The 72,089-nt window shown below is 37.6% G+C and overlaps 1 protein-coding gene across 2 annotated transcripts; it reads right to left on the reverse strand.

Moving 5' to 3' along the window:
- Positions 1-14,711: 14,711 nt before the first annotated feature.
- On the reverse strand, positions 14,712-53,918 carry SNX16 (sorting nexin 16). 2 transcript variants are annotated; one of them, XM_037141823.2, is made up of 8 exons: positions 53,722-53,918; positions 51,801-52,256; positions 48,368-48,454; positions 45,077-45,225; positions 34,666-34,735; positions 18,798-18,934; positions 18,145-18,264; positions 14,712-17,453 (listed from the first exon to the last, which is right to left on the reverse strand). In XM_037141823.2, exons 2-8 carry the CDS (start codon positions 52,155-52,157, stop codon positions 17,357-17,359), a joined length of 1,017 nt encoding a protein of 338 aa, XP_036997718.1. In that variant the 5' UTR covers positions 52,158-52,256; positions 53,722-53,918; the 3' UTR covers positions 14,712-17,356. The 2 variants fall into 2 exon arrangements, with proteins under 2 accessions (XP_036997718.1, XP_036997725.1); XM_037141830.2 differs by lacking the exon at positions 53,722-53,918 and adding an exon at positions 53,256-53,711.
- Between the last annotated feature and the right edge of the window lie 18,171 nt (positions 53,919-72,089).

Raw genomic sequence — 72,089 nt, forward strand, 5'->3', positions numbered from 1 at the left:
GCAATTTATCTCTTCCTTCTATATTCCTCACAGATCTCATTTTAAATGATAGCTTCAACTACCACTTATTGGGAATGACTTAGAGCTCATATATGAACTTACTCAATTAGTCAGTCAATATTTACTAAATATTATGCCCTGAGCTCTGAACTAGGGTGGGGATTGAAATTTAATTAAAAAGTGGTATATTTCTATCCATGGCCTCTATCCCAAGCTCCAGTCAACTGGAAGTTAGAGGGCAGCAGAGAGTAAGCACTTTGAAGTGTGGAATTAGACTTCCTTTCTTTACTGGTATTTCTCCCCTGTTACCTTAATTTAGACAATGCAAAATTGCATACGCCTAAAACTGTAATGAGAACCTGGGAAACTTGGCCAGATTGATAGGGTTTTATAATTTTATTTATTCATTATTCATTTATTTATCTGACAGTTTTTCTTTTCTTTTTTTAAATAACATTCCTCCTTTTTCCAGAGAAAGAAAGCAAACCTGAGCCAAAAAATTAAGCCAATAACAATTCTCCTGTGTTAAAGAATGCTCCCCTCAATCCCTATATGAAAAGTTAGCCCTTTTGTAGATTAGTTCTTAGTCAAGATAGAAGAGTTCAAGACCATATTTTAGAGCTAAGGTTTAACAAAAATTGAGCTGTTTTTATTATGAGTCCTCTCTCCTGTATATGTTTGTTGGCAGTTCTAGAGTGCTCTGCCATAGTGGCCTCAGGTGGCAGGAGGGCTTGGTTACCCAGTGCAGATGTTACCATGCAGGGAAGCCGACCTTGTGCCTGAACACAGCTTGTACTTCCAGGATCATTATTCTCTTGTGAGCTCCTCTCACCGTCCCCTAAAATATCTTGCTTTTTAATGATGCTTTTTATGTAATTTAGTAAAATAATGTTAAGACTTGGGTCAAGCTTGTGTTTTAGGAGTAAAAATATAATTGCTAAAACTTTAAGTTTCTAAATATATTGATAAATAAAACAAAGTCCAACATCAGAGTGTGTCTGTGTACTGAAAGTTTAAAGTACCATTTATTGACTTGATCCTAAAATCATGTACTTTAGAATATAATTTGCATGGCCCTTCAGGCAACAGACTAGGTTGTAAGATTCTTCAGGGTGAAAGTGGTAAATGAATGACTATGACCACAAAATTTAAAAAACAGATTAAAAGGTGAACTGACAAATACTTATTGAGTACCTATGCTTAGTACCAGGGACACAAATGTAAGCACTTCTCGTTTATCGTAGAAGGGGTGCAGTCTAGTGGGTCGAGACCAAACCCAATATTTCTACCATGAAGATCTTAGATAATTGTTTAACTGTTGGCCCTCACTTTGTTCATTTGCAAAATAAGTATTTAAAAATATCTTTATAGGGTCAACAGGAGGATTAAATCTAACAATATTTGGAGTCATCACATTGCAGCTATAGAGAAAGAGCGTTGCTGATGTCTACTTAGTGGAAATTACAACTGTAGAAGAGAAGTAAGATAAACAGTAGAAAATCCAGGAAGTTTTCTAGTTTCTGTGACGTGTTGACAATATGGGCAAATGTCCCAATTCCAGCCAGTCGGGCAGCAGCTTTCCTAAATTATTTGACAAAGCCACTTCTTTCAGAGTATCAAAGTTCCCCTTGAAAGGAAGATATGGAGTAAAGTGGAAGCATTTTATTTTTTTCAAAATAAGGTGAAAAAAATGATTAAACCTCCCACTTTTAGGGAGGTTTAAACAAAAAAAGCTTAAACAAAAAAGTGCAGTTGAAGAAGAAAACTTTTTGTAGAGGAACACAGATGATGTGAGTATATGAAAAGGGTTATATAGGGAGCAGTCACCTTTCAATGCTGTGTATGTGTACTTGGCTTCCTAGTGAAACATAGGTAAAAATAACAGAAACAAATAAAAAAGTTTATGACAACACAAAAGTAGATGATAATGACATTTTTCATTTCAGATATAAACATGGGCCAGGCATGGGTCAGTTTCATGTTCTTACCTTATGAAGGTAAGGAGAAAACTTTACCAAAATGCAGTAAATTAATTGCACATGTTTGGGCTCTTTGAGAGTTACCCTGATTCAGCGAGGATACTTTCTTAGATGAGATAATTACTCAAGATAAATCTCTTTGGACTATATCTCCTTTACATCAGACAAGCCTGTAAAACAGCAGCTCATTTTCTGAGACCTTGAGATTTTTCAATTTGTGGTATTCTTGACATCCCCCCATGCTTTTTCCTAGCAGTGTCATCAAGTGCTAACACACATCTCAGACACTATGGGCGCTCCAAGCTCACTGTAAATGTAAGTCCATGTGTCCCTAAAATTTTCCAAAACAGTTTGGATAATATTAATTGAAATTTTAAAATGGAAAATGATTCTTTTAAAAATTAGGGTATGTGGTTTAGTGGAGCCTGAAGGTTAGTCATCTTTGGAATTCTTGCTTTTTTAATTTATTTCACTCTCTTGGGCATCTTGTGGACCAGTAAGGTGAGGTTGCCTATGAAAATAAAAGGGTTGCAGTGACATCTGGTTGGCCCTGCCTTCCTTGAGTACAGGTGACAGTCCTGAGACTGTGGTAACTGGGAGAGGCCTTAGTCTACTGGGAAGCCTACAATTACTTATCAACGGATGTATAGGACCCAACAATATTGCTTGGCCTCTCATATGCAACAAGTATCTATTGAGCCCATGGTGTGTAGGGCCAACACTATGAACTAAGCGGTGTAGGACTGCTGAGAGTCCATGTGGTGGATGCACTTACAGCAAATTAATACAATCTGTGTTGTAAGAACTCCACTAGAGCAGTCATTTTCAACCTTTTTCATCTTATTCCAAACTAATTACTAATTACTAATTACTAAACTAATTACTAAAATTTTGTGACACACCAAAAAATATATTTTTTGCCATTCTGACAAAAAAGGTATAATTTTGATTAATTTATATCAGATGGCTATTGTTGTATTGATTATTGTCTTTTAATTTGACAATCTAACAGAAAAGAAGTCAGTGCCCCTAACTAAATTCAAGTTTTTCATATTTTATAAATTCTTGAGAACACTCTTAAAAATCGCAGGTCTGGAGGAATGTACATGGTTCTATGGGTCTAACTTTCTAGGCACTGCAGTGGGAATACCACACCCAGAGCTGGAACACAGAATATCTGGAGTTTAGGGCTGGGTTATGAAGGCCCTTGTTTGTAGTGGCACCTGTCAAACACGTGCCCTACCACTGAGAGATGGCCAATGTTTGCAGACTGAATGCCTGATGAATACAGATGACAAAGAATTATGTCATTGAAAGCGATGCCTCAGACTTCTGAACTTTCTGTAGACACAATCAAAAGCCAGGACAGACTTTGTTTTTGTTGCTTTATTTTTTTTCAGAAACTTCATGAATGTGGGCAGGAATCTCAGTATGTACTGGTATGTTGATTGAATTTAAAGAAATTCTTATTTCCATAACTCAAAATGCAACTTTCTTAGAGTGTATCTCCTTCTACTTCAGCAGAAGCTTGTGAAAAAAATAGTGAAATAAAGTTACTCAAATACTATTTACTTTCAAATATTTCTAAGTTTAAAGCTCCCTGTGTAATTGAATAAGGAACAAACCAAGAAATGAGGCACACTGTATGTTTAGTCGCAATGAAAATAAATTTAGGAAGTGACTTTCATATCAATTTTTTATGCCTTCACAGCACAATAAATCAGTATTATTCCTTTGACATATTTAAAAGGTGAGATTGAGTTAAAAGGAAAATACTTCCAAGAATGAGTTAAAAAACAATTTTATATCTGACCACATGTAGGTCAACTTCCCTATGTCTTTGTGCATTTGACAACATGCCTATTTGAAGCACAGATAGTTACAATCAAGATGAACCAAGAGAGGCCTACACCAAGACATATCACAATTAAAATGGCAAAGGTTCAAGACCAAGTGAGAATCTCAAAGACAGCAAGAGAGAAACAATTAATTACCTGTAAGGGAGCTCCAATAGGGCTGTCAGGTGATTTCTCAACAGAAACACTACAGGCCAGAAGGGACTGGCAAGAAATATTCAAGGTGATGAAAAGGATCTGACACCAGGATACTCTATCCAACAAGTCTCTCATTTAAAATGGAAGGTGCAATATAGCGCTTCCTAGACAGAAAAAAAAAAGGCTGAAAGAGTACACTCCCACTAAACTAGCACCATGATTCTTTTTTTATTTTAATTTTAATTTAATTTTATTGTTCTAGTACAGTTGTCTCCATTTTCCCTACACCACTTTCCCCTCTTCCACCCATCCCCACCTCCCACCCTCAATCCCACCCTGTTTGGATTTGTCCATGGGTCCTGTATACATATTCCCTGATGACCCCGAAGAGACTGCTTGAAGAAGAAGCAATATAGAGAGAAAGGAACACAGGAACAAAGGGAAAAATGGCAATGAATAAATATGTATCAATAATAACCTTCAATGTAAATGGATTAAATGTTCCAATAAGAAGATATAGGGTAGCTGAATGGATAAGAAAACATGACCTGCATATACGTTGTTTATATGAGGACTGACTTCAGAACAAAAGACCTACACAGAGTGAAAGCGAAGGGATGGAAAGAAATATTCCATGCAAATGGAGGTGAAAGGAAAGCTGGGTAGCAATACTTCTATTAGAGAAAATAGACTTCAAAACAAAGACCATGTGAAGCAAAGGGTCGCTGGTTCGATTTCCAGTCAGGGCACGTGCCTGGGTTGCAGGCCAGGTCCTCAATAGGGGACACACAAGAGGCAACCACACATTGATGTTTCTCTCCCACTCTTTCTCCTTCCCTTCCCCTCTCTCTAAAAATAAATGAAATATTAAAAAAACAAAGACCATAATAAGAGACAGAAAACATCACTGCATAATGGTTAGAGGGTCAGTCCCATAAGAGGATATAACCATATATGCACCCAATATAGGAGCACCTAAATATATAAAGAAAATCTTGGAGGACTTTAAAGAAGAGATTGACAGCAATAGCAATTGCAGGGGATTTTAACACCTCACTGTCAACAATGGACAGATCTTGAAGACAAAAAATCAACAAGGACAGAGCAGCATTAAATGACAATTCCAAATAAGCAAAATATACATTCTTCTCAAATGTATATAGAACATTTTCAAGGACAGACTACACAGTAGGACACAAAATAAGCCTTAACAATTCAGAAAATTGAAGTCATATCAAGCATTTTCTCAGATTACAATGGCTTTAACCTAAAAATCAAACTCAGAAAAAAACTCAAAAACATTTAAATACACGTAGGCTAAATAACATGTTAAATAATGAATGGGTTAACAATGACATCAGGAAATAAATCAAAAAGTACTTGGAAACAAATGAAAATGAATACACAACCTAGAACCTATGGGACACAGCAAAGGCAGTCCTGAGAGGAAAGTTCATGGTTACATGCTTATCTAAAGAAGATAGAAAAATTTAAAATAACCAACCTAACCTTACAAACTAAAAGAACTTGAAAAACAATAACAAACAAAGCCCAGAATGAGTAGGAAAAAAACAATCAAGATAAGGGCAGAAATAAATGACATAGAGACTAAAAAAGAAAATTCAAAAGATCAAGGAATGTAGGAGCTGGTTCTTTGAAACATAAGAAAAATTGACAAGTATTTAACCAGACTCATCAAAAACAACAACAACAAACAAACAAACTATGAACAACTATATGCCAAGAAATTGGACAACCTGGGCAAAATGGATAAATTTCTAGAAACATACAATTGTATAAAAGTGAATCAAGAAGTGGAAAACCTGAATAAACCAATAATAGCTAGCAGAATTGATGCAGTAATAAAAAAAAACCCTCCTGGTACACAAAAGCCCTGGACCACATGGCCTTGAAGGAGAATTTTAACAAACATTCAAAGAAGAACTAACACCTATCGTACTTAAACTATTCCAAAAAATTCAAGAAGAGGAAAAACTTCAGAACTTTTTTTACAAGGCTAGTATTACCCTAATTCCAAAACCAGGTAAAAACACAACAAAGAAAGAAATTACAGGCCAATATCTCTGATGAATATAGATGCTAAAATCCTGAACAAAATATTGGCAAACTGGGTCCAGCAATATGTTAAAAATATCATACACCCTGATCAAGTGGAATTTATTCTAGAGATACAAGGATGATACAATATTTGCAAATCAATAAATGTAATACATCACATAAACAAAGTGAAACACAAATGACACATGATCATATCGACAGATGCTAAAAAATCTTTTGATGGAATCTACCACCTATTTATGATTAAAAACACCAAAATGGGAATAGATGGATCATATCTCAACATAATAAAGGCCATAAACAAAAAACCTACTGCCAACATCTACTCAATGGGCAAAAACTACAAGCATTTCCCTTAAGGTCAGGAATAAAACAGGGGTGTCCACTTTCACCTCTCTTATTCAACATAGTACTGGAAGTCCTAGCCATAGCAATCCAACCAACAGAAGAGCAAAAGTCCTACAAGTTCATTCTAATCAAAACAGGTTGGTACTGGCATAAGAACAGACATATAGATCAATGGGACAGAATAGAAAGCCCAGAAGTTAACCCATGTCTTTACGGTCAATTAATGCTTTACAAAGGAGGCAAGACTAAAATGGAGTAGACAGTCTCTTTAATAATGGTATTAGGAGAACTGGTCTGGTACATGCCAAAAAAGAAACTAGACCACCCACTCACACCATATACCAGAAGAAACTCAAAATAGATAAAAGACTTAAATATAAGTTGTAATACCATAAAAATCCTAGGGGATATTATAGTAAAATTTGAGATATCTCACATAGCAATATTTTTGCTGATATATCTCCTAAGGCAAGGGGAATAAAGGAAAAGAGAAACAAATTGGACTACATCAAATTAAAAAGCCTCTGCAGAGTTAAAGGAATGATTATCAACAAAAAAAGGGAACAACTATATCATTGGCAAAAACATATTTGCCAATGATGTATCAGATAAGGGTTTAATCTCCAAAATATATAAAGAACTTATGACTCAACACCAGGTAGACAATGTAATTAAACAGTGGGCAAAGGACCTGAATAGACACATCTAAGGAGGAAATACAGATGGTTTATAGATATGTGAAAAAATGCTCAACATCCCTAGCCATCAGAGAGATGTAAGTAAATTAAAACCACAATGAAATAGCCCTTCATACCTGTCAGAATAGCTATCATTAACAAATGAACAAACAACTAGTGCTGGTGAGGATGTGGAGAAAAGGGAACCCTATTTCATTGTTGGTGGGAATGCAGACTGGTGCAGCCACTGTAGAAAACAGTATGGAATTTCCTCAAAAAACTAAAACGGAACTGCATTTTGATCCAGTGATTCCACTGCTGGGAATATACCAGAAGAATCCTGAAACACCAGTTCAAAAGAATGTATGCACCCCAATGTTCATAGCAGCACTATTTACAATAGCCAATTGTTGAAAACAGCCTAAGCGCCCATCAGCAGATGAGTGGATAAAATAAACTAGTACATCTACACAGTGGAATACTACACAGCAGAAAGAAGGAATTCCACCTTTTAGCAACAGTATTCTGCAACTAAAGACTATTATGCTAAGCAAAATAAGCCAGTCAATGAAAGACAAAGAGCACATGATCTCACCTATAAAAGGAATCTAATGAACAAAATAAACTAATGAGCAAAACAGAATCAGAGGTAGAATCGCAGAACAGACTGAGAGCTGTTAGTGGGGACTGAAAGAAGGTGAGGGGATTGGTCAAAGAACGTAAATGAAGGACCCATGGACATGGACATCAGTGTGGGGATTGACTATGGGAGTAAGGGGGCAGGCTACATGGAGAGGGGCCAAAGGGAAAAAAGTGGGACAACTGTAATAGCATAAACAGTAAAATAACAAAATAAATAAATAAATAACATGCCTATTTGTTTCATGCATTTACACTGGAAGTTTCATTTTAACTCTGTTAAAAAATTTGCAAGCATCATGAATAAAACAATACTTACTGGAAATATTGCAGAAGCAGGATGTTGATATTTCCTTATGTTTGGCTTTGTTCTTCTACTGACAGAAAATGCTGGGAAAATGTAGATTTGAGGTGGGAAAGTGTCTAGAACAGGCAATAAACTGAAAAAAGGCTAGTATGTCTAGTGAATAACAAGAGAAGTGAGTGATGGATGCAGTTGAAGAGCTGAGCTCCAATTTATGGTCACCTTGGGTGCACTAAAATGTATTTCCATGAAAATATTCAAACAGATTCTGCCATTACTGAGACTACAAAAGATAAGAGTATGGATAGGTTATTATTGCAGGTAGCTCTTTTTGCTTTTCTTGAGTCTCCTGACTGTTATCTTTTTAGAACAGAGTGTGGTGGGCACTGACTGGCACATACATATTTGCATGTGCAGAGTTGCACATGGCCTCACAATGCACCCTCACACCCATGCTGACCTGTGGCTGTGGTGCTATTTCCAGGTCACAGGAGATGCCAAATCCTCTGCTAAGCACCTCACTTGTTCTTTCTCATGCACTCCTGTCAATGAACCACATTTGTGAGCACTATTACTAACCCTATTTGAAATGAGCACCAAGGCACAGAGAGGCTACATGACTTCTCCATTAGGTAAGAAGCAGAGTCTAAACTCAGACTTATGTTTGTTCAATTTAAAAGTATAATCTCAAATAGAATTGGAATAAGAGGCAAGTGAACCTGGAAGGTTCTGAGGTTCCAAGAATTGGAAAAAATTAGGAAATAGACAGGTGCTATGGCAGAAATATGAGGCAGAAAACCCTAACAGACTGTCAGAACTGAAGTAGGGCTGTGTGGGCTGGCACCATGGAGAGCTGCTGGCAGTATGAAATCATGGTGAGGAGCCATGGAAGGAAGTCTGAATTTTGTAATGCTAAACAACATGGGAAAACATTGAAAGTTTGTTTAAAAAATTTTTTTGTTGTTGTTTGAGTATAGTTGTCTCAATTTTCCCACCACTGCTCCCCCTGCACCACCCATCTGCAACTTCCACCCTCAATCTTACCCCTCTTTGGCTTTGACCACATGTCCTTCATATAAGTTCCTTGGTGATCCTTCTTCTTTCTTTTGTTATCCTCCTCCCACCTCCTCTCTAGTTACTGTCAGTTTGTTCTTTCTTTTTAAAAATATAGTTTATTGATTATGCTATCACAGTTGTCCCATTTCTCCCCCTTACTCCCCTCCACCCTGCACACCTTCTCCCACCCACATTCCTCCCCTTTAGTTCATGTCCATGTGTCATACATATAAGTTCTTTGGTTTCTACTTTTCTTGTACTATTCTTACCCTCCCCCTGTCTAACCTACCATCTATGCTACTTATTCTCTGTACTTTTCCCCTTCTCTCCTCCTCCCATCCCCCTGTTGCTAACCCTCCATGTGATTTGGTTCTGTTCCTATTCTAGTTCTTAGTTTGTTTGTTTTAGGTGTAGTTGTTAATAATTGTGAGTTTACTGTCATTTTACTATACATATTTTTTATTTTTATTTCTTAGATAACTCCCTTTAACATTTCATATAATAAGGGCCTGGTGATGATGAACTCCTTGAACTTGACCTTATCTGAGAAGCATTTATCTGCCCTTCCATTCTAAATGAAAGCTTGGCCAGATGGAGCAATTTTGGATGTAGGTCCTTGCCTTTCATGACTTGGAATACTTCTTTCCAGCACCTTCTTGCCTATAAGGTCTCTTTTGAGAAATCAGATGACAGTCTGATGGGAACTCCTTTGTACGTAACTGCCTCCTTATCTCTTGCCGCTTCTAGAATTCTCTCCATTTTAATCTTGGCTACTGTAATTATGATGTGCCTTGGTGTGTTCCTCCTTGGGTCCAGCTTCTTTGGGACTCTGAGCTTCCTGGACTTCCCAGAAGTCTATTTCCTTTGCCAGATTGAGGAAGTTCTTTATTATTTGTTCAGATAACTTTTCCACTTGTTGCTCTTCCTCTTCTCTTTCTGGTACCCCTATAATTTGGATGTTGGAATGTTTAAAGATGTCCTGGAGGTTCCTAAGCCTCTCCTCATTATTTTGAATTCTTGTTTCTTCATTCTTTTTTGATTGGACGTTTCATTCTTTCTTCTGGTCCACACTCTTGATTTGAGTCCCAGTTTCCTTCCCATCACTATTGATTCCCTGTACATTTTCCTTTATTTCACTTAGTGTAGCCTTCATTTTTTTCATCTAATTTGTGACCAAATTCAACCAATTCTGTGAGCATCCTGATTACCAATGTTTTGAAACTGTGCTTCTGATAGTCTGGCTATCTCTTCATTGCTTAATTGTATTTTTTCTGGAGCTTTGATCTGTTCTTTCATTTGGGCCATTTTAAAAATCTTGACATGCCTGTTATGTATGAGGGGCAGAGCCTTAGATGTTCACCAGGGTGGGGTAACTCACAAGCAAATTGGGCCCTTTGGGTGCTGATTCCTAAGTGGGTGGGTTTATGTACATTCTAGGGCCCTGTGGGTCTCTCCAGTGAACTTTCCTGTGAGGCTGGGAGTTCCCACTCTTCCTTTATTTAGCCTGGTTTATCTGCATGCGAATGTGGGACTGCCCGGTCCACTGCTGCCTTGCCGGCCAGCTGCAGCCTTGTGTGCCTCGTTCCACAATCTGTCACCTCACTGGATCTGCCAGCTGCAGCCTTGTCCTCCCTGGTCCTCCAGCCACTGCCTTGCCGTGAGTCCTCTCCACCCTGGCTGCCCAACCCAGACCCTCCCACCAGTCTGGATGAATGTGTCTTCTTCAACTCCTTGGTTGTTGAATTTCCATACAGTTTGATTTTCTGTCAGTTCTGGTTGTTTTTTATTTTTAAATTGTTGTCCTTTTGGTTGTGCAAATAAGCAGTGTGTCTACCTATACCTCCATCTTGGCTGGAGGTCCAGTTCTTTATTTTAATGTCTTTGGTTATATTTTGCTTGTTTCATTGATTAGGTTCCATTTATAGGTGAGATCATATGGTATTTGTCTTTCACTGCCTGGCTTATTTCACTTAGCAGAATGCTCTCCAGATCCATCCATGCTGTTGCAAAGAGCAGGAGCTCCTTCTTTCTGCTGCACAGTATTCCATTGTGTGAATGTACCATAGTTTTTCGATCCACTCATATACTGATAGGCATTTACGTTTCCTCTAACACTTGGCTATTGTAAATTGTGGTGCTATGAACACTAGGGTGCATAGGAGTTTTTTAAGTACAGAAAAAACATGGTATGATTTCCATTTTTCAAAAAGAACACAATGGCTATCATGGGAGATGTAGGAGATGGAACATAGTGGGGCAAAGTGAGAACAGAGCTATCAAACTATTTCAGTATCTCACTGATTGGAGAGATACTGAAATAATAGATTTGGTGATTTGGACCAGGATGATGGCAGTGGAAATGAACAGGATAGCATCAATGTATAAGGAAAGTCACCCCCTAGCCTCCCAACCTCAGCACACACACTTAATTGACTTGCCACGGTCTTCTATCTGTTCCGTAAAATGCACTCACAGACATCCATGACACATGAATAATCCTGTCTGGTCAGTCCCGCCTAGAACAACTGCACACTCCTGTCTCTCCATGCGCCACCACCATCACCTGTCTTATTTCTGAACTTGTGTATGCTAGCTGTATTGAAATTAATTTTTAAATATAGTGGTAGCATATGAAACAATGACATACGAGAATAAATGATCATTTCCAGGAAAAACTAAATCAGATAATTTGGAAAGACTTGGTAAGAGGCAACATAGCAGTTCAGAATTTAAAAAAAATAGTAAAGGCAGCTTTCTGTTACAGATTCCTTCATACATATCTCATGTCTTCATGCCACAGAAACCACAGGATCAGAAAATGCATTAGGGGTTTGGATTAGTAAGGGACACACAGGATCTATCATTAGTGAAATGACACTGAAGAAAGACCTCAAACCTCTATCAGAATATTGGCAAATGAATCTACACATGTGAGCATTAAATTACAATAAACATTTGAGGTGAATTTCATGGTCGTGTGGAGTCCACTGTACTTTGGACCTGGAGGAGATACACTGGGTGAGAGGAAAAGAGCTGACTCTCCTGTTCATCGTGCCCATCTAGTGCACTTTTAAGAAGCAGCTAAAGCAGTAGACTTACACTTCTTGCCAATCTTTGCCTCCTTTGCAGCTCTCGTTTCCATAATCCATCACAAATGCCTATCACATTTCCCACAATGCTGTACACTGTACACTGACGAGCCTGTATAAAAAGCCACACCACCCTGAACTCCTTGAAGGGATCATGTACTTCTCAGTAACTTTTATAACCCAGAGCAACACACAGTGGATATTCAATGTTTGTTGAACAAATGAATGAATAGGCTATTTAATTTTCAAACAGAAATATCTTTGTGAACATTTAATGTTACATCACCCTTTATATACTGAATGTTTGTGTTCTCCCAAATTCCTATGTAGAATCCCTAAATCCCCAGTGTATTTGGAAATGGGGTCTCTAAGGCACTAATTAAAGGTAAATGAGGTCATAAGGGTGGGGCAGTAATCCAACAGGACTGATGTCCTTATGAGCTTGCTCTCCCCAAATGCACTGGAGAAAGTCCTTGTGACACACAAAAGGTCAGTGTCTGTACCTAAAAGGAAAGTCCCCCTGGCACCAGCCTTGCTGGTACCTTAATCTTGGACTTGCAGCCTCCAGAGCTGTAAATGTTAATCGTTTGAGCCACCCAGTTCATAGTATTATGTTACAGCAGCCCAAGCAGACTATAACCTATATGTACAATACATTTTTTTTTTCATATCTGGTTTGCCAAAAGAAGGTTCAGAAGTAAGCATGGTCTCGTACGTCTGACAGGTGTTTATCTGCCCTTTAGTTTCAAGAAAAAAATTTCTCCCTTAATTTTTTCTTTGCTAACAAAATATACATTATTGCCACAAGAAAAGCCTTTTTCCCCCTTCTTTTTAAATATTTATTTTTTATTGTTGTTCAAGCACAGATGTCTCAATTTTTCCCCCACCACATACCTCACTCCCATCCCACATACCCCTCTTTGGGATAAAGGAAAAAAGGGGAAGTGTCGCCAAGGAAAATGTATAAAAGACACATGGACAAAGCCAAATGGAGTAGGATCAAGGGTGGGAAAAAAGCCTCCCCTACCCAGCTTAGAATCTACAACCCAAACTGAAGATGGCTTTTGTGTTGCCATAGCTAATAAAACATTACAATTATAGGGCTTAACAAGAAGCTGGCCATCTCTGTGATTCTCATTCTTCCCTCACTTGTCACACCTTTTTGCCAAGTGGCTTCCACAGCACTACTGGGCAACATCTGAAATCAAAACAAGAGGGGAAGTCTCACAGCAGTGTGTCTGCCCTCTTAAAGGAAAAGCAAGCTATTCTAGAAGCTTACAGCAGACTTCATTTGTCTCACTGGCCAAGGTCATATCACAGGTTCAATTACAGCTGCAAGGAGCTGAGAAATGCACAGTACCCTCGAACAACAGGCGTTTGACCTGCACAGGTACACTTACATGCAGGTTTTTGTTGATAGCGGGCCCTTCCTAAGCATGTGTTCCTCATGTGCAGATTCAACCACCATGGATTGAAAACAGTATTTTCTCTTCAGTCTTGTGAATCTGCATGTGGGAAGGCAAAAATACTTTTGATTTCTGGTTGTTTGAAACTAAAGACATGAAGGTCTGGCTACAGACTCAAGAGTTATATATGGATTTCTGACTGACTGGGTTTGGTACCCCTAACCCCCACATCGTTCAAGGGTTAACTATATAGTTCATCCAATTCTGATTTTGAGGGCAATGCAAACATCTGTTGGATTAGTCCTTGTATGGTGTTTACTGAGCAGGATCTGGAATAGATCTACAGATGAGCTAATTCTGGAGGGTCCTCCAGTTTACCCTTGGTTCCCCCAAGGTGGGCTTGCATTTTACACTTTAGCAAAGGACTTGAGCCATCATCTAACACTAATATATCTCTGACTGCAGTTAGCTAGCCTGCAAACATTACAATGAGGGTATTGAAAATTGTACCTATCCTCACCTGTCTCTATTACAATAAAATCCTAGCTTTCATTGGAAAGTACATCGGCTGTACTGGTTTTCATTGTTTTGTTTGGAGACAATGACATTGTTCCAATTTCTTCAGTAAGCAAGTGGCAAGTGGAGTCTGTTCTAATTTGAGGCTATGGAGAAAACCATCATCTGAGTTTCTCAATATGTGCCCTAATGAAGAACCTACCCAGAGCTTCCTACTAGCCAGCATTTCTAAGCCTGTGTTACACAGGCTGATTGCACTTAAAGGCATCTTTTAAAGAAAAGAACAATTGAGCTTTACGTGATTATTGGCATCACTTAATGGTGCGGTTAGGCGTGTTAGTACAGGCTATAACAAGTTCTTACCACATGTAGTCTAAAATATTCAAATTTGGGGCTTTATCGGAACAAAAATACATATTTCATAATAGAACTTAAATAGGGAGGGTAAATTGGAGGTTAGAGAAAATTAAGTAGGAAAATAAAGTCATGTTTATTATGAAAAGCTGTAACTCATGAGGTTCCATATAGCAGGCTACAGGTGACAATTGGACTCAGAACTGACCAAAAAACACAAGAAAAGACGGTAACAGAGTCTATCACATATAAAAGAAAAGTAGTCAACTGTTCAGGAGAAGCACAGGGTTACTAGAGCTGAGACCTGAGAGATCTTTTTAACATGTGGTACACCTATCAGCTTTAGAAACACATTATTAAAAATACAAGCTTTGATGACTGTTTTTACTAATAGAAAACGACAACATAGAAAAAAAGTACAATGCCAAAAGAAAAGTTAATTCTGTGATGAGTCAAAATGTGGGTCAGATGTGAAGCTCTGTGGAAATATCCCAGAGGATAAGATTTAGATTTTCCGTATTTCCTAGTTGGGGATACAAACTTGTTTTTAACACAATCCTTAAAAGTAAGTTACAAAATTCATTTCAAAACCAAGTTATTTTTAGACGTAAGGCCACAATGTTCCCTATAATGTCACAGACAGTTGAAGTAGACTACACAGATGATTTATCTCAGGAACATGGTTTTCTAAATAAATGTGCTTTCAGTAGCTAATATCTATATGGCAGAGAGATAATACAGTTTAAAATGCTACACTTTATTGTTGTACTGTTTGTAAACTTCATTTTTCAAAGGTTAAAAGATTACCCACAAAAGAGTTTTGTTTCAGTTATGTTCAATCTTTTAATTAATGTTGGTTACATTTGAAGTATATTGCACCTTTTCACGAAGACTTAATATAAAGTGTAAACTGAAAAACTCATCACACACCTGTGAAATGCAGCAGTTAACTACAACTAAATTTACAATAATTGTTGGGATGGGAAAAGAACGTAGAAACTGGAAGGGATAGTATTCAATATCTGAATAACACAGCTACTATGTACTGAAAAAAACAATTTATTAAACAAATATAATACTGGGAATAAAATGCATTATAAAAGTAAAAAAGTAAATTCTAAATATAAATAATAGTGGCTTTCCTAATTAATAAGAATTTTCCCTCACTCGTTTCAAATTTGAATATAATCTTATGAAAGACCAGATTTTGAAACTGTATGGTTTACTTTAAAACAGACATGTAGTGTTATAATATCTGAAATTTAGCACAGAAAATCATGTGCTAAATTTTTCATTTTACTAAATGAAAAAGTACATTAACTTAAATGATTGTTCTTTTTAAACCTAAAATAATATTTTAAAAGATACAAGTAGACCAGTGTGTTATGTTTTCTTTCTTTCTCCCAGGCTATTAAACACATTTCTGGTACACTTTGTGGAAAATACTCTGAGACAGTGCATACCTGGGGCATTTTGACATAAGACTTTTAAAATTTTTGGTATTTTGGTAAAAAGTAGCCTCCTTTTTAAATCAAAGATGAGAAACTGCCATTGGATCTGTTCATGTATGTGAGTAGAATTTTAAATAATGACATCTTAATACATTTAAGATACTGACACACTTTTAGACAGTGAGTGAAAAAAAAATGAAGCTTGGTATTTTATTTCCCCAGCAAGTTCCCCTCAGTTTTTAACAGGTATATGGAGTACAATATACCAACTAGCATCTCAAAATGCTAGCATGATTATGATGCTTACTAACAGCAATATGCAAAACAGCAAAAATAGAAAATGAATAACACCACACTATAAAAATGAAACAAGGCACTTCTGACAACTGTACACAAAACAGAAATGGACACCTTTTTGTAAAGCTAAATAAGCAGACCCCAGGAGACTTGTAAAAAGTGAAGTACGGAAGGTCGTAACTGTACTCACTAAAGAAATTCACCAATTCAACTTGGCACAAAAGACTTTAATTACCATAAAGTGCATCACTTGCTAGATAAATGAAAAAGAAAATCACCAAGAATAGAATATAGCAACATATTTACACATATAGACATGCAATGCCAGGAGTCTACATAGTTAGGAACTTTGTGTGTGTGTGTGTGTGCCACATCAAAGCGTGTGGCTTTTTATTTGTATTTTTTTGAATAACTCCTTGTTTGCTTAGAATCCATAATATATTTTCAAAAGAGTATGCCTTGATTAGCAAAAAGAGGTAGTGGTCTCAAAGAGGCAAACTCACTGATTCTTAAATCTCTAGGTAGAGATTTAAGATAAAGATTATGTAGAAAATAAACAAGTATAACAATAAATCAGGATACTTTAGTATTTTGACATAAATGAATTAACTTTCAAAATCAAGGCTGTTTTAGTACTTTAGCTATATTATCACAGCTATGTCAAATAATTTTCCTTTGGTACTACAAAGTTTTCTACTTTTATAGTAGCATTCTAAATAAGTGGTTTTTATTCTGAGATGGTAAACATTTCAATATTTAAAACTTAGTTCTTTCATATTTAAACCATGGCAGATACACAAAGAAGTATATCTCAACCAGATAGTGAGAGCAACATGCAATAAATTTCCATTTGACTAATATAACTGGTAACATAAACACATATTGGTAGTTTGGAGCAATATACTGACAAAAAACCCCAAAATAATTTATGCACAGTATTTAAGAATGTAGGTCTTGATAGCAGAACTCTAACTAGATTTTTTTTTTAGTGTATTAAATCCGAAGGTTGAATAAAAGGCAACTTAAAGCATCAGTGAATATATTTCTTATCCCCATAACTTAAAAAAACTTTTCTTCATGTAAACTTTATACATGTGCATTCTTATATTTTCAGTAAATAATCTAAAGCTGCTGAGATGTAGAAAGGGAAGGAATGTCTATGATGGATTAGTCTTCTTCTGCATGATAAGCCACTTCTGCTACTTCTACCTCTGACACAGAATTTTCAGGTTCACTAAAACTTAAGCATGACTTCTCATCAGCTCTGTAAAGAAAGAGAAACATATCACTGTCAAGGCTGAATTCATGCTATTACCTTTAAAAATCTTTTATGTAAAGAGTATTTAAATATTTAATGAAAAAATATAATATAATATTTTCCGCTTCTCACTGCCAAAGAACTTTTAGAGATATATTTTTAATTCTATTAGCTCTCCCAACAACCATTTATCAATAAAAATCTAGTTTGTGATTACCCTTACAAACATGAAATTTATTGTCATAATTATAGCTTAATAATTACTGGTAAAGTATTAATAATTAGCTTGGATTTATATGCAATACAAATTCTATGGGCTTTTAAAAATACTACTTTTGTCATTTCTATCATGTAGGCAGGGTAGTGGCTATTACAGTGTCCCACACTTTAAATGGAAAAGGACTGACATTGTGGGAGATTAATTTGTCAAAATTTACCAAATTAATTAACTGACTCAGAGCCCAGTTAATTCAGACATAGCTTCAAATTAGGTATTTTTATAAAAAATCTTAGAGCCTACCTGCCAAAGGCTCAGTGTTAATGGGTAGCCTAGAATACCTACAGTCTTTCTCTGTGTGCTCAGCAGATTCATGGTGCAACAATGAATGGCCGTGTAAAAGATACTCTATTGAGTATTATAACAATTTCCCTCCAGTTATTCAGATGATTAGGCTATAATAAACTAAACATTATATACCTGGATTCTTCACACAAGAATTCTTGATCAACCTGAAGTACAGGGGCATCCACCTTTAGGACCTGTTCACCTTCTGCACCTGACAAGTGCAGTGACTCCTCAGGTTCTAAACACAATGCTCTAGGAGTAAATTATAATAAGTTATTTTCCTATCAAATGTCTTCAGGAAAAAATTATGTATGTTTGTTGTTAATATATGTAGCTTTCATTGTCTTTGGCTGTTAAGTCTTAATATAGTCATATGGCTAATAAATTACTGACTGGGAGTGAACAAAAACATTATTATTTATGGTTAATTTAAAATGATTTCAGCATCAATTCAGTGCATGCTGATGAGACAGCAAACTAAAACTTTTGTATGTGAAAATTTGGCATAAATGCCTAGAAACAAAGCTGTCATTTAAATAGGTTAAAATGAATAATGTTTATCCTGTTGAACAGCTAGAGGCTTAGTATCCTGAAGGTTCCCATCTTTCAAATGTTCAATCTCCTAAATAAATAACTGAAAAATAAATTTTCTCAATCTACAAGGAAGGACATGAAGAGTCTATGATGTTTAAATTAGAAATTTCCTAAAGCATATTAAATACAAAGGGTGTTTATCCTAGAGTAGAGAGTTGACTTAGACTAGAAATGTAGGTATCGAAACACACCTGATCCTTTTCTCTAGCGTCTCTATACATAGTTGCTTCTCACTGAGCAGTTTCTTCAGTGACTCCACCTCTTTTTGTTTTTCAAGTAATTCTTTCTGAAAACGGTAGTTTGTCTCCTCTAAAGTTTCACAGAAAGCCTTAAAAACAAACAGACAAAAATCTTATGTAGAAAAAGAATAAAATTAATTATGTATACAGTATCTTCCCATTTGTATTAACTGAGTGATAATAAATAGAAATAGTAAATACAAAACAACATATCAACTAATAAAAGATTTCATTAAGGATGTGACATACAAAATAAATATGCAAAAATAAATAATAAGAGTAATAAATTAGGATAAAATAAAAATATCAATTATGATGATAAATCCTACAGCTCTCCTTAGAAGGTTAAGGAAAAAATTTAAAACTTTACTGAAGGACTTTAAATAAAGAGCTAAGTAAACAAAAATCTCATAAAGATTCATTATTGTAAAGAAATACTCTATAAAATCAATCAATCGATTTATTATAATTCCCCCCAAAATGCCAGTAGTATTTTCAGTAAAACTCACATGTTAATTAAATAATCCATACAGAAGAGTATATAGCAAACTTAAAGAAGAACAAGGCAGGAAACACTTATACTGCCAGACACAAAGATTATAATGCCAAGTATCATAATTAACAAATTATAAACTCAACAAATTAGAACATCTCACATCATAATCAATGCACAAAAACTAAAAGCTTTTCTCTTAAGATGAGGAAGAATACAGAGGAGTCCGCTTTTACCACTTCTACTCAACATAGTACTGAAAGTTCCAGCCACAGTGATCAGCAGGAAGAAATAAATAAAAGGCATCCTACTGGAAAGGAGGAAGTAAAACTTTCATTATTTGCAAATGGCATTATAGTCTACATAAGAAACCCTAGCAGGGGTGTCTAATCTGTGACCTGCAGGCTACATGTAGCCTAGGATGGCTGTAAATGCAGCCCGACAAAAAAATTATAAATTTACTTAGAACATTATAAGGTTTTTATTTTTATTTATTTTTTTTGTGAATACATGTTGCAATGTATTTAATGTGTGGCCCAAGACTTCTTCCAGTGTGGTGCAGAGATGCCAAAAGGTTGGACACCCCTACTATAGTCTCCAACAAAGAACTACTTGACTTAGTAAGTGAATTTGGAAAAATAGTGGGATACAAAGTCTCAATATTTGGAAATGGATGGAATTTCTGTACAGCAAAAATGAATTATCAGAAAGAGAAATTAAGGAAAAAAACCCATTAGTCTAGCACAAAAAAATAAAGTTCCTAGAAATAAATTTAACCAAGGAGGTTAAAGACCTGTACTTGGAAAACTAAAGAAGAAAGAAAAAAACACTGAAGAAAGAATTTGAGGAAGATACAAATAAATGGAAACATACCATGTTCATGGATTGGAAGAATTAACATCATCAAAATGTCCATACTACCCAAAGCAATCTACAGATTCTATGCAATTCCTACTAAAATAAAAATGGCACATTTCACAGACTTATAACAAATATTTCAAAAATTTATATGGAACAAAAATGACCCCGAATAGCCTCAGCAATCTTGAGAAAGAACATAGTTGGAGGGATCATACCTGATATCAAACTATACTACAGGGCCACTGTAATCAAAACAGTATGAGACTGGCGTAAGAACAGACACATATATTAATGGAACAGATATGAGAGCCCAAAATGAAATCCATGTATCTACGGTCAACTAATATTTGACAAAGGGGGCATGACAGCCTCTTCAATAAATGGTGTTGGGGCAACCGGAATGGTACATGCAAAAAAATGTAACTAGACCACCAACTTACACCATATACCGGACTAAACTCAAAATGGACAAAATACTTAAATATAAGTGGTGATAGCTTAAAGTCCTAGAGAAAAACACAGGTGGTAAAATTTCAGATATCTCCCATAGTAATCTTTTGCTGTTATATCTCCTAGGGAAGGCAAATAAGGGAAAAAAATAAATGGGACTATACCAAATTAAAAAGCTTCTGCAGAGCTAAAGAAACTATAATCAAAATAAAAAGGGAACCAACTATATGGGAGAACATATTTACCGATGATGTATCAAACAAGGGTTTAATCTCCAAAATATATAAAGAATATGACTCAACACTGGGAAGACAAACAATCCAATCAAAAATGGGCAAAGTACCTGAATAGACACATCTCCAAGGAGGACATACAGACGGACCATAGACATATAACAAAATACTCAACATCACTAGTTATCAGAGATGTAAATTAAAACCACTATGAGATACCACCTCACACGTGCCAAAGTGGTTACCATTAATAAATCAGCAAAAATAAGTGCTGGTGAGAATGTGAAGAATAGGGAGCACTGCTGATGGGAATGCAGACTGGTGTAGCCACTGTGGAAAATAGGCTGAAATATCCTAAAAAAAACTAAAAAAGGAACTGCCTTTTGATCCAGCAATTCCACTGCTGGGAATACAGCAAGTATTCCCAAGACTCCCCAAACACCAATTCAAAAGAACTTATGTACCCTAATGTTTATAGTAGTGCTGTTTATAATAGTCAAGTGTTGGAAATAGCCCAAGTGCCTATCAGTAGATGAGTGGATTAAAAAAGTGTGGTACATTTAGACAATGAAATACTACGTATCAGAAAGAAGGAATTGCTACCTTTTGACACCGCATGGTTAGAACTGGAGACTATTAAACTAGTGAAATAAGCTAGCTGGTGAAAGACAAAATACCGTATGATCTCACTTATAAAAGGAATCCAATGAACAAAATTAATTAACAAGCAAAACAGAAGTAGAGTCATGAAATCATGAACAGACTGACAGCTGCCAGAGGGGAATGTGCAGACAGAGATGGTATACATAAGTGGAAGGGATTAGTCAAAAACATGTGTGAAAGACTATGGACATGGACAAGGACAATGGTGTAGGGAATGACTGTTGGAGTGAGGACTGTGGAGGGTGGAGGAGGGTAAAGTGGGGAAAATTGGGTCAATTGTAATAAACAATAATAAAAAAATAAAAAAACTACAGAATGATAAAAAAGAAATAAAAGAGAAATTATGGATTTGAAAAGTACAATTAAAATGAAAAATTAACAGGAGGGGCTCAATAGCAGATGAAAATGTCAGAAAAATGAATCGGTGAGCTTAAAGATAGATCAATGTAGACTCTCTCCAACTTGAAAAAAGAGAACTAAATGACTGAAGAAAAATAACACTGAAGAAACATGTCATATAACACAAAGTATACAAACATACAGGTAGATAACAGAAATCATACAAAAGGAAGTATGAAACAAAATAGGACTGAAAAATTATTTGAATTGATAATAGCCAACACATTCCTAGGTCTGATGTTGAACATTAATCTGCCAAAACTAAGAAGCTCAACGATCCAAAGTATGATGAACACAAAGAGATCTATGAAGTTGGTCCAGAAAGTACTCAGCCACGTACTAACAAGACACATTTACTGAAGATACAAGATATAAATTGTACACAGGACACTGATGCCTCAGTCCCTTTCTAAGTAGACACCTGGGGACCTCACACAGATCTCCCAATCGTCATCAGCTGTCCTGTCATATTTTCCTGAATCTCATTGCCAGTCTGAAATTTCTTCCCTTTCAAAGGTGATTTGTGTTTTGGGAAAAGCCAGAAGTCGCGGGGTACCACATCTGGGCTGTAGCAGGGCTGAGTCAGCTGGGTGGTTTGGTTCCACCAAAAAACAGCAAGAGACATGATGCATGAGCAGGAACATTTTTGTGATGAAGTAACCAATCACCAGTTGCCCATAGCTGCAGCCTTCTGAATCATCTGAATAGTTTCCATGGAGGAATGTTGAAGGTTGATGCTAAATCTGATGCAGATTTGTTGCTCTACTTGCTCAGTCATTTTGAATGTGACGGACACATAGTACACATGCTCACTCAGTGGCATTTACTGTCCCCACTGACTGGTACAGTGAAGTCATCTTTGTTCATGCATATGCATTCCAGTTCACTCTCCTTGGCTTCGAGGTTACATGATGTTGTGCAAGCCATTCTTGTTATTTTAACAATGGCTGGACTTTTTCTGGACAGGCCTCGTACGTATTCATTTACTTTAAAAACAGTCTCACTGTGAATGTCACATGACACTATTTAGTATATTCATTATTGCTACTTTTTAAAATTTACATAACCTTTTTCTTTTAAAAAAATCACCCACAAAAATCTCAGATCTTTACACTTTCCCTTAAGGAGGAAGGAAAGATACAGATAATGACTCCAAACAAAGATAAAGTTAACATGCCCCTTCAGTATGTCCCATTATCAGCTGAAGGCTTGTGTCTCCTATTTCAGGATGCTAACACAGTCCTTTTTTTTGAGCTCATTGCCTGAACTAAGCTTAAGCTCTTCCTCAATGAATATGTGGAGAGTACATTGAATGGCAGTTGCTGGCCACAGGCAAGATGGTGAGCAGGTGTCTTCCAACATCCCTTTAGCTCTGTTCCAGAGTCACTGCAGGTACCCAGAGATAGTGTAGGATTATTTTGAGAAGCACAACACAAGACTTCTATGCAACAAGTTTAACTACCATGAAGGCCTCAAAATTGGAGGCTGTACATACCCTATAAGGAGCCTAGGCTTCATTACATGTTCTTAACTCCGCTGACCTTTCTGGTCCTCAGTTTCCACTTTTGCAAAAGAGGATAATAAAGTAACTACTACATGAGGTCACTCTGAGGATTAATACATACCTCCATCTGGAAAGTACTGAGGCCATAATGACTCACCATGGGAACAACTCACATGGGAACAATAATATAATTAGAGGCTGACTTTTCACCAGAAACAATGGAGTCCAGCAGACAATGGAATGACACAAAACGGTGAAAAAAACCCCACAAAAACCTGTCAACTAAACTATGCTTTAAAAACGAACATTCTAAGCCCTGGCCAGTATGGCTTGGTTGGAGCATTGTCCTGTGCACTGAAGGCTGTGGGATCAATTCCTGGTTAGGGTACATACCCAGGTTGTGGATTTGAGCCCCAGTCAAGGAGCCTCTGAGAGTTAACCAATTGATGTTTCTCTTACATCAATATTTATGTCCCGTCCTCTCTCCCCCCTTCCTCTCTCCCTAAAAGCAATGAAAAAAATATCCTCAGGTGAGGATAAAAGAAAAAAAATTCTCAGAAAACCAAAGACTGAGAACTTGTTGCCAACAAACCTGCCTTACAAGAGATACTAAATAAAGGCTTTACAGCTGAAAAGATGTGAAAGTAGATGATAATACCAATCCACAGGAAGAAAACAGTAAATATATGAGTAAATATAAAAGAGCATATAAAATACGTTTTCTCATTCTCAAGTTGTTTAAAAGACAAGAGGTTGTAGAAGAAAATAATTACTATACTGTATTGTTATATTTGTAACATATATAGATAAAAATACATAATAAAAGCAACACAGTGAAGGGGAGAGGATATATTGGAGTCAAGTGTATAATTTATTGGAATTAAGTTTTATTCTGAAGTAGTGTTAAGATGCACAATACCAATACTTTGAACAACCATTAAAAAGTTTCTACAGAGGAATCAAAATACCATATTTACTTATTTCATACAAGGTTAGGCAGTTAAGCAGAAAGAAGACTCAAACAGATGAGAGAGAAAACAAATAGTAAAAGGCAGATATGTCAGACTGAATAAAAGATCAACAGCCAACCATATGCTATGTACAACAGAAAGACTTTAGATTGAAAGATACAAACAAACTGAAAGCAAAGGATGGAATAAGATATACCAGTTAAACAGTAGCCACAAGAGGGCAACAGTAAATAGGACTGTGTGGTGTTGATATAAGGATAGGTAAGTAGATCAATGAAGAAAATAAAAGTCCAGAAGCAAACCCTTCTATTGATAAAGGCGTCAACACAAATCAATAAAGGGTAGTGACACAATTATATATCTATAGAAACTTTAGACTCCTCTCTCATATCTTACAAAGAAATTAGCTTGGGATGGGTCAGAGATCTAACTGTAGCAGCTTCAACTCTAAAACTTCTAGAAAAAAGGAGGAAAAAATCTTTGTGACCCTGTATTAGGCAAAGAGTTCTTATGATATAGCACCAAAAGCATAAGCCATAAAGTGATAAAATGAACTTCCCTGAAATTAAAAACATTAGCACTTTAAAAGGCCATTAACAAGATGAAAAGATATGTACAAACTGGGAGAGAATATTTATAAATCATGCATCTGGTTAAGGGACTTGTATCCAAAATAAAAAACTCTTACAACTCAATAAGACAAACAGCCCAAATTAAAAAAAAAATGGACAAAAGGCTTAACTAGAAAATTCATCAAAGAAAATCTGAATGGTTAAGAAGCCCATGAAAAATAGATCAACATAAAAAATCACGAGTGAAATGAAAATTAAAACCATAATGAAATACCACTACCACCCACAACAATGGATATAATTCAAAAGATAGATAATTTTATATTATTATATTAATGCTCTGGTTGGTGCTCTAGGTCATCCAGAGCATGATCTAGCCTCACTCCTTAGTCTGCAGCCTCATCTTCCACTAATCCCTGCATATACTTGACGCAGGCCAAGTGTCAGCCAATAGGTAGTGGTGGGGAATGCTTGCTCTATTGAAAAAGGCAGACTTGAGTTCATCTTGAGACACTTGTAGCATACAGGAAGGGAGATTCAGTGATGTCAGCACTCCTCTTAAAAGAGGAACTAGAATGTAAATTTTAAATGTAAAATAACCCCAATTTTAAAGCCTAGAAGAAAAGAAAGAAAAAATATTTGTGAGTGAACTGGAACTCTCATACACTATTGGTGGGAATGTAAAATGGTACAGGTATTTTAGAAAACAGTCTTTAAGTTTCTTTAAAAAGTTAAACATGATCTTTGCCATACAACCAAATATTCCACTTCCAGGGATCAAACCAAGTCCACACAATGCCCCTCTATGAGACTGTTCAAAGAACATTATTTATAATAGCACAAAACTGGAAACAATCACAAATAAAACATAGTATATGTATATAATAAAAAACCCATCCAGTAACAAAAAGTACTAACATGCTGACAGAAGCTATACCATGGATGACCCTCAAAAACATTATGCTACGATCCAAGATAGCAGAGGAGTAGGTGAAACCTACACTAACTTCTTCCCAGGACCAATCGGGAATTACAACTAAACTGTAGAGAACTCATCCAGAATAACCAACTGAACAACAGCTGGAGAGAAGCCTTATAGCCACAGACAGACAGTAGAAATCATTTCACGACAACAAGACTGGTACTGAGTGTGGAGGAGACACTAGAGGGCTGGCTGGGCTCCCACAAGTGGCAGCTGAAGTGCCAGAGGGAAATTTCAGTGGCTAGAGTTTCCCAATGAGAAGTGTGGAGTCTAAACTCCAAGCTGGGCCTACCAGTCTACAGCACCAGAGTTGGAATGGAGCCTGGATAATATCTATCTGTGAAAAGCAGTGGGGTTTCTGTCTGCCAGGGAGAGTTGGTTGGGGCCACAGAAAGCTTCTTAAGAGGCCAAATCAGAAAACTTCACTGCAGCCACTTAGCCTGGGCTCTAGCAAAAGTAGGACAGAATGAACTACAGAAGCTTGAGGAGAGTATGGGGATGGTGATTTGGGGGAGACAACTGAGGGTGTAGTCACCAGGATCCCTGTGCTGAGTCATCTCCCATACTGCAGTAGCCATCTTGCTCACCAGAGCAGACCTCTCCAAGTGGCATCAGCCTGAAGGGAAGCAATAGCTTTGATTGCAATAATTATTCTGCCCCACCTTGTGGTGCTTAAGTCTGCCTACTGATTACAGGTTGACTAGATTAACAACAGAAGAGGGCAGCCACCCTCTTCAAGATACCCTCAAAACTGAGGATTGCTGGTAGTCTTGAACACACTGCCTAGGGACAGACTGGGACAGCATCTGACATCACCAGTGGTAGATCCAGAAAGAAAAGACAGTTGTAAACACTAGATTTTACTAAGAGAATTTACACTGTGGTCTTCATATTTTTATGTTATTTTTCTCTCCTGCATAGCTTTTAAACATTAACTTGTTGTCCTTCAAGTTTGGGCCTACCTAGGGTACTACGTTTTACATTATAGTTTATTTCAGATGTCATATTTTGCTCCTCCCATCTCTTATTCCATTTTACTTTGTTTCCTCTTCTTATTTTCATTTTAAATTTGATTTTCTCTCTTGCTATGACTTGCTTCCTTTTGGTTCTCTTACTAATTCTACTCCCTCCAGCCACTCAAACACATTTTTCTTGTCATTAGTCATCTCACATTCTTTTTCCTGTTCTTAAAATACCTTTATTCTCTTTCCACCTTTATCAGTTTTTGTTCATTGGCTGTGGATATGGTGGTTACTTCCTTTCTTCATCTTTATTACTAGATCATCACCTTTTTTGTATTTCAAATCTCAAATTTTACTGTTCCTCACTCCTACTCTATGTTGCCTTTTTCCTGCCGCTTTTTGTTCTAAATGTTACTTTCCCCCGGTCTTAGTTTCAAGGTTTTCATTCAATTTTAGTATTCCCTCTCCCTCTATCCTCTCAATATCAATACTCTTTCTAGACATCTCTTAAGCTTTTCTTTCTTTTTTCCATTTTATTCCTAACCCACCTATATTAATCTTTGCTAATTTCTTATTGATAACACTGTGGTGGATCTTCTCTGATTTGGTTCCTATTTTTTTCTCTCTCACTATATTTTTTAAACATTTTTGTTAAAACCTAATACTATACACTTCCCAACTCTTACTCCATTCCACCTTCTTCCCTCCCTTTTTTATTTATGATGTAAGCTTTACTTTTTTCCTCTCTTTGCCTTGTATTTATTCCCTTCTCTTGGTATTGCTCCTCCCTCAGCACTCTCAAAATTGTTTTTGTTCATTAGTCATCTCATACACATTTTCCCTTTCTTATAATAGTGTTTATTTCTTTGCACCTTTATTAATACTGGCTCACTTGCTGCTGATAGTGTGTTATTGTAGGTAGGGTTGTAGGTAGGTTGTTATAGGTAGGGGTTATTATTTTTGCAGGTATGTGTTTGTTTCCTGGGATGTTTGGTATTGTCCTGGCAGCAACTGTATGACAGCAAACAAGATGTGGTGGGCAGAATGACCCTCAGTCAGCCAGCCAGAGAAAAGGACCCACTACAGAATGACCCAATAACAATGAAAACCCAATGATAACCAAATAACCCACATAAATAGCATAAAGGGCATCCCAACAGCATAAGTTCAGGAGACCAAGAGAACTGCACCATTGAAGCCTACAAGTCTACCACGTAAGGTCACAACAGGAAGACAGGGAGTCAAAGTAGATCAATCTAACACGTGGAAACAAGAAGAGTCACCTAAAATGGGGAGAAAAGAAACACTCCCCCAATTGAAAGTAAATACTTAAGGCAATAGAAAGAAGAGATCCCCAGGAAGAATGCAAAATGAAATAGATGCAAGCACAGACACTGGGTTCAAAATAATGGTTCTAAGGATGCTCAATGAGCTGTGCAAGAGCTACCAAGAACTGTAGGGAAGCAGAGGACTGAATCAGTGAGCTCGATGGCAATGTAGGAAAAAAAATTCCAAGACAAAGCGAGAATCTTAAGAGCAGCAAGGAAGAAACAGTAACATACAGGCGAGCTCTGATAAGGCCATCAACTGATAACTCAACAGAAACATTAAGGCCAGAAGGGAATGGAGAGAAATGTTCCAAGTACTGAACAGCAAAGAACTACAACCAAGAGTACTCTGCCCAGCAAGGTTCTTATTTAAAATGGTAGGTGAAATAAGGATATTCTGAGACAAAAAAAGGCTAAAAGAACACATTCCCACCAAACCAGCACTGCAAGAGATGCTAAAGGGAGTGCATTCAGAAGATGAAGAAAAAGAGAGAGAGAGAGTGGAACACAATAAAGGAAAAAATGGCAATGAATGGTTGAAATGCTTTAATCAAAAAACAAACGGTAGTTGAGTGGATAAGAAAACATGACCCACATAAATACTACCTACAAGTGACCCACCTCAGACAAAAGACCTACACAGACTGAAAGTGAAGGGGTGGAAAAAAATATTCTAAGCAAATGGGCAGGAAAAAAAAGCTGGGGTAGCAATACTTATGTAAGACAAAATAGACTTCAAAACAAAGGCACAAAATAAGAGACATAGAAGGACACTTCATAATACACAAGGGATGAATGCCTCAAGAAGAAGAAACATTATAAACATATATGCACCCAACACAGGAGAATCTAAATGCGTAAGGAAAATCTTGGAGGACTTCGAGAAAAGTATTGACAGCAACATAATTACACTAGGGGATTTTAACACCCCACTGCCAACAATGGAATAGACCTTCCAAGCAGAGTCAACGAGTACATTGTGGCACTAAACAATGCTCTAGATCAAATGCACTTAACTGATATGTACAGAACCTTTCACCCCAAAGCAAAATATTCATTCTCTCCAAAAGCTAGTGGAACATTCTCAAAGATCGACCACATGGTAAGGCCAAACATGCCTCAACAAATTCAATAAAATTGAAATCATATCGAGTATCTTTTTGAATCACAATGGCTTAAAACTAGAAACCCACCTCAAGGAAAGAACTAAAAAATATTGAAATTCGTGGATACTGAATAACATGCTATTAAACAATGAATGGGTTAACGATGAGATTAAGGAAGAAATAAAGGTTTCTGGAAACAAATGAAAATGAACACAAAACAGCCCAGAACCTATGGGACACAGACAAGACAGTCCCGAGAGGGAAGTTCATAGCAATACAGGTCTACCTAAAAATGATAGAAACATTTCAAATAAATAACTTAACCCTACGTCTAACAAGAACTGAAGGAACAACAATAAACAAACCCAGAGTGAGTAAAAGAAAGGACATAATCAAAATCAGAGCAGAATTACATGATATAGGGACTAGAAGAATAATTCAAAGGATCAATAAATCCAGGAGCTGGTTCTTTGAAAATAAACTAAATTGACAAGCCTTTAAGCAAACTCATCAAGAAAAAAAGAGAGAGAACCCAAATATATAAAATCAGAAATGAAAGAGGTGAGATTACAACTGATACCACAGACAAAAAAAGATGGTAAGAAATTACTACAAACAACTATATGGAAGAAATTTGAAAACCTGGGTGAAATGGAAAAATTTCTAGAAAACTATAATCTTCCAAAACTGAAATGAAGAAGAAGCAGAAAGCCTGAATAGACTGACAAGAACTAGTGAAATTGAGGCATTAATCAAAAAACTCCTGGCACAAAAAATCCCTGGACTGGATGGTTTCACAGGGAAATTTTACCAAATACTTAGGGAAAAGCTAACTTCTATCCTGAGACTACTATATTTTGCAGTGTACAGTGTGCATGTTGTTGCTCAAATTACTGAGGGAAAAATAAGGATGCACATAATACATGGGAAGTAATAAATCCTTTTTACATAAAATCTTGTTAATTCTTTTATGTTTATACACTAAAAGTGTAACACTAGAAAGCAATACAGATATTTGTATGCAATATAATATACTAGATTATAATAATCAGTATTGTTTCTAAATATAAAAAAATTAAAAATTGAATTAAAATTAAAATGATAGATGTTTTTTCCTGAAAGTTTGGTCTAAAAACATGGGTGTGCACTATACACAGCAACACATTATATAAGGCGACATACAGTATTCCAACAAATTCAGGAATAGGGAAAACACCCAAACTCTTTATAAGGCCAGTATTATCCTAATCCCCAAATCAGGTAAGATAGAACACAGAAAACTACAGGCCAATATCACTGCTGAACATAAATGCTAAAATCCTCAACAAAAAAATATTGGCAAACTGCATCCAACAATACATTAAAAAGATCATACACCATGATCAAAGTGGGACTGATCCCAAGGATACAAGGATGGTACAATATTCATAAATCAATAAACATAATATACCACATGAATCAAAGGAAAGACAAAAATCACATCATGACATCAATAGATGCTCAAAAAGTATTTGATAAAGTACAGTACCTACTTTTGATAAAAATGCTCAGCAAAGTAGTAATAGAGAGAGAATGTGTCAACATAATAAAGACCATTATGAGAAATCTACAGCCAACATCATACTCAATGGGCAAAACTGGAAGGCTTTCTCCCTAAGATAAGGCACAAGACAGGGGTGTCCACTTCTACCACTTTTATTCCACACAATATTGGAAGTTTTAGCCACAGCAATCAGATAAGAAAAAGAAATAAAAGGAATCCAAATTGGAAAGGAGAAGTAAAATTTACGGATTATTTGCAGAAAATTTGCTGCATTATTTGCAGATGACGTGATAATGTACCTAGAAAACCCTATAGGCTCCACCAAAAAACTTGACCTAGTAAGTGAATTTGCTAAAATAGCGGGATACAAAACCACTATTCAGAAATCAAAGGCATTTTTTGTACACTGACAACGAAATATCAGAAACAGAAACTAGGAAAAAAATCCAATTTACTACAGCAACAAGAAAAATAAAGTACCTAGGAATAAATTTAAACAAGGAGGTTAAAGACCTGTACTTGGAAAACTACAGAACACTGAAGAAAGAAATTAAGGAAAATACAAATGAAGTGGACCCATGCTTGTGAATTGCAAGAACTGACATCATTAAAATGTCAGTACTATCCAAAGCAATCTATAGATTCAATGCAATCCCTATAAAAATACCAATAACATATTTCACGGATTTATAACAAATATTTTGAAAATTTATATGGAACCAAAAGCAACCCCAAATAGCCTCAGCAATTTTGAGAAAGATGTACAAAGTAGGAGGGACCACAGGACTTGAAATCAAACTATATTACAAGACCACTGTAATCAAAAGATTTTGGTACTGCTGTAAGAACAGACACATAGATAAATGGGACAGAACAGAGAGTCCAGAAATAAACCCATGTCTCTACGGTCAACTAATATTTGACAAAGGGTGCAGGAGCATAAAATGGAATAAAAATAGCCTCTTCAACAAATGGTGTTGGGAGAACTGGAATGTCACATGCCAAAAAAATAAAAAAGAAGAAAAATGAAACTAGACCACTAACTTAACACCACACACCAGAAAAACCTCAAAATGGATAAAAGAGTTAAATATAAGCCATGATACCATAGAAGGCCTAGAGGAAAACTTAGGCAGTAAAACTTTAGCTATCCCATGCAGCAATGTTTTCACTGGTATATCCCTAGGGCAGGGGCATCAAACTCTTTTTCACTGGGGGCCACATCAGCCTGCTGGTTGCCTTCAAAGGGCCAAAATAATTTTAGGGCTAAATATAATTTCAACACTTTAACAGTTAAGGAGTAGTAACATTTATATAGCCCTAAAATTATTTTGGCCCTTTGAAGGCAACCATGAGGCTGATGTGGCCCCTGGTGAAAATGAGTTTGACACCCCTGCTCTAAGGCAAGAGAAATAAAGGACAGAATAAAAAAGTGGCACTACATCAAATTAAAAACTTCTGCATGGTTAAAAAATTCAGTAAAATGAAAAGGGCATCAAAATTGTATGGGAAAACATATTTGTCAATGATACCTTGGGTAAGGGTTTGATCTCCAAAATACATAAAGAACTTATATGACCAATACTAGGAAGACAAACAATTCAATTAAGGAATGGGCAAAGGATGTCAATAGTCACTTTTCCAAGGAGGTCATACAGAGGGCCTATAGGCATATGAAAGGATGCTTAATAGCACTAGCCATCAAAGAGTGGCAAATTAAAACCACAGTGGATACCACCTCATAGTGGTCAGAATGGCCATCATTAACAAATTAACAAACAAGTGCTGGTGAGGATGTGGAGAAAAGGGAACCCTAAGGCACTCTTGGTGAAGACTGCTGCAACCAGTGTGGAAAACAGTATGAGATTTCCTCAAAAAACTAAAAATGGAAATGCCTTTTGATCCAGTGTTTTTATTGCTGGGATTATACCCTAAAAATGCTGAAACACCAAATCAAAAGAACCTATGTATCCCTATGTCTAGCATCATTATTTACTACAGCGGAATGGTGGAAACAGCCTAAATGCCGATCAGTAAATGAGTGGATCAAATAACTGTGGTACATTTACACAATGGAATACTATGCAGCAGAAGGAAAGAAGGAATTCCTACCTTTTGCAGGAGCATGTATAGAACTGGAGAATGTTATGCTAAGTGAAACTAGCCAGGTGGTAAAAGACAAATATGTGATCTTACCTATACGAGGAACCTAATGAACAAAACAAACAAACGAGCAAAATAGAACCAGACCCATGGAAATAAGACTGACAGAGACCAGAAGGGAGGGGGGATGGGGATAAGGGGGCAAAGAAGGGGAAGGGTCTAGTCAGGGAAGAGTTATAAATACCTTCAGCATGGACAACAGTGTGGGGATCGGATATGGGAACAGGAGGTGGGCGGGGCAGGGGATAGCTATGGTGGACAATTGGGATAACTGTAATAGAACAACAACAACGAAGACTACAGCTAAGTGAGGCAACTAAAATTAAGTAAGGAGTATATTCAATAATCAAAATAATAATCGGACCATTACCAAACTCATTATACTTTTTAGGTTGTATTATTAGAAGCTAATGTAAGTTTAGTATAAGAATCATGGATTCAATTGTGCAATGAATAGTCTGGAATTATGTGATTTAGTGCTCCAGGAATATCTTAGGTGTTACAGAGAACTGAAGTAAACTTCTTGTTCTGTCATAAAAAAGTATTCTAATGAAATAGATAAAAATTATGTTTTATATGTATACAAAGACTATATAGTTATAAACCTGTACATATAAAAATCACACAATTGAATACTGATTCATATGGCATACACACACACTGTGATTGTATTTATATGAAATATCCAGAAAAGGGAAATTTGCAGAGTGAAAGCAGACCAGTAGTCAGGGGCTGGGACTGTAGATTGTAAAATGGCTTGTAGATTTTTTTCCAAGGTGATGGAAATTTCTAAAACCGGATTATGGCACAGCTTCATAAATTTACTAAATTTATGAACTGTACATTTACCATAGAACGGCAAATAGCAAATTTTAGGGATAAAGATTTTACTTCAATGATGGTGATTTCACTTCAAAAAAGCTATGGTATTAACTCTAATACAAAGAACTGATTCAGTTTAACTGAAAACAGTACAAACCTACTAATTAAATCTGTTCCATTTAAATACCATTAAATATTTGGGGGAAATAGTTACAAAAAAATCCTAGCTAATCTATTATTACCAAATCTGTTTTGATAATCTCGCCAATTGCTTCAAGAAATAGGCCATTTTAACACGTCAATTAGTGTAACCAGAGCAGCATCAAGCTTGAGCCGAACTGATAACAAGTCAGTAACTTCCACCTCTGAAAATAAGTTTTCAATTTTATTTTAACTGTAGGTTCCTGACTTTGATACTTAGATGGAAGAATACTTTAACATAGAAATAGTACTACTAGATGTAGTAAAATAAATTTGCAAATAATTTTGTTTCTTTGAAACAGTAAAAATAGAGAATAAAATGCAGGATTTAATTTTAAAGCTTCACTGACTGCATGACACCCATGAATTTTTATTTTTTCACTGAACTAGGTATATGCATTTCATTAAAAAAAACTTTTGACTCAAATATTAAAATCTCCCTGTGCAAAACTACCATGGTTTGAAATTATAATATTTTGCTGTTTGCTATTCTGTTATAGGAACAATGTAGTTATTGTACTGAATTATTTGTTCCTCTTTTCATGTGATATGTAATACGGCACTCACCCTGCTTTCTTCTAGGCTATCAAATGGACCTGGTGGATCATCCAGACAAAGAAATTCTCTCACTGCCAGGCTTTTCAAAGGAAAAAAAAAATTAGCTGGGGTACAAATAAGTTTACAAAAGACTGCAAGAAGCAGAAGTTACTTTGAAGCTATACAGTCTTTTAGGCAAGTTGACTGCTAATATATTAAAATAAACAAAGTTGGTTTATATGGATATATACAAGCAACCAAATACCATAAAATATACAGAAGATACAAAGATTTTAAACTATTTTTTAAGACCTTATGAACATGAGAGGGATAATTTGTTATATAAAAACTACAAGATATAAAACATAATTCAGAATAATGGTACAGAGATTAATATAAATGGTAAATAGATACTTTATCTCTTTCAAAGAAGTGTTAGTTTGAACTAGTCTAAAAATGTCTATCTTGTTATGAACAAATACTATTTCTAACTTATACTTCATTTGTTTCTTCTTTGAGGGATTCATCTTAAGTAGTTTAACTGAAAAGTACTTATTGGAAAAAAGTTAAAGATTTTTCATGCAATCTTTTTTATTATATTAGCTTACTTAAATATTTGCCTAGGAAGTTCAAGGGAAAAATTTTGACCATCCATTTCTGAATTACCATACATTCTGAAATAATGAAATTAGTATTCCTATGCTTATACTATATAGTTATCAGAAATAGGTGAATAACTTAGGAAGTTAAACTCTTTTTACAAAAATACTCCACTCTATAAAAGAAATTTCGGACAGAGACAACTGTATGTGAATGTTAAAACAAAAATGTGGATATTTAATTTTTAAGGTGTTAAGAGGACAGAAATATAATTTCGTAGTGTAGTATATAAAGGAGATGTCAACCTGTGCTGAAAAGGGAAGGGGACTTTGGGTTCAACTGGGCCACATAGGTTGATGATGTCAGGGGATGGTCATAAAGAGAAAAATGGGGTTTTTAGTGAAATCTTCCCCTTTCCAAAATATGAATTAATATAGAGCAATAGCAATAAGAAAAAAGTCCACAATTAATATAGATAAGTGGTGTGAAGAAGCAATCTATAAGATCCCAAAGAGGAGCAAATTTCTGGACTTTAAAATCTTGACAATGTAAGCAATAAAGGAAACATTCAAGGAAACAAAAAACTTGAGTATTTACAATCAGGGAATTAAAGAGATGGAAAGGATCTTAATGTGGTCAAGTGGAACCATCTGTAGCATGTCTTATTCCTTTAACATATTTGGCCAAAAGAATAAATAAACCCCTTAAAAAAATAGAGAATATTCTATCCTATGTTTGAACAACTGAAAACTAGAAAATTATTTCCTTCACTGAGCTGGGACTTTTCTCCTGGCAGCCTCAATTCATGAATCTTAGTTGTGCTTTTGGGACCATTCAAGATAAATGTAAGCCCTTTTACACATGATAATCCTAAAATATGTCAACAATGTTATATTTTCTCTAATTTCATCTCTCCAAGAAGCAATAATAATACATTAACATTTTCTTTCCTTGTTTTTCTTTTCATGTCACAAAATTAATTTAGTACTTAAAGCCTTAAGGTCTTTACATTCATAAAATCAACATTTTTCCCACCTTTATTGAGGTGTAATTGACAACTACAAATCATACACACTGAAAATGTATAACTTGATTTAATATATGCATACACTGTGAAACATGAACTGAATTCAAGCTAATTAACATAATCACCTCATGTTTTCTGACATTTTCAAAGTATGTTGTACACATAGGGCAACACATCCTATTTTATTTAATTTTCGCAACTATCAAGTAAGGTAAGAATAGACATTATTTTACCATTTTACAAATGATACCAAAGTTCAGACAGATAAAATGACCCACTCAAGGTCACACAGTGCACATGGTAGAGGCAGCTCTTAAATTTCTTCTGAGTGTAAACATGTGCCTTTTTTTACCCTTAAATTCTTTTCTCTTATATTTTGGTTTATTTGGACTCTCTCCCCTTGCCAGTCACTTCACTCTCACCCCATTCAACCTGGTCTGTTTCCCTCTTTAATAAAGGCTTCTAGAATACTGCAGTTGGTCAAAGAACAGGACCACCATATATATGTGTGTGTGTGTGTATATATATTTAGTTTAGATATTATACTTCCCACACACCCATTATTTACATTGGAAAACCATCTATTAGGCAAAAAGGCATAACAGGAAATAAATTATCTTGATATTGAGAGGACAAAAGCTTGGATGAATGGCCTTTAAGACTAAAAAAAAAGTCCTAAGAAGAGAATGATCTTTTTTAAAATACTTTCTGTGTATGACCACCCGCTGTGAGACATTTTCTTATGGTTTATACCCAGATGCCTTCATTCTTTAGTAATATTTTTATGTTCACAAATTATTCCAATTATTGGCATGATGCTGCTGCCCAAGATCAACAGTGATGTCGACGATGTACCTAGCTGTAGGAATCTTTTTTGTAGAGGTTTTGTAGAGGTTTTTCTATTTCATTCTCCTTCTCTAAAAATCCTCATCATCACTTCTCGGCCTTTTCGCTAAGATCAAGTGTAAAAATCCTCATCATCTATTGGCTCACTAGAGTTCTACTCAGATGAAATCCAATGCATTCCCTAAGTTCTTTTCAATATAGTTCTGAGGCTATAATCTATGCCCTGCTTTTATCAATCTGTAGCATTAAGAATGAAATTTAAATCTGGTTTTACAACTTTGATTTACAAAACATTTTTTCAGTGGTTCACTATATATTTCTTCTGTTTCAAAAGGACTCAACTGGAAAAGGAAAGTCAGTACTCTCCAGCTCTACTCTCATCCAAGGAGAGAGTCACAAAAGAATCTCTGGGAGACAGTGTTCGGGAAAACAATTTCTCTCTTGAAAATTGATGCCCTCCCCCCCCCCCCAGAAAAGGAAGCACATATCCCAGCCTGAAAATAATTGACTGGAGAACCTTTTTTTAGATGTGATAAATGTTTGACTGCTGATGTGTGCCATGTGTGCTATGACTGCTCTGTAATTTCCTATATACTATCTATGTATGACATAAATTGAGTGAATTCAAATCAAATGTACTCAAGAGTCTATATAATTAAATAGCCTATAATTTCAATAGAAGTCATTTAAAAAAGTCTTATTCTTTTCCTTAAAACTGGTTCACTGATAGGTTCAACACAGACCCTAATCTCTCATCTGTATTCAATCCTTTATACTTTGCTTCCATTTGACCAGGATAATAATAAAGGTAAGTATAACACCTGGATAGGAAAGAATTACCTGACTAAGGGAACATCCAACAGTCTGGAATTAAAGGTAAGGTAAGGCTCTTTCTATTCTCTTTACATGTCCCTAGAATACTGATTTGGTGTTTGAGATAACTCTTCTATAAAATTAAGATCAGTTGTTGACTTATCTGGCCTGAAGAAAAGAAGACACAGCATCCCTTAGTACTGTTTTTATTATCACAGCAAATGTGTACTGTAACTTAAACTCTTCCTTTAATCCTCTTGAAAAAGTATTTAAGAGTTTACTGTACTATCAAACTTCTTACAAAACTGCTTCACCCAGTGAAACTTCACCTTCTACTACTGCTTTATTTTCCTGTTTTTGTTTCACAGGTATGTATCAGTTTATATTTCATAATTTTAAAAAAAGACCAGTAGTTTAATAGCTAAATGTGCTCTTTATCTTAAATGTTATACTTAAATAACCACCCCAAAACTAATGCTGACAATTTATTAAGAGTTCAATGAAGAATTAAGTAAAAAATTATACCAAAAATACTAGATACCAATTTTGTCAGAACAAAATTAGGTACAATAATCACTGTGTGAAAATATTATTGAGGGATTTCAGATAGAAATGTTGTATCAGTTAATATTTCTCTTTATTATTCTTCACTAGTTAAGAAAGAATACAAAAAAAATGGCATTAAACACCACCCTGAGGAAAGCGCATTGTGGATCAAGGCTGGTGGCAGTGAGGGTCATGGTATAGGAGGAGCTGGCTCATGGGTGCAAAGGTCACGTTTGCCTTGCTATGGGGTCCTAGTTTAGATCTTGATTGTCTCTGTCCTACTTGCGCTTAGCTCACTGTGTCCAGGTGTTTAGGCTTATTCCTTCTAACCCAGAACAGTACTTTAAAAACCAATGTTTTATTTTCAACCAGGATTAAAACCCATCTATTGTCCTCTAGCAAGGGGGATCAAAGCCAAGTTCTTGGTGTTGGCATAAAATATAGGAGACCGTTCTGCATAGTGTGTGCCTAGCTCCCACTCAGAAAGGCCAGTGGAAAGCAATGTCCGGTATCCAGGACCCACACCCACAGATAGGTTCTCCCCTGGGGAATCAGGTTTGCATTGTACCTAGGCCGCTTTGAAACTTGCTTTTTGCTAAAACTCCCTCACCCTGAATTGAGGCTGCAAACATTAACTGCATATCTTTAAAATGACTTCCTAAAATCTATGCCAAGCCTTCCAAGGATGAGTATAACCAGTTCAACAACTTTTCCCTTTGCATTTGCAAATATCCTTCTATTGTGATGTGATTAGTGGCATCCTCTCCTTTGTTTTCTGTAAAAGGTAACGACCTAAAATGAACCTGTGCATAGTAAATGAGGACCATTCTCAAGGTAATGTGCCCAAAAAGCACTAAAAGTCTGTCAAGGCAAGGGTTGGGGTGCTCTCCCCCTGAGAGAGTTGCCTAGCTGTCCCTTTTCCTCCACAGGACTCGGTAGTCTGTCTAAATTTGTCTCATAGCTCATCCATAACCTCTCAGACCCTAAGAGCTGGTGCCTAGGAACAGAGACCCAGGGCTACAGGCTGTCATTGTGGACAACAAGTCAATTTGGTTGGAATGCACGCATCATCCCAGGTATGGGCCAAAAACACTGAGTGATTTTGGTTAGGTGGTAGGGTGTGTTGGATTTCAGAGGAAAAGGGTTTTCTTCCTAAGTTGCCCTCTCTTGGGACAGCTTTACATTTGCACCTTCTTTACTAACCAGGAGCCTTGTTCTCTCTCCCAAGTATTTGCTGCAATCTTGCAGGCACAGGTCAAGCAGTTAAGAGCCACAAGGGTGCTCGCTGTAATAAAGAATCCCATGAGAGGATTGCTGGGACATGGACAGGGTCAGAACACTAGGTTTCTTGCCAGCTGCAAGCAAAAGTCCACGCAATGAGAGGCACACTGTAAAAATACTCACAAGCCCATCCCTGTGGCACAACCCCCAAATAGGTCTAGGCTTGGGAGAAAGAGCAAAGATTTCCCCTTTAATCTGCTTTAAAAACATCAACTAGTTACAGGACAATTTACAAGTATCTCAGCAAATTCTTTCTATTAAGCCGTGGTCCCTTCAGTTTTGCCTTATCCTTCCATTCGCCTGTATAAGGATTTAAAGGTACAGGTGGAGAAAGAACAAAATTGAGACTGGTTTTGTAACTGCCAAACTTGCGGCGGGAGGAATTTCAGAAAAAGGTTCTTTTATTTGTTAAAGAATTTCTTTAAAGGTTTCTGTAAATCCTCAACCATGGGGAACTGGTCCTCTAAGGAATAAGAGCAATGTTTTAAGCTAGTTCAGTAGCTTTTTAGGGCTGCTGAATGTCTCCCTGATAAGGGATCTTTAGACTTAGTTATTAGTTATTTAGGAAAAAGTTGGGCAGAAGTTGAAATAACACCAGGTGGTATAGGATAAGATTGTAAGGTTAGTGTCTAACTCTTTCTTTTAGAGGATTTAATTTGAAAACACTGGTTTGCTTGAGTTTTGTTTGTTGAAAAGAACAGCTCAGTCTCAAAATATTTTGCTAAACCTCCAGTAAATAAAGATCTCTAATGTTGTTATATCATAAGGATTCTACTTAGAAAAAAATTTAAATTGATTGTTTAAAGAAGGAAAAAGGAAAAAGATCTCACTTCCCTCAGACAGTAAAAAAGAGTGGGAAGAAAAACAATGGGAAAATCTTTAACCACGCTGGATCATCCTTCTGAAGGCCCAGGGACTGCTTCGGTCCTCAGAACAAGTTGTGCCAAGATTAGTATCCTCCCTCCCTCTTCTCCAGCCTCCCTAAAGTTGTCAAGGGCACTGGATAGTGAGACAGCTCACTTTTGAGCACACTCCAGGAATGCAGTAATCAAAAAGAATTAACAACAACAACAGAAAGGTAAATGTATTTGCCAGTGGAGAAAAAACTGTTTCTGAAAGTTATGAATGTGTTTATAAATTTGTCAATCTAAAGCATGCTTTAAGTGGGATGAGGGGTGTGACATGTTAAAGAAATATTAAGGATCCTCCTTGTTTATGTTGGAGCCATGACCCTTTATTGTAAAACTGAAATAAAGGTATACTGTTTCCTGGGAAGAACCAGCCCTTCTCGGTAGAAGACTAAGTGCCATTTTTTAACAAAGTACCTGTAAACATTGATCATTTCCTTGGGGAAGAACTGGCTATTCTCTAGGAGGGAACAGTTAGTGAATTGAGTCACAAAAGGCCCTTGGCACATATCCATTTTGGTCTAAAACATATTTAAGCAGAGCACCCCCATACATCTTTCCCACTTTCCTTGAAAACTCTGAACATAGGAACTACCAGGTCCTGAGAACAATAGGGCAATTAACTTGCTGCTTAAACTCACTACAGCATACAGAAACAGCAGTCTTTCCAATCTAAGCAATTAAAGACTGTCCTGATTGCTAAACCCTTAGCAAGGCACCCCCATTTACAGGAGTTAATCCTCAAGGACTAAGTTTTCCAATAATTTGGCAAACAGATGTCACTCATTACTCTCCCTTTGGAAAATTCAAATACATTCACATTTCTATTGATACTTACTCTGTTGCCCTACATGCATTTGCTTTCACAGCAGAATCTGCTGAAAACATACAAGCCCATTGTCTTGAGGCCTTTAGTCATTTAGGATGGCCTCAGCAAATTAAAACTGAAAATGGCCCTGTATACCTTGCCCATTCTAATAAGATTTTTCCTCAGTGCTGGAATGTCCAACATAAAGCAGGAATACCTTACAATCCAACCAGTCAGGCAATTGTAGAACAGGCTCATCATAATTTTAGAAATCTTCTTTAAAAACATAAAAAGGGGAGTCATGAGTCCTTCCCCCCCAAATTTGATTATGCTAGCCCTGTTTACCTATACTTTTCTAAATTGTGTTGAATCACTCTGTACTTCAATTAAGAAACATTTTCAGAAGAAAGAGCCAAAGTCAGCTTATCTTCAGGTTTTATATAGAGATCTGCTGGCAGATGGCTCTTGGGGAGGCCCTGTAGACCTCTTAACTTGGGGAAGAGGGTATGTGTGTTTCCATTCCTACAGGTCCTGTCTGGGTACCAGCCAAAAGAGTAAAGCCTTATCATGAGTGGGACAGACACCAAGCACCACTACCTGGAGCAAAGAACCAACTGACTGACAGACTACATAGCCAAGCTGACCCTGAACAACTAGAAGGAAAAAGGACACTCACACCGTTACTCCTGGGCCTGGGTCCACCAATGGAGGAGGATGGGGCCTGCCCCAATGACAGGGGCTGAGGCTCAAGCACCTCCTGCAGAGGGAGAAAACCCCCTGGTGCCCCATAATGTTCCCTTTAGGCATGTCCCCAACACGGGGGGGTGGGGGATCAAGGCTCTTAATGCTTGAGCAAAGGCCTTATCAAACAAAAAGTGTTTCAGGCCCTCAACGATAATCTACAATGGCTGAATTGTAGATTTAGGTTCAAACTACATTGAACCTAAAAACTGGTTCAATAGACTGAATTTACGAGTTTGGGTCATGGCAGCCCTTGGATGCCTCCTTGTTTTAATCCTTATTTGTGCTTAATGATGTATATGGAGGTTTTCTTGAGATCACATTTGGGAAAAGAAAATAGTAGGTTCCACAGGCTTAACAAGTACAATTGCGTTCACAAACAAAAATGGGGGATATCAGATATTGGGAACTGCTTTGCCTGGTTTCAGAAGCTATAACCTCCTATGGCTAAGGTTGAGTGAGAGACCTTGAGACCCTATGCCACTGAGGAGACCAGGCTTATATCTCTCTGGCCGGAGCACCATCTCTGCCCACTTTACTTCACCCTGCCTGGCCCCCAGTGCATGATCGGTTAGGCAGTGACAGGTAAGATTCCTCAAGGGAGAGATGACCTAAGACAGGCATGATCACAAGGGGGCCCTCAGGGAAGGACTTGGGGGGCTATAAAAAAGGGGGTGATGGACCCTTGCCCCTTGGCTTTGACATAGCCTGAGTTTTCATTCTGTCTGCAGTAAGTCTCCAAATCTCTTGGCTGCCTTACTTCCCCTGCCTGACTTAAGCCTGAAACAATGCTGGAGGTGGGTGCGGCCCTGTGCTGGAAAGGCTAGGTTCCCTGGGGCAATCATGCCTAAGAGATAAAGCATAAAATCCTATGAAACCTACTTTGCTAATACCCTCAGTTTAAATAAGGGCCCAAGCCTGAAATGCGTTTGTTTCCCCAGAATTTTATGGCCGTTTAGCTATCTGACCCTGACTCAAAATAGGCCCTTGGAGTTCTTTGAAAGTTACGTATTTGATTTCTGCCTGACAATGATCGATGGGCTTAATCTGAGAATGTGGGTCTTTGGAACCACTGGTTGCTTACAGATTATAACAATGCTCTGTGTACTTTGATGTATTTGCGAATCGTTTTCACAGGGCTGTGCGACAGACAAGCAAGCAGCAAGCTTTGTGGGATCTATAGTGGTTCTAACTAAAAATAAGGTGGGAACTATAGGAGACCATTCTGTGTGGCATAGGCCCAGACAGGACCCACACCCATAGATAGGTTCTCCCCTGGGGAATCAGGTCTGCATTGTACCTAGGCCGCTTTGAAACTTGCTTTTTGCTAAAACTCCCTCATCCTGAATTGGGGCTGCAAACATTTACTGCATATCTTTGAAGTAACTTCCTAAAATCTATGCTAAACCTTCCAAGGATGAGTGTAATCAGTTAAACAACTTTTCCCTTTGCATCTGCAAATATCCTTCTACTGTGATGTGATTAGTGGCATCCTCTCCTTTGTTTTCTGTAAAAGATAACACCTAAAATGAACCTGTGCATAGTAAATGAAGACCATTCTCAATGTAATGTGCCCAAAAAAGCACTAAAAGTCTGTCAAGGCAAGGGTCAGCGTGCTCTCCTCTTAAGAGAGTGGCTGTGCGATCTCTTTTCTTCCACAGGACTCAGAAGCCTGTGTGAATTTGTCTCATATCTCACTCACAATGCCAGGAACCCCATGAGCTAGGGGCTCACATCAGAGGAAGACCAGTGGAAAAGCTTCTGCAATAATCAAGGTGAGATAACTGCTTAGAATAGGTTGACAGCAGGCATAGAGAAAAGCAGATAGATCTGAGTGAAATTTAAAATGTAAAGGAAGGAATAAGGGGTTCCAGGTATATGACGCTATTGAATTTTTTTGGCAAGTCTAGAGAGTAAGCTTTTAAATCTGTTTTAGGTTTAGGTCACACTGACATACCAAAAAGGGATGTTAAGGAGGTAACTGCATATGTGAATGTGAAGCTAAGAGAAGAGGTCTGGATCATAGTTCATTTCATACAGGAAAATGAGGATGGTGGGCAGAGTCTCAAGCAGCCATCAAGCTTAGGCAGTACACATCAAGGACCAAGATGTATATGCAAAGCGTGTGTTATGTATAACATAGGCAATATAGAGAAAAACACTGAGAATAAAGGACAGATAAAGTGAGATAGGTCAGTTTTCTTGTTTTCCATCTGTATGTGAAAAACTGCTAAAGAAAATTACAGACATAGGTATCAAGATATGCTATTGCTGCCTTTCAGCTCTATTAATATTTCAAAATATAGATTTATCTGATAAAGTTCCTAAATTAGGTATTCAGCTGATATTAAGTCATAAAGCAATTTTCTTATAAAGATATTCAGAAGCAAAAAAGCCACACAGATCCTTTCCCTTTAAAATGATTTTTGGTATTTTCACTTTACCTTCTAAATAAATTAACTCAACTTCATAATTTCCATATTTTTGCATTACTTGGAAAAATATAAAAAATATTACTCTCAAATAATGTAGTATTGTATTAACCAAATATCTAATAGGAGGGCCACTTGTTTAAATGATAGCTAAAAAATTAAAACCTGAAATCAAGTTAACATTTGAGTGGTGTGAATATGGTACACTAAATTTTTAACTTTACTGACTTTTTTAAGTGTTAATACAAATCAAACACCAAATAAAGTTCTTACTGAGAAAAAGGAAGAAAATCCCATGCAGTGTTTGTTAGAGGACAAACAATTTTATACTTGTTTTATAGTTTTTGTTCACTTTGAATAACTGGGGTCCTAGATTTACGCTTTGGTTTTAACTAGCTGTTGAAATGCATTTTAATCTCTTATTTCAGTTGTTACATACCAGTGAGCAATGTCCTTGTGAGCTACTAAATTTTGAAGAAATGCCTGTAATCCTAATTGTCTATCTTCTAAAAAGTCGGCATTGTAATTATCTTTAAACCAGCGTTTTGGTGGAAGTGCTAATCGAAAGCCTGGAAACATCTCTTTTAACTGAAAAAGAAAAAACAATATACATTGTTAAACTCCATTATATCAATTCTACAAAATCTATCCTGTTGACTAGGTACAATGTTCATAAAATAAGCTTAAAATCAAATCAAATCCAGCCAAGTTTTTTATGCCTTGATTTACTTCTTGACTTCTCCCAGCTGTGTATACATAGGAGCTACAGTGGCTCCTCCTCCTTGACAACACTTACATTGTCAGCGTTTTTAATACTAGCCATTCTAGTGGGTGTGTAGTAGTGTTTTACTGTGGCTTTAATTTGCATGTCTCTGTTGACCCAATGATATTAACTATCTTCTCATGTGCTTATTTGGATCTGCATATCTTCTTTGGTGAATTATCTATTCAAATCTTCTGACCTCTCATATTTTAGAAGAAAACTGAATTATGTTTTTATTAAGTTGTAAGAGTTCTTTATATATTTCAGATAGATATCTTTTGTCAGATATACATATGAAAAATATTTCCTCTCAGACTGTGGCCTGGTTTTTAGCAGTCTTAGCAGAACATGTATTTTAAATTATAATATTATCTAATTTTCATCCATTTTTATCTTTTATGGGGTGTGTTTCTTTATTCTTTAGATCCTATCTAAGAAGTCTTTGTGTCCTCCAAGGTTATAAGGATACTCTTCTATTTTTTTTCTCTTAGACTTTATAGTTTTAGGTTTTACATTTGGTTTATGATCTGCTTTGCATGTTTGGCTTGAATTTTACTTTCTTAGGGAGAGACTTTTCCAAACTGCTGAGTCACTGTTGAGGTGACTTGTATAACAAGTTACCTCAAAACTCAGTGACCTGAACAACCATTTATTAGGCCATGGACCTTATGGGCATAGTGATGATGGCTTATCTCTGTTCCACAATGAGTTAGGAACTCAGGTGGAAGATTTGAAGGTGGAAGCTGGAATCATCTGAAGTTCACTCCTACATACTTGTAGAGAATGATGCTGGTTGCTGGTTGAGACCTTAGCTGAGTGTCAGCCATAATCTTAACACGGAGTAGTTGGACTTTCTTATAGCATGGAGGCTGCTTCAAGGGGGAGCCTCCAAGAGAGACAGTCAGGATGAAGCTGTGTATTTTGTATGACCTAGCTAGTCAGGCAGCATTATTTTTTCTGTCTTTTTGTGGTTCACTACTCCCAGCTCAACCAGGTTCAAGGGGGAGGGGAAATAGATTCAACCTCTTTCTTGGTCAGGGGCAAGATTCTAGAAGAGCATATTGGAATGAAAATATTGCTGTGAACATTTTCAGAAATGACAATCTACCACAAATTCTCAAATCATTAATTTATTTCTAAATGACATTTATCACAATGTAAATAATGTTTATTTAATTTCGGATTCTCTTATTGGACTGGTGATTCTAAACCTTGGCTGTACACTGGAATCACTCAAGGAACTTTAAAAAACATTAATGACTATATCCTACCTTTGGCAGATTTTGATTTAATTAGTTGGGGTGTGGACTGGTCATTGCAAATTTTAAGATGCCTTCCAGGTAAGTCCAAAGTATAGCTGAGGTTGAAAAACATTTCACTACACAGTGATGATTCTGCCTTATTCCTGTCTCGCACAGGGATTCCTGTGCATCTCTGTCTAGCACAGTGCCTACTACATTATAGGCAGTCAATAGTCTAAGTTCTATAAGTGGGTGAATGAAATAAAACCATGTATAGTCACATTTCTGTTCTTAAATGTAAAACTAAATATCGCAAGGTAATAAAAGACTGACAAAAGGGAAAAACTCACAGAATAAAATGTTAACTAAAAATATAAAACATAAGCCCTGGCTGGTGTAGCTCAGTGGATTGAGCACAGGCCTGCGAACCAAAAGATCGCGCTTCAATTCCCAGTCAGGGCACATGCCTGGGTTGCAGGCCAGTTCCCAGCAGGGGCCAGTTCCCAGCAGGCGTCACATGAGAAGCAACCATACATTGACATTTCTCTCCCTCTCTCCTTCCCTTCCAAAGATAAATAAATTTTTAAAAATCTAAAAAAAATAAAATAAAATTTAAAAAATATATAAAGCATAATGTTTTGTCAGAATAATAAAAGCCATGAATAGAAATTTTTACGAAATTAATTTTGAGCTTTAAAATGTAAATATCCCATGCCTAGTTAGACATTCTCCCCCCCTCAATTAACTCTTTAAGTGTTCATGTTATGGGTACTTCATATTATGGATTATGGGTAATCAATAACTTTATTTTGAACAAAGTACAATTACAAAACTATACAGCTTAAAATAACCTTAATAAATGCTAGTTTCCATATTTCATTACATTAAAACATTACATTTCCTGCAAAAAGTGACATCATAATAGGCATATAGATGTTTCTATAAATAAGCCTCCGAAGATGACCCGGGGACCTCTGCTCCTGGTATTGTCTGTGTAATTTTCTCACCTTTCACAGCAAAAGGCATTCTTCGGATATAACTAGGGTTATTGCTGGCTGACTTTAAGATAGGGAGATTATCTGTGTGAGCCTAATCTTATCACAGGAGCATTTTAAAATAGAGCTTCCTTGTGGCTGATGGCAGAAGAGAAAGTCAGAGATTCCAAGCTCAAGGACTGGACTTGGTGGCTTTGAAAATGGAGGAGCCCTGTGTAAGGACTGTAGAGCAGGCTCCTCGAGCTAAGAACCTCTGGTTGACAACCAGCAAGGACATAGGGACCTTGGTATCACAACCAAGAGAAGTAAACTTTGCCAACAAGCTGAATGAGCCTGGAAGCTGATTCTTTCCCAGAGCCTCCAGATAAGAGCCCAGCGGAGCCAACAGCTTAATGCTGACTGTGTCTTGACCCTAAGCAGCAAATCCAGCTGAGCCGACCCAAATCACACCAGAAGTGTGCTTTCATAAGCAGAGTGTGCTTTAATTATACTTTGTCAATAATTTTAAGGTTTTCACATCTCTTACTTTAAAAAAAAAGTTATGTGTAAAGAAGGAATTTTAAACTACTAAAATGAAATGAAATAGTGAATTTTCCTAGGAACTAGCAAATACTTGACTTCATACAAATAATTAACAAGGAAGAAAAAACACAACTATATGAGCAAAATTGTCAGGAACAGATAACAATTCAAAACTGAAAAGTCAGTTTTAGATTTGTTAAAGTACTTACTTTATCATTAAGCCTAGAGAAGTCAGTGTATCTTCTGAAAACTACCCAACTTTCTTCTGGGTTTTTCTTTACTAGAATTTTATATACCTGTGATTGGGAAAGGTTAAAAAATATGTAAAGATATTTAAAAATTCAAATCAAATACTTAAAAAATTTCTACTTGACAATCTAGAATGTAGCAATTATTATGTGAAAAAATATCAGAGATCATTTAGACCATGAAATATACAAATAATTGATATAGGCACCAAAAGCAAGATTTTTTTCTTAAGACACAAGACTATGACAAATTTGGGCCAAAATGCCTTTTTTGGTGCACAGGAACAATAAATAAACTTATCAAGCTTCCAAAATATATTTTATGCCACATACTTTAGAACTGATAAAAGAATCACTCATGCATGAAAAATAGCCACTTGTGTCCTACACAATCAATTTAATTTTTAAACTCAATACTACAAAGCAGTTTTGAATTTGATGATTTAATCTTCTAGGCTGAAATACAAGCTAAAAAATACGCACATTAGATAAAAGTTTACATTTCTGTAATTATGCACAATTATCTAGTCTATTAAATTTAAAAAAACTTGTCTGAATCATGTCAATATTTTTAAAAGTTTATAAGAAAAAAACTAGATTTTATTTTTATAATTATAATTTTAGAATTTATTAAGAGGATGTAGTATTTGTAACAGAACTGCAAAGCAAAACCGGTAGTTTCTGGTATAGCATTTTGGGCTAAGCTAAATACGTGGCATTTATGAAGTCCCTAACAATATTTGCTGCATGAGTGAAACTCTTAAAGAGCAACTTGTTTTCCTGAAGTCAGCTATGCAATAACTTTCAATTGTAGCAGTAGAGCTGCAGGCCAGCCACATGTGGCTACTAAACCTCTGAAATATGACTAGTCCAAATGGAGTTATGCTGTGACTATAAAGGGACTGCAGGCCATCTATACCATTAGATTCGATTTTTCTCCCTTATAGACTTCTCTTTCAGCTTTTAAGGGGGAGAATTATTAAGAGTTAAACATGAATCCGTGTAACATACAAAAACAAGGAAGACCATTTGGATACCCTCTAAAATATCCAGAAAGTCCTGATAATCATACCTTAGGTATGATTATCTAAGATAATCATAAGTGGGGTTAAAGATACTAGTATATGATAACAACAGGTACTCAAATATTAAATTAATGAAAAAATAAACACAACTAACCTCATATCTGTTATTTACCTCCTCTTCTATGATGTCTTGAAAGACTTTATATACTACTGCCTTAAACTTACCTATGAACTTGCATTTCACATATACCACCTTGATGAACACTCATTCCTTCAAAAGGAAGGCAGGTCAATGCAAGGAGCTGTGCCACTAGTGTGTTATTTTGAAAATCACTCTTAAAAAACGTCAGGTTCATTCAGATTTTTTAACACATCATCACTTATGATAATTTAATAGTAAAGTCTGTCTCTTCATAAATTTCTCAGTAATTTTTTACTTGGGCATCCTTCCATACTGTCCTAAGGGTGCAGCATGAAATAGCATAGACATATAAACTTGACCTCAAGAAAACACAAAGAACAAGCTATTTCAAATGATAAGTGAATTCAGCAAAGTTGCTAGATACATAAACATACAAGCCTGATATATTTAAACTAGCAAAGAACAAAGAGAAAAAAGATATCAAGAACATCAAACAACATCTATACTTAGACATAAATCTAACCAAAAGGTATAAGACCTATGCTCTGAAAATTACATTGCATCATTATAAAAAGCAAATGATTTAAGTATACAAACTAAGTTCACAGACTTCAAACTCAGTTTTGTAAAGATTAGTCTGTGTTCAATATAATCCCAATGAAAAGGGTCAAGAACAGCCAAGATAATTCTGAAAAATAAAATTAGAGTATACAGGCTGCCAGATATCAACACCTATGAAGAAGCTTTAATGATTAAGACTGTAGAATTGATAAAGGAGGGAAAAATGGAACTCAGAAACAGACCCATATATTTATGGTCATCTGATTTATGTCATAAGCAACAGTGTGAAGGCAGAGGAGAAAGAGTGGTCTTCTCAATAAAAATCTGATCACTTGTGTGAAAATGTGCCTTGACTGTTACCTCACACTATGGATAAAAAATCCCAGATGGTTTACAGATCTAAAAATGAAAGGTACAGCAATAAAGCTTTTAGAAGAAAACAGAACATTTTTTAGCGGGAGTAGGTAGATTTTAAAAAGTGCCGACCACATAAGAAAAAGTTAGCATGTACAAAGGACACATGGTCAAAGTCAAAGGGGTGCAGGATTGAGGGTGGGAGGTGGGGGTGAAGGACAGCGGTGGGAGGAAAATGGAGACAACTGTACTTGAACAATAATAAAAAAAAGACAAAGTTAATAAATTGGACTATATTAAAATTAAGAACCTTTTTTTAAATCAAATGCATCATTAAGGAAGTGAAAAGGAAAACCAGAGAATGAGATGATAGTCACCATACTTGTCCTAAAAGAAGACTTATTTCCAGATGCATAGAAAACTACAAATTAAAGTGGAAAAGGCTTGCTCATGGGAAAATTAATGAAGATCTTGAACAGACTCTTCACAAAAGAGATTATCCAAATGGCCAAAAATGTCTTCAATTTATTTAGTCATTAAAAATGCAAATTAAGACCACAATGTGATATCATTCTACCCATGAGAATAGCCCAAATCAAAAAAGATGGAAAAATACCATATATTAGGAAGGTGTGGAGTAACTGGAACTGTCATACACTGCTTACAAGAGTATAAATTAGTACAACCACTGTGGTACATTGTTCGTATCTTATAAACTTGGTATATGATCCAGTAATTTTATTCCTAGGCAGGTATCAACAGAAATGTGTCCAGGTGTTTAATGAGTGACAAGCACTAAAAGGTTCATAGTGGCAGTATTTGTAAGAGCCCCAAGTTGGAAATTATCCAAGTGCTCATCAACAGGAAAATGGTAAATATTCATGTAAAGGAATAGTATCAGTAATAAAAATGAGCTACCTACAATTACATGCAAGGTCAAGGAGTCTTAAAAACAAAATGCTAAAGAAAAGAGACCATACTCCATGACTCTATTTATGTAAAATACAAAATTAATGTAGGCTATCAGGAAAGCAGGTACTGACTGAAGGAGAGCATGGTGGTGGTTATGGATGCCAGTTATGTAGTTTCTTGATCTGTGTACTAGTTTCATAAGTATGTCGGGTTTGTGACAATCACTCAAGTAAGACAAAAGTTTACTACAATGGCAGAATTTAGAGTGTAAAAACCACTTGAATTCTATCTTCGAGAAATTACAAGTACAAGCTAACTTTAATCCATCTACCACAGGTAAAGAACTCAGCTGAGTCAATCTTCCACTTTCTAGTGGTGTGCAGCAAAAGTCAATACTCACAGTAAATTTAGCTCTTTCTTCCATCACCTCGTAACCTAAAATAGTAGGTGTAGAAGGCCTATCTTCCAAATTCACAGGTTCAGAATTTTGTTCTTCAGTTTCTCTTGGTCTAGTAGAATACTCAATGGAAGAATTTGCATTTGTAAATTTAGTCCTAACGAGGGGACTGCCATCCATTAGATCAGGTACACTTGTCTGTTTTAAGTTTCCCATATTTGAGTCTTCTAACTGGCCTTTGGAAGAGTTTGAGTTTGTTGATATACTCCCAAAAGAAGAACTTCTTTGGTTTCTGTTGGTTGTAAAGCTGGAAGAAGAGTTCCCTATGGGCATAGGAACTGGCACGTAAGGGGTTGCCATCTTCTTCCCGGCTTTGCAACAATCCTGCACAATGCTGTGTCCAAACACTTAAAGAGCAACTGATGGGCAATCCATTATTTTCTTCTTGGGAATTACTATCTAAAAATGAGAAGAACATACTGAAAGACTGGTCCTCAATCAGAAGCATTACCCAAAACAAAATACGATGTTCATATCCATTTAATTTTATGACACTCTATTCTTTTATCTGAAATGAAAACATACCTCAAATCTTTCTTTAATTGCAAAATATCATCTCTAAGGACTCTCATTTGCAAGGTAAGAGAGCAGAACTACATACTCTTTTTCTTAACACTCTTCCACTCTCCCTCTATTTCTCTATGATAGATTTCTGTAATGTTCATTTCAACCTTCCTCGGGTTTTATTTTCTGTTTATAGTCCTGGCAGTACTATATACAGCACAGGGAGGGAAGGAGGGAAGGGCAGGAAAATTATTCACATCACATTTTGATTCAATTAGTGAAACTCTAAAGAATCAACCAAAGGAAAAACAGTGAACCAGAAGTTTAGACCTACAAATAGCAATGCATTTGGAAAAAAAACTTGTCCAAATTAATCAAATAAAACCCAAATGGACATTAAACTTACTTCCAACAAGATGCAATGATTAAAAGTTTAAATGTTCTTCAATTTCCAGATAATCACTGATTCTGCGATATCATAAACTAAGGGTACTTAACAACTTTACAACTTATATACTCATAACTTCTGTTGTCAACAGGGCTAGTTTATCTATCTCAAAATAATTTTGTAATAATACGAAGAAGAAAAGGTTTACCACTAAGTTGTTAAGTAATAAACTAAGAAGTCGTATTAACTACAGACCAGTGACGTGACAACGTGTCTGCTTATCCAACTACATCTATATAATTGCGCCGGCGAAAAAAGCAGGAAATGAATAGCTAGCACTTGCAAAGATGCTGAAATAAGAGTTTTACCACAGCACGTGGCTCTGGGCAGTCTTCCCTATCCTCAAAGCCTCAAGATACATGATTCACCAGCGCTCCTCGGTGCTGTCTGAAGTCCCTGCCCGCCCCCCCGCCAGCGGACGGCCCCGCGCTCCGCCACGCGGTTACCTGAGGCAGCCGTGCTGGACGAGGATGCACCTCCCGCGATGCTACCGCAAAGGGGCGCTACCCAACTTACGGAAACAGGCTCAGCAGCAGCGTTTGTGCTTTCGCCCCGGAGCCCAGACCGACCCTAGAAACCCTCTGGCAGGTGCAGGGCTGAGCTGCGACAACACGTTGGGCGGCAGAAGTGGGCAATTAGAGAAAAGTGGGGACGCAAGGCGCTGGCTGCCTGCACCAGTGTCCGGTCGCTGGTTGAGCAGGCCGTGGGACTTGGGTTCGGCGAGCGTTACAACCTAGCTCCCGGGGTTCCTGCAGTCCCACGACAGTCGCACCCCCGCCTAGAACCCCGCAGAGTGTCTGCGGTGGCCTGGGGACTTTGCGGTGCCCCTCCGCCCGCTTCCCGTCAGCCAGCCGTGGGGCGCAGGTGTCAACGCTTGAGCGCCAGGGACAGCGTCCGCTGTCCTGCCCCTACCTGAGCCCACTCCGCCGTCCAACTTCGGTACGTTTCCAATGAAGGTTAAATCCGACCCACTTTTTCCGAAGCTCTCAGTCCCCACCCACACCGCCCAGTGGTCTCACATGTCCCGACACACTGAAAACAGCCGCTAGACGACTCAGCCGGCCTCGGCCCCTCCGCAGACCCTAGATCCCGAGCTATGAAGGGAGAGGTTGGGCGGGGCGAGCAGCGCTACCGGAAGTGACGGCACACGAGGGCACCGCCCCTGGAGGCTTCAGCTGGAGTTGGGACAGGGCTGTCTTGGCGGCTGGCTTGAACCTGCTTTCGTGGTAAGAATTCTTCTTTCTCGGCCTCAGCTTTATTTGTATAAATTTTGAGGCTACGGTACCTAGTTTTCCCAACAGGTGATGAGAAGGTGACAATTCCCAAGAGGAACTAAGGCCAATAGAGTTCAGGGCATCTGCTTTGCATCATGGGACTTGTAGTGTTCATCGGCTTGGGCTGGTTCTAATAGGTTATAGAAGGTTTTCCAGAATTAGCGCTTTAAGGGGTGGCAATCGATTCTAGGAGTAAGAAACGATAACTGCAGTGCAACCTATTTGTCCTACATAATTCACACATATTCATGGTCAGAGAATTGAAATTCTTCGGTGTTTGCTTGTTTTACAATCGGGAGCAATTTCATCCCAAATAATACAGTGTTAGGCTTGTTCGACAGACACATCTGAAAAACTAAGATTTTGGGGGAAAATCGTTCTTTGATAGTCAGATATCAAAGGTCTGTTTAACAATGGAAGTGTGCAATTTAATATAAATTTCATCTCATGATCTTCAAGACTTTGTAATATTCCCAAGCCTGGAAAAAATGGATAGTTATTTTATAATGAACATAGGAATCTAATCTGGCTTGTGGCATAATAATGATTTTGTTTGATAGTATTGTTTTTCCACTGTGAATGAGACATAAAAAGAGAATTCTATAGAAACAGTTGATAAAAACATGAGGTAGTTTTCAGGATAGGCTTGGCAGCCTTGCTCCTGAGATGGCATTTGTGTCACTGAGTTCTGTAAGTGAATAAGGAGAGAAAAAGAAAAAAACGAGCCTTGGAACATATCCATCAGTTGTGGACAGGGCTGTAGGTGGTAGCAAAAATGCCTGTGATGAGGAAAACCTGATAGTCCAATATGAAGGAAGTCAAGGAAGACTAAAGTTCCAAGAAGTAAAGGTGTACAGGTATTACAGGAGGAAGATAGCAATCTAGAAAAGATCATTGAAATTGTCCAAGAAGAACTTCATAGATTATTGAGAGGAACATACTATATGTATTCTTTATCTTCCAGAATATCTGCTTTTAACAAATGTCTGGATTTTACTTTCAGAAAATGAGCTAAATGTATTTTTTTAAATTAAAATTGTTTTAAAAGCTGTAATATAATTGACACATAACATTTTATTAGTTTCAGGTGTACAACATAATGATTCTATGTTTGCATGTATTGGGAAATGATTACAATAGGTCTAGTTAACATTTGTCATCACGCATAGTTACAGACTATTTTTTTCTTGTGATGAAGACTTAAAATTTACTCTCTTAGCAACTTTCAAGTATGCAATGCAGTATTATTAACTATAGTCACCATTCTACTTGCATATTACACCCTTATGACTTATTTATCTTCTACCTGGAAGTTGTACCTTTGACCCCCTTCACTCATTTTATTCACCTTCTACACCTTGCCTCTGGCAACCAGCAATCTATTCTGTTTCTATGACTGTAGTGTTTTGTTTTGTTTTTTAAATTCCACATATAAATGAGATCATGTGGCATTTGTCTTTCTTAGCCTGACTTATTTCACTTAGCATAATGCCCTCGAAGTTCATCCATGTTGTTACAAATGGCTAGCTTTCATTCTTTTTAGAATATATTTTATTGGTTATGCTATTACAGTTGTCCTGTCTTTTTTTCTGCCTTTTATTCTCCTCTGCCTTGCACCCTCCTTCCCACCTGCACTACCCACCCCCTTAATTCATGTTCATGGACCGTACATATAAGTTCTTTGGCTTTTACATTTCCCATACTATTGTTAACCTCCTCTTATCTATTTTGTACCTACCATTTATGCTACTTATTCCTTTCCCCCCATTCTCTTCCCTCCCCCTCCCCACTGATAACCCTTTAAGTGATCTTCATTTCTCTGGTTCTGTTCCTGTTCTAGTTGTTTGCTTAGTTTGTTTTTGCTTTCATTTTTTTAGGTTTGGTTGTTGATAGTTGTGATTTTGTTGTCATTTTACTGTTTATAGTTTTGATCTTCTTTTTCTTAGATAAGTCCCTTTAACATTTCATATAATAAAGGCTTGGGGATGATGCACTCCTTTAACTTGACCTTGCCTGGGAAGTACTTTATCTGCCCTTCCGTTCCAAATGATAGCTTTGCTGGATAGAGTAATCTTGGGTGTAGGTCCTTGCCTTTCATGACTTTGAATACTCCTTTCCAGCCCCCCTTACAAAAGATATGTAAGATATCTTTTGAGAAATTAGCTGATAGTCTTATGAGAACTCCTTTGTAGGTAACTGTCTTCTTTTCTCTTGCTGCTTTTAAGGTTCTCTCCTTATCTTTCATCTTGGGTAATGTAATTCTGATGTGCCGTGGTGTGTGCTTCCTTGGGTCCAACTTGTTTGGAGTCTCTGAGCTTCCTGGACTTTCTGGAAGTCTATTTCTTTTGCCAGATTGGGGAAGTTCTCCATTATTTTTTCAAATAAGTTTTCAATTTCTTGCTTCCTTCTCCTTCTGGCACCCTTATGATTTGCATGTTGGAAAGTTTAAAGTTGTCCCTGAAGTTCCTAAACTTTTCATTTTATTGAATTCTTGCTTCTTAATTCTATTCCAGTTGAATGTTTATTTCTTCTTTCTGGTCCAAACCATTGATTTGAGTCCTGGTTTCCTTCCCTTCTCTGTTGGTTCCTTGTACATTTTCCTTTATTTCACTTTTCATTGCCTTCATTTTTTGCTCTATTTTGCGACCATACTTAACCATTTCTGTGAGCATCCTGATTACTAGTGTTTTGAACAGTGCAACTGATAAGTTAGCTATATCCTTGTAGCTTAGTTCTTTTTTTTTTTTTTGAGTTTTGATGTGTTCCTTCATTTAGGCCATATTTCTTTGTCTCGGTGCAACTGTTAAGTTATAAGGGGGCAGTGCCTTAGGAATTCAACAGGGCCAGGGAACCCACATTGCTGCACTGTGTGTGGGTGAGGGGTATGAGAGGGAACAATGCTGTTTGCCCGGCTCTCGGCTGGCTTTCAGTCACTTTTCTGCTACCCATAAGCAAGTTGGGCCCTTCTGGTGCTGATTCCTGGGTGTGTGGTTTTGTGTATGTTCTAGGACCCTGTGTGTCTCCCCAGTGAACTTTCCTGTGAGGCTGGGAGTTTCTCCTGCCACCACACCCCCCACAGGGTTTTTCAGTCAGAGGTTTTGAGTAGGTTTTTCGCTCAGAAGTTTGGAGGCTTTATTTCCCTGTACTGGAACCCTGGGTTTTGCAGTCTATCTCACTCCCCAGTTGTTCCTCCTGGTATATACACATGCAAATGTGGGACCACATGCTCCACCAGCTGCTGCCTCACCTGCCCAGGTACTTCAGCTACCTTCTTGCTGCACATTCTTTCTGCCCCAGCTGCTCATCTCCACCTCTCCTATTGGTGTGGGTGAATGTTTCTTTAACTCCTTGGTTGTCGGACTTGCATAGTTTGATTTTATGGCAATTCTGGTTGTTTTTTGTTTTTGAACTTGTTGTTGTCTTTCTTTTTTGTTGTGCGAGGAGGTACAGTGTATTTACCTATGTCTCCCTAGCTTTCATTCTTTTTATGGCTGCATAGTATTTCATTGTGAGTTTGTGTATCACAATTCCTTTATCCATTTATCTGTCCTTGGACACTTAGATTGTTTCCCTATCTTTTCCATTTATTGACTATTGTAAGTAATGCTGCAGTGACCATGGGGTACCTGTATCTTTTCAAATTCGTGTTTTTCTTTTCTTTGGATACATACACATAAGGAGAACTGTTGGATCACATGTAGTTTATATATTTAATTTTTTGAGGAGCCTTCATACTGTTTTCCATAGTGGCTCTACCCATTTACGATCTTACCAGGAGTGCACAAACAAGGGTTTTCTTTTCTCTGTGTCCTCACTAGCACTTTTTGATAATAACCTTTCTAACAGATATGAGGAGATAGCTTATTGTGGTCTTGATTTGCATTTTCATGATGATTAATGACATTGAACATCTTTTCATGTATTTGTTGGCTATTGGTATGTTTCCTTTGGAAAAGTATCTATTTAGATCCTCCATCTGTTTTTTTTTAATTTAGTTTTTTTTCTACTGAGTTTTATATAGTTTGGATATTAACTCCTTATCACATGATTTTCAAATATGTTTTCCTCTTTAGCAGGTTGCCTTTTCATTTGTTGATGATTTCCTTTGCTGTGTGGTAGCTTTTTTGATGTAGTCCCACGTGTTTATTTTTCTTTTGTTGCCTTTGCTTTTGAAGTCAGATCCAAAATTCATTGCCAATACATATGTCAAGGAGCCTAACCCCAATGTTTTCTTCTAGGAGTTTTATGGTTTCAGGTCTTACATCTATTTTGAGTCAATTTTTAGTATGGTTTAAGATAGTAATGTAGTTTCATTCTTCTGCATGTGGCTGTGCAGTTTTCACAACACTATTTATTGAATAGACTGTCCTTTCCCCAGTGCATATTCTTGCTTTTATTTTTATTTTTTTGTGATCAATTTATTGACCAAATAGGTGTGGGTTTATTTCCGGGCTCCTGAACATCTTAATAATTTTGAAGGAGTATCCTGTGGTTGTCAGAGTAAAAGTAACATTATCACAGCTGATGTCATATGGCTAGTCTCCATGTATGCAATATGTATATATGTAGTTTGCATATATATGTATACACGTATGTGTATGTGTGTAAATAAAAATTTGGGCAATTAAAAAATTCTCTCCCGAGTATATTGATTTAAGTTTATTGATTTGAGAGAAAAACATTGATGTGAAAGAGAAACATCGATAGGTTGCCTCCTATACACACTCCGACTAGGGATCGAACATGCAACCTTTTGGTATATGGAACAGTGCTTCAACCAACTGACCCACCTGGCCAGGGCTATGTATGGAATATTTTAGTTAAGCTTGGATATCTCTATGCAATGCACAGAAATTGAATGATATACACTTTAATTTGTTAAGCACTGTAAGATATTTTTCTGCTTTTCCATTACTTTAATTTTACATAAAATACATAACACCTACCAGGACACTTCAAGCCCACTCATAGTATAATTTTATACAATGATATATAGATATTGGTAAGTTCAGGGAGGTGATTTTAGGAGCAGAAAAAAGGGTAAAAAAAGCCTTTGCAATAGGCAGAAAGAAAAAAAAAGTACATGCAATAGGCAGGCATCTCTGCTGGTAGCTTCCTAGATCCCAGCATGTCCCCTTCCCTGGAACTGGTCCCTTTTTTACAAGGCTGGACTCCTGGTGGCCATGTTTGTAATATCTTACTCTTGTAAAACTTTTTTTTTTTGTCATAGTTAATTGTGTCCAAGGAGGACATTTGACCCATGTTGTGTCCAAAGGATACTCTCTCCTTGGAATTAAAACTGGGGTTAGGTTGGGGGTGAAACAAGCTGGAAGTCCCAGGAGCTGGAGTTAGAGTGAAGAAATTCTGTGGTGAGAAGTTCCATGAAGTCCCGCTGTTGAGGTCCCTGGAGTTGATTTGGTTCTTCCCTGTTCTTGACTTTTTTTTTGAATTCATGAGATACTCTAGTGTTCTGTCAATGAATTTGCTTTTTGCTTAAATCTAGCCAGAGTTGGTTCTTTTGCTTATAACCAAAAATACTACAAAACTAATATAGTTAAGGTGGAACGAGGCAAAGTAAATAGGAGTTGTAAAAGCTAGTACAATGCAAACAATTCCTTATCAATGATAACGATGAAAATCACATAAAAATCAACTTTTTAAATTATTTTGGTATCATTTCATAGACTCCATAGTTCATATGTATTGATTTCCATAGGCAGAGTTTTTATGATCTTAACATTTGGGATCTCTATTTTACCTGCCCTCTATTTTTCTCACTGCCATGAAATCATAAGAGAAAGAAACCACAGTAATCTACTAATCAACAGGAGGTGACCAAAGTAGGTAGAGCAACAGGACAGCCACCTTCATTGCAATGAACCTGCAACCTGTGCAATTTTGTAAACTGGGATAGGAGTTATATAGCTTTTATAATGATACAGAGAAGACACTCTTCAATATAGCTTTCATTAGTGATTTTTCACTCATTATCTAAGGAACATTTTGAAAGCATGTGTAGAAGTCCTACTGGAAATAACAAAGATCAACTTTCTCCACAAAATCACACTTATAATCTTAGAACTCAAGTGGACTATAATGATCCTGAGGCTAAGCTCCCTTTTAGAGCTATGACTGCTAAGAAAAACAGGCTAAAAGATCTGTCTATAATCACAAGGCCAATGCATTGTTGACTTCCAAACTAGTAAGCTTCTCACCACACCCTATAAGACAGCCTTCCCTGAGCACATGGTATCCTAAATGTCTTTCAGCCTTTAAGTAGTGTCTTGCCTTTGATACATTCTCAATTAACATTTGATACCTGGGAAGTGCTTGTGGATTTGATGCATGAGAATTGTCTGCATTTGGCCTTTAGGGATTGGTAGAAATTGGATAAATAAAGGAGGGAGGCAGTGTAGACTGGACAAAGTCAAAGACTTGAGGGAGAACATAGCAAAGTGTGGGATGTTGTGGGGCCATTAGGAGACCAACCTGATTGGAATGAAAGGTGTTCAAGTATAACTGGAAATAGAGAGATTAGCTCCTACCTTTTCCTCAAGTCCCTCTCAAATATAATCTCATCAGTAATACCTTCCTGATTTCCTCAGATGGAAGTTAAGTGGGCCCTCCTCTGTCATCACATTGTACTTGGTTCGTGAGTGGAGGCAAGCATCAAAGTATATTATGAGTACTATGTATATGTGTAGCCTGAGGGCCAGGATCACTTACTAGACATCATGTACTGACAGTACTTTTTATGAAATGTGGATGAGGTAGGTGCTTCATGTATAGTCCCCATAATCACTATTTGTTTTACACCTGGACCACTCTACTTATTTAAATTTCCAATAAGATTTGCATAGACATTCACATTTTCAATCCCTAGTTTAGGGAATACAGTCCAAATTCTTTGAGTAGGTGTATATGTCCCTTCATAAACTGACTTTTATCTACTTTTATAGCATATTTCTTCCAGACTAATTAGCTAGTTAATCAATTAACCAGCTATTTATTGAGTACCTGTCACATGCAATGAATCTCAAAGTCTAGCCATGTCAATTCTTTCTCCTTCTGAGCCCTTCATTTTTTCTCTTGCTAGCATTTGTAGTTGCTTTTGCCTAGAATTCTCCTACTCTCATCCCATTTCTGAGGCTTGGCTCTTAGTGACCTTTACTCCAAAAGCTTGTCTGAATCCCCTCCACCATGTCCTCACAGTCCCTTCTGTAAGCTTCTGCTGTGGTCTTGCTCCCATACTATGTGTTTATCCCTGTGTATCTGCCTTCCTCACTAGACCACATGCTTCCTAAGGCAGAGACTGTCTTTTTTTCCCTTTCCGCTGGCTGGCAGAACCTCTGACATATGGTGGGGCTAAAATGAGTGAATAAATGAATGAAAATGAGTGATTAAAATTTTTTTCTTTATTGGGTCAGCTTGGTGGTTTAATATGAACACACATTCTCTGTAGAATTTGGTTTCAAAAAAACATTAAGTGGAAGCTCATTCTATGAAACAAATAAAGTGAAGGATTTCTGGTTAAAGAGAAAAGATTCTTGCACTTACTCAGAGTCATTTGTAGACCAGTGGACTAGATAGATGATTTCTAAGGTTCACTCTAAACCTAATGTTTTGTGAGTTTATGTATATCGTTTGAAACCTGAAGTAGGTAATTGAACAAATATTACAGCCTGGTTAGTAATGGTAAGATCTATAAAAGGCATTAGGCAGAGCAGAAATAAAATAAAAACAAGTAAGCAAAAAAAAAGCTAAACTGAAATTAAACAGACCAACGAATCTAGCATTATTGTATATTTAAGTCTTGTCTTAATTATGTTTCTAATGTGCTCCGACACCAGGTGCAAACATGGAGAGGAAATTGTTTTTTGAGGTTCGAATGGCAAATTTCAATATTCTCATTGTGTAAGAGATCCTTCCAAAAAAAGTTTTCTGGGGAAAAATACAGCCTTGGAAGATGTAGCAAATCTTCATTCCATCAACACTAGGATTCCTACTCATCTAGTTGAGCTTGATAGGTCTTAGGAAAGGCTGAAACCATCTGTGTTACTTCTAGTCTTTTGTTTGGATTGCTTCTGACTTCTTTTCGTCTATAATATGTAACAATAATAGTCCTTTCTCATAGGGTTGTTGTGGAAAATAAAAATGATCCTGCTTGTTAAGTGCTCAATAGAGCGCATGGAAAGGGAACAATAACTGCTATTATCTGGCGAGTCAACTAAGTAGTTCAACTACTTTAAATCGATAGACAGTACTTAATAATATATATAGATACTTGTCGAATGAATGATTAGTAGTTAAATATGAGCAGAGAACTGCACTACTGATACTATGTGCATTAATTTATTTAATCCTGTCAGTAATCTGAAGAGGCAGGTGCTATTATTATAACTGATACTTTACAGTGGAGTCTCTGAGAGTCTGAGAGGCTGGTTAGGTTGGCCTTTCTGTATGGAAAATTAGTTTCGGAGAGGTTATCTGGGTCGGCAAGGTTGTGTAGCCCATGCTCAGATTTCTACTCCACTGTGCATTCTCTGTCATTGTGGTGGTAGAGGCTGGCCCTCAAAGAGCCATGTGGCAGGACATAGGTTGAAAATGAAGTCTTTTTAAAAAAATTTTTTTTTTAAGATTTTATTTATCTTTAGAGGGGAAGGGAAGGAGAGAGGGAGAGAAATACCAATGTATGGTTGCTTCTCGTGCATCCCCTGCCAGGAACTGGCCTGCAACCTAGGCATGTGCCCTGACTGGGAATCGAACTGTGATTCTTTGGTTCACAGGCCTGGGCTCAGTCCACTGAGCTACACCAGCCAGGTGGGAAAAAAATGAAGTCTTTAGGAAATCCTGTGTTCTCACCCTCTGTTAACACTATGTAGCCCAAATGACTTCTTTTTCTTTCTCTCTGAGTATTACCTAACTCTAGTATAATTTATGTATCCTAGTTTGTCTCCTAAAGTAATCTGTCTTGATAAACTGACGTTATCCTGTATGTGTTTTATCCTTGCCTCTATTGTTATTCTGATTTGCTCCCTGGTATTGGTTCTGGTGTCTTACTTTTCCCACTTTCCCTGTTGAAAAATTACATGACCAGAAAGACTGGGAAGGAGTTAATCAGGTGAAGTATGTGTCTGGAAGGGAAGTGAGAGGTGCAGTTGAGAAGAGGTGTATTCAGGCAGAAAAGGTGTAGAAGATTTTATGTAGAGACTGCTTACTAATGAGAGATAAGGTTAACTTTTATGTTCTATCAAATAGCCTCCATTTGTGAGGCGCCAAACCTTCATAGTCATTCAACAAATATTTGTTGAGTGCCTATCAGATATGTCAGTTACTGTTCTAAGCCTACAGGAATTAATCACAAACAACATATGCAAACACACCCTTTTCGTGACATTCACATTCTGGTAAAAGTTTATGCAGGGACAGATAATGAACATAAGAAGTTTTAAGAATTGAGCTGGATTCATGTTCTTCAAAGACAATAAATAAGTAATGGGATTAGAATGGCTGGGGGAGTGCACAGTCATACATCAGGGCACCAGATCAGACCTCTCTGAGAATGTCCTGAGTGCTGAGATTCAAATGTCTAGAAGAAAACAGCTTTGCAAAAACCAGAAGGTGGAGCATTCCAGGGCAGCAACTTCACATGTTCTGTAGGAGGAAAAAGGAACTGGTAAAGCACTCCCTTTTCTTTCTCCGAAGAGCTTCAATTCCAGGAAATCAGATACTGGATGTTTCTCTAATCACACGTGTGATCCATGTGTCTCTGGGACATTGGACTTTAACATTTATACCTAAATCTTGCTCATTTTAAGCTCCCATTTCATATTAAGGAATTCTGGTGTCTTGTAGATTTTTCTTTTCCTATATATTCTTAGAGTCCCCAAGGGTCATCTGTGTTCCAGGGATTCTGTTCTGGTTATTGCTCCCTGTCACTGTTGCTGGTGAATTGTCACTGCTTTTGCCACTGGCTTTTGCCAGTGGCTAATCGTGATGCCTTGACAGCTCCACGTTAGCCTTTCTGCTCACAGAGATTAGATAGTTAGTGTCTCCTGAGTCAAATTCTTATACCACAGGGGCAAGCTGGAGATCTCCAGGCATGCTACCTCCCTCTATTGAAGTGAAGACCCATAATGCTGCAGTCTGTAGCCCAAGGAAATAGAGAGCTTGCTTTCACTTTTGCTTGAATTCTGAAGTATTGCAGAGTTCACCAGTCCTCTTTGTCCCCTGGAACACCACACTGTGTGGGTGGCTGAGTTTGTAGAAGCTCCCCAGGTGATTCTGCGGTGGACCTTACTAGTTGTCAACTTTTTGAACCTTTTTCTGTTTCTCAGGAATTCCTGCCCTATGAATCTCAGTGAGAGATCAGAGCAGACTTCCCACTAGAAGATTCCAAATTGCCATGTATTTCCTTTGTCTCTGCTTCCCTGCTGCCAGGTCGAGATACATGCCTGAGGCATTGCTGCCCATGTGAATCCTTCCCTGTGTCTGCCATGTTGGTGGGCCCAGGTACAGGCCCTAATGCTCAGTGTAGTAGTGTCTCATGAGGCTGGTTTTATGATTTGGTTTTAGGCTTTGCTCCTGGTTGCAGTGTCTCTAAGCTTCCCAGAGGTTCTGTGAGCTAGTTAAGATCTTAAAAATTTTTTTATTCATAAATTGGACAGAGTCCCTTTAAGGTTCCTTGCCACATACATGAGTGAAGTGAAGTGAAGGTCAATAGACAGAGCAAGAAAAAGGAAGGACTTGATTTCTGGCTTGGGGGAAATATTCTCGTCTCTTCAATTGGGCAAGACAAGGAGGCCCAGAGTCCTGATTGCATTTGGGAGTCACCTTACAACTGTAAGGGAATCACTTTGAGATGAAGCCCATATGAAGATGGCAGAGGGGAGAGGGGTGAAGCATCTTGGTGATATCACTGTATCTAGAGTCTGCTCAACATCTGGACTTGAAATTATCTGAGATAGTACATTTTCTTATTGATAAACAAGTTTCAGTTGAAGTTGTCTGTTGTTACTACCTTTACTACAATAAATACAAATAATAACATCTAGCCTTTATTGAGAACTTAAAATCTTGCAGATATTTTTCATTCATTCATCGAACAATGTTTCATTGACCATCTACATTTATTAACTCATTTAATTGCTGTAACAACCCTAATGTCACAACAACATAATGCTATGTATGCCACTGGATATACAGACTAAACATAGACATATAGAGATATGTATATATGTGTAGAGATATAGACAAAACATGTATATAGATACAGATATAAGTATGGCAATGTACAAGGCTCTGCATGAAGGTATACATTTACATAGAGATAAAGATGTGCAACTAGGTGATAAATGAGATTTATCACCTATGACAGCTAGGTCCCAAAGCAGAAGATAGAAGTTGCTGAGTTCTCCGTGTTCGAAAGGTACGGTGCACATGTAGTTGGAGCCAGCAGTCTTCTCCAAAATTCTTAATGAGTGGTGCCAGTTCAGAAACTGGACAGTCACCAGTATCACCCAGATAACAGTGAGGAGGCCCAAAGAGAAAGAGGGTGGCGTGTCTTTGGGTGAATGTAGTGTTTGTGAAGAGAGACTGTTTCTTTCCTATAACAGCAGCTGACAGTTTAACCAATTTCTTAATCTCATTATCATGATGGGCAACTCCTCTGCCTAGGATGTTCCCGCACCGTGCTTCTCTCATTTAGCTCATTCCACATTTTAATACCAGAGTTAGTTAGTCTGAATTGGGGGTAAAAATAATAGAAAATGTGGCCTAGACTTGCTGAAACATTAATAAGAATATATGTTGGCACAGTTACCTGAAAATCCAGGAGTGTAATGGGGGACCCTGCCCCCAGAAATGGGGGAGGGGTGGAGCTGCACAAGAGTGCATCACCCTGGCAACCAGCGCTAGGCATGCTGGTGGCTGTGCAAGGGATTCTGAGGAAGATTATTTAAAACAAGGGTGTCAAACTCACTTTCACCCGGGGCCCCATTAGTCTCGTGGTTGCCTTCAAAGGGCCGAATGTAATTTTAAGACTGTATAAACGTAACTGTTCCTTAACAGTTAAGTGCTCAGCGCTGCTGCTGGGTAGAAACAAGGTGCCAGGCCAGATGAAACAGGGTGGAGGGCCGGATTGGGCCCACAGGCCTTGTGTTTGCTACCTGTGATTCGAAAGGAGCACTTGGAAACACTACTTCCTCTTTTAAATCTCCCTTACTTCCCAGCTGCTGGAGGCTTAAGATCCTAGCCCCAGATCGTTAGGGTCTGCAAGTGGGGTGGGGAGGAAGGTCAGGCCCATCAGTGGTAGGGCCCATGCTGCACCCCTGCCTGGCATGGGCTTGTCATTGGCAGCAGGCTGCACACACCCCCAGCATGGACTTTGCCAGTGGTCACCCGCACAGATGTAGGTAGAGGACAGTGCACCATGAGAAGAAGTCCTGGGTACACAAACTCTGAAAGGTGCCTGAAACTAGACAATGACTGGAGACCAGCTAAGCTACCTACATTTACAGTTATTTTGGGTAAGAGAAGAGGTTCCTGGTGCAACCTTGAACTGAGCTGGCAGTGGTGACAGGGTGATTTTTCTTTGTTTCTTAGAGGAAATGTGCTTTGCAAATTGTTAAATAAAAGATTCCTTTTCTTTACACTGAACTCTGTCTTTGGAGTTTGCCTAGTAGGTGGCCAGCAGTAGGTCACCTTTGCCCCCTTAGTGGTTGGATTCAGTAACAGGAGGACAGGTTTTAGGTTTGAGTGAACCGATTTGTTAATGGTTCTCTTCCTTTTCTGTGTTACTAAGCTAATTTGCTGGACAGTATAGGATGGTCTCTAGAACTAATCAATTATATATGTTTCCTTGTTTATTTTTGTGGGAAAAAGAATTTCCATCTCAGTATTATAAGCAAGAGTCCTGAGATTCATCCTAATTGGACTGTGTAAGTCACATGCCCAACAATCCTCCAGTGACTATGGCCAGGGGAATACATGCATGTTTGCTGGCTTGAGTCAGCCAAGATCTGCCTCTTACGTAGAAGATTTTCAATCAGCATGACCCAAAGTGCTCGGGTTGCATGGGGGATGGGATGTGTATCTTAGTATGAATCTGGATGCTGTTAGGTTGGGAGAATGGAACATGGTTGTTGAAAAACAATCAGTAATGTTCTCCATAAGGAGTTAATGACATGGTGAAAGGTGATCAATGATGGGGATATTTATAAATCCTAGATGCAGAGGAACTTGAATGGTGTTCCAATTAACAGGTAAAGATGGACAGCTCTTAGAGAAAGGTTGGGAAGGCTTTGAAGAATTCTTTGTCAAGAGGATCAGCTTGTGCTTCCACTGGGATCTGTCTTCATTTGAGGGAAGTCAGGTTAGGTGGTATCTAGTACAGAGTGGGGAAGTGTAGCTCCCTCTCCAGCAACCCACAGGAAGAGGCACCAGCTTCACTGGGCTGCTTAGTGATGATAAGCATCTGCCTGTGGACAATAGTGCAGCTGGAGAAATAGTCAAGTTGACCCCCCACCTCGTTTTCCCTTCTGTAGAAGTGAAGAGGTGTACTCTGTGGAACAGAAAACAAAGTAGTAGACCTCTTAGGCTTACACCCGATAGCTGGTTGAATATTCCTACTTGATGTCCCATCAGCACTTTAAAGACATCATTTACCTTCTCTACTTTGATTGGTGATGATATTCCTACCTACCAGATCACCCAGAACAGAAAACTTTGAATTGTTCCAGAGTTTATCTCCTGCATTCCTTATGCCCTATCAGAAGAAGTCTCTGTCAATTGTTTTATAATATATTTCAAAACTTTTCTTTCCCATAACTACAAACATCTTCCTTTGGGCATCCACTGGTATTGCCTTGGACAAATAGAGTTGGCGCCAGATCAGTCTCATTGCCACCAGACATTCATTTTCCACTTCTGCTACTAGAGTGGGCATTCTGGAACACAAATCTACATGTATTATAACCACCTGCTCAAACTCCTTTATTTTTGCTAAGTCACTTATGAGAGAATATGTGAAAAACCCTTTAGCTTGGCAGCCAGCACCTAAGGACTCTCATGATCTGGCCCTTGCTTATCACCCTAACCTCATCATTCCTAATTTTCTTTTTTTTCCTCTCTCTTTAGTTTAAATACTGAATGAACCACTTGTCATAAATGTGAAATGATTTTCCTTGGTCCATGCTATTTCTTCCCTACCCTTTGAAAGATTCTATTCATAAAGTTCACAATTTAAATCCTTCATGTGATTTTTCACAACTTTTCCATGCTCAGTTGGCATTTCTTCCTCTATGCCTCTGTTGTCCATTGTATACATTTTGGCCTTTATCATACTGTATTAAAATTGTTTGCATGTTTGTCTCCCCATTTATTCAGTCAGCCCACATTTTTTGAGTACCTTGTGTATGTGAAGCATAATTCCAAGTGCTAGCCATTCATGCTAACTGATTCTAGTCACCAGTTAAGTAGAGATTGGCATTTAAATCAATGAGTATGAATGTGTTCTAGATGCTAGGGTGGATCCCTCAACAGTGTACCTGAATAGCATAAAGAAGAGAGAGGTATTTTCCTTGGACTTGTGGGTTATGTATCAGGTTCTCTGCTAGTCACTTTATGTGTTACCTCACTTATTCTTTTCACCAACAACAGATCTTTACTGAGCACTTATGCTTGCCACAGAATGAACCAAGAGACAGAATAGTAATCAAAATAGAATAAGTTATTGCTCTAATGGCACTTAGAGCTGTGTTGGGAACCACCCTGCCTGGTTTCAGAACCTGTAATCCCCCATGGCTAAGGCTGAGTAAAAGACCTTGGGACCATAGGCCACTAAGGAGACAAAGCTTATCTTCCCAGCAGGGTTGCTGCCTCTGCCTTCTTTACTTCACCCTGCTTGGCCCCAGGTGGATGACTGGTTAGCCAACGAGGGGTAAGATTCCTCAAGGGAGGGATGACTTAAGACGGACATGGTTGCAAAGGAGCCATCAATGAAGGACTTGGAGGACTATAGAAAAAAGGGGATGATAGACCCTCACTGCTTGGCTTTGACATAGCCTGAGTCTTCTTTCTATCTGTAAGAAGTCTCCTAATTTTTTGGCTGCCTTACTTCCCCTGCCTGACTTAAGCCTGAAACCATGCTGGAGGGCAGTGCAGCCCTGGGCAGGAGTAGGCGGTTCCCCTGGGCGATTAGGCCTTAGAAACCATGCATGAAATCCTGTGAAACCTGCTTTGCTAAGAATGCCTTCAATTTTCTGATAAGGGTCCAACCATACAATGAGTTTGTTTCCCAGTTTTATGGCCTTTAGCTATCTGACCCTGACTCAGAATAAGCCCTCATAGTTCTTTGAATGTTATCTGTTGTTTGATCATTACTGCCTGACAATGACTGATGAGCTTTACCTGTATTCCTGTGCAAATTGAATCTAATAAAAGCCCATTGAGGAACAGGCTCAAGGCCCTTCTCCTCTGAGAGGCTGGCCACCTTTCCTCCCCAAGCAGATCGTGTCTTGGTAGACATTCACATCTGCCACGGCCAGGGGGGTTCTGCTGGACAAAGCTCCACAACAGAGCTAAAAGGAGACAGAGCAAGGAGAAAATTACAGTACAGCAGAACACTGTAATTGGGTGAATTAGTGGGTATTCACACAGAGGAGATTGTCAATCAGGCTGTGGGGTGGATTGTCAGTGATTACTTCCTGGAGAAAATGATATCTAAGTTCATACCTGAAGGATGATTAAAAGTTAGGCAGGTGCACTTCCAGCCATGATGGAGGCATAGGTAGACACACTGTGCCTCCTTGCACAACCAAAAGGACAACAACAATTAAAAAACAAAAAACAACTGGAACTGACAGAAAAATCAAAGTGTATGGAAGTCTGACAACCAAGGAGTTAAAGAAGAAACATTCATCCAGACTGGTAGGAAGGGCAGAGATGGGCAGCCTGGTGGAGAGGACTGGTGGCAAGGTGGTGGCTGAGAACCAGGGTGGGTGAGGCTGCAGCTGATGGACCCTGTGGGTCAGCGGCTGGTGAAGTGGGTGGTCCCACATTCTCCTGTAGATAAACTGGGAGGAACAACTAGGGAGCGAGACAGACCTTGACAGGGTTTCAGCGCAGGGAAATAAAGCCTCAAACCTCTGATTGAAAACACTGGTGGAGGTTGAGGCAGCAGGAGAAACTCCCTGCCTCACAGGAGAGGTCATTGGAGAGATCCACAGGAGCCTAGAATGTACACAAACCCACCCACCTGGGAATCAACACCAAAAGGGCCCAGTTTAATTGTGGTGGTGGGGGAAGTGACTGAAAACCAGCAGAGAGCAGAGCAAGCACCATTTTTTTTCAAACCCCTCCCCCACATATAACACCACAACTCAGTAACCTGGGTTGCCCTGCCCAGGGTAACAGGTGTGTGAGACAAAAAAAAAGGGGGGGGGGGCAAATGAAAGAACAGATCAAAGCTCCAAAAAAATACAGCTAAGCAATGAAGAGATAGCCAACCTATCAGATGCACAGTTCAAAACACTGGTAATTAGAATGCTCACAGAAATGGTTGAATATGGCCACAAATTAGATGAAAAGGTGAAGGCTATCCTAGGTGAAATAAAGGAAAATGTACAGGGAACCAAGAGTGATGGGAAGGAAACTGGGACTCAAATCAACAGTGTGGACCAGAAGGAAGAAAGAAACATTCAACCAGAAAAGAAGGAAGAAACAAGAATGCAGAAGAATGAAGAGAGGCTTAGGAATCTCTTTTGAATCTCTTTTGTAAAAAAGTAATGGCATAGTTTTTTTTAAAACTAGACTCGGAAATCACTGCATTTTGTTGGGGATGCTTCATGAAGGTGAGCACATACCTAAAGAAAGTGATTAGATTTCACCTTTTGATTGAAGAAGTGTCAAGGAGTTTGCTGATGTCATTTATATCCACTACAGTGCCTCATAATAATAGCAAACACTTATCAAGCACTTAAACATAGCAAGTACTCATCTATAATTTTTACTTATCTTGAGTTATTTCTTAAAATTTATTTATTTCTAGAGAGAGGGAAAAGGAGGAAAAAAGAGGGAGATGAACAGTAATGTGAGAAACATCAGTAGGCTACCTCTTGTACTTCTCTCTTCTGCAGGGACAGAACCTGCAACTGAAGCATGAACCTTGACCTGGGATGAAACCTTGACCTTTTGCTTTGTGAGATGGTGCCCAACTACCTGAGCTGTACTGGTCAGGGCTGTATGAGTTATTTGATTCTTATGACAATCTTGCATTATACCCACTTCACGTAAGAGGAAATGTAGTCACAATAATTTAAGTATTTTACCAAGATGACACAGAGAGGAAGGAATGAACCACTATTGCAACCTAGACAATCTGGTGCCATAGTCTCTGCTCTTAGCCACTCTGCTGTGTTGTCTGCTACAGTGTCTGGACTATAGTGTGGGCCAAATATATGTTTGTTGAATGAATGAATGCTTTACTTTTCTGGATTCCCTCAAATGCTAGTAAAGATGTTCCTTAAGTGAATGATTTCAAATGATTTTATACTCTACCTGCATCTGACATTGAATGGGAGATATTCAGTATTCCTGTGCAAGTAAAAAAGGACAAATCATGGATTTCCAAGAAAGCAATGAAAGAACCTGTTCAAGGTGTCTTCCATTTAGGAGGTGCCTAAAGATACCACATTCTACTACAGTTACTCAGGGCCCTGAGTATCTTCTAAGTAGATATGTTATGGTAACAATCTCTGTCTGTCTCTCTGTCTCTCTCACACACACACGCACACACAAGTCACTGAAAGAACATTTAGTTGTATATATTTTATTGTGCTTAGATTTTTTTCTCCTTTTTCCAGGCTGGCTTTATCTCATATTTACCTTTGATTTAAAAGAACATGCAAGAGGAGGAGGTGGGGAGCATGAGGGGGGTGGACTGGGATGAGAGTAAAAGACAGAAAACTGTACTTGAACAATAATTAAATTTAAAAAATAAAAGAACAT

Source organism: Artibeus jamaicensis, unplaced genomic scaffold, assembly GCF_021234435.1.
Source record: "Artibeus jamaicensis isolate MK-2021 breed Jamaican fruit bat unplaced genomic scaffold, CSHL_Jam_final scaffold_916, whole genome shotgun sequence".
NCBI classification, from domain to species: domain Eukaryota; kingdom Metazoa; phylum Chordata; class Mammalia; order Chiroptera; family Phyllostomidae; genus Artibeus; species Artibeus jamaicensis.

Bases quoted from the DNA above. Each gene is read 5' to 3' on its own strand.
- SNX16 (XM_037141823.2), bottom strand. From the start codon at position 52,157: ATGGCAACCCCTTACGTGCCAGTTCCTATGCCCATAGGGAACTCTTCT. The intron at 45,226-48,367 runs GTAAGTACTTTA...TTTCTTTTTCAG, and splicing joins TCTCTAGGCTTAATGATAAA to TTAAAAGAGATGTTTCCAGG. The intron at 18,935-34,665 runs GTGAGTGCCGTA...TTTGTTTTTAAG, and splicing joins ATAGCCTAGAAGAAAGCAGG to GCTTTCTGTGAAACTTTAGA.